A 72,089-nucleotide genomic window follows, 5' to 3' on the forward strand; every position below is an offset into this window, starting at 1 on the left:
GAGGATAGGATAGGCGATTGGATAGGGTAGAGGATAGGATAGGATAGAAGATATTACAGGATAGAGGATTGGATAGGATAGAGGATAGGATAGGATAGAGGATCGGATAGGATAGAGGATAGGATAGGATAGAGGATAGGATAGGGGATTGGATAGGATAGAGGATATGATAGGTTAGATGATAGTATAGGATAGAGGATAGGATAGAGAATACGATATTATAGAGGATAGGATAGGATAGAGGATAGGATTGGACAGAGTACAGGATAGGGGATTGGATAGGATAGAGGATAGGATAGGATAGGGGATAGGATAGGATAGAGGAGTCGATAGAGTATAGGATAGGATAGAGGATAGGATAGGATACAGGATAGGATAGGATAGAGGAGACGATAGAGGATAGGATAGGATAGAGGATAGGATAGGATGGAGGATAGGATAGGATAGAGGATAGGATAGGATAGGATAGAGGATAGAATAGGATAGGATAGAGGATAGGATAGGCTTGAGGATAGGATAGGATAGAGGATAGGATTGGATAGAGGATAGGATAGGCGATTGGATAGGGTAGAGGATAGGATAGGATAGAAGATATTACAGGATAGAGGATTGGATAGGATAGAGGATAGGATAGGATAGAGGATTGGATAGGATAGAGGATAGGATAGGATAGAGGATAGGATAGAGGATAGGATAGAGGATAGGATAGAAGATTGGATAGGATAGAGAATAGTATGTGATAGATGATACTATAGGATAGAGGATAGGATAGGATAAAGGATAGGATCGGATAGAGGATAGGATAGGGGATTGGATAGGATAGAGAATAGGATAGGCTAGATGATAGGATAGAGAATAGGATAGGAAAGAGGAGAGGATAGGATAGAGGATAGGATAGGGTAGAGGATAGGATCGTATAGAGGATAGGATAGGTGGTTGGATAGGATAGAGGATAGGATAGGGTAGATGATAGGATAGAGAATAGGACAGGATAGAGGATAGGATAGGATAGAGGATAGGATTGGACAGAGTACAGGATAGGGGATTGGATAGGATAGAGGATAGGATAGGATACAGGATAGGATAGGATAGAGGAGACGATAGAGGATAGGATAGGATAGAGGATAGGATAGGATAGAGGATATTATAGGATAGAGGATAGGATAGGATAGAGGATAGAATAGGATAGGATCGAGGATAAGATAGGGTTGAGGATAGGATATGATTGAGGATAGGATAGGATAGTGGATAGGATAGGGGATTGGATAGGATAGAGGATAGGATAGGTTAGGATAGAGAATAGTATAGCATAGATGATATTATAGGATAGGGGATAGGATAGGATAGAGGATAGGATCGTATAGAGGATGGGATAGGTGATTGGATAGGATAGAGGATAGGATAGGGTAGATGATAGGTTAGAGAATAGGATAGGATAGAGGATAGGATAGGATAGAGGATAGGATAGGATGGAGGATAGGATATAATAGAGGATAGGATAGGATAGAGGATAGGATTGGATAGAGGATAGGATAGGCGATTGGATAGGGTAGAGGATAGGATAGGATAGAAGATATTACAGGATAGAGGATTGGATAGGATAGAGGATAGGATAGGATAGAGGATCGGATAGGATAGAGGATAGGATAGGATAGAGGATAGGATAGGGGATTGGATAGGATAGAGGATATGATAGGTTAGATGATAGTATAGGATAGAGGATAGGATAGAGAATACGATATTATAGAGGATAGGATAGGATAGAGGATAGGATCGGATAGAGGATAGGATAGGGAATTGGATAGCATAGAGGATAGGATAGGATAGAGGATAGGATAGGGTAGAGGGTAGGATAGGATAGGATAGAGGATAGGATAGGGTAGAGGACAGGATAGGATTGAGGATAGGATAGGATAGAGGATACGATATTATAGAGGATAGGATAGGATAGAGGATAGGATAGGATAAAGGATAGGATCGGATAGAGGATAGGATAGGATAGAGGATAGAATAGGATAGGATAGAGGATAGGATAGGGTTGAGGATAGGATAGGATTGAGGATAGGATAGGATAGTGGACAGGATAGGGGATTGGATAGGATAGAGGATAGGATAGGATAGGATAGAGAATAGTATAGCATAGATGATATTATAGGACAGAGGATAGGATAGGATAGAGGATAGGATCGTATAGAGGATGGGATAGGTGATTGGATAGGATAGAGGATAGGATAGGGTAGATGATAGGATAGAGAATAGGACAGGATAGAGGATAGGATGGGATAGAGGATAGGATCGGATGGAGGATAGGATAGGGGATTGGATAGTATAGAGGATAGGATAGGATGGAGGATACGATAGGATAGAGGATAGGATAGGATAGAGGATAGGATTGGATAGAGGATAGGATAGGCGATTGGATAGGGTAGAGGATAGGATAGGATAGAAGATATTACAGGATAGAGGATTGGATAGGATAGAGGATAGGATAGGATAGAGGATCGGATAGGATAGAGGATAGGATAGGATAGAGGATAGGATAGGGGATTGGATAGGATAGAGGATATGATAGGTTAGATGATAGTATAGGATAGAGGATAGGATAGAGAATACGATATTATAGAGGATAGGATAGGATAGAGGATAGGATTGGACAGAGTACAGGATAGGGGATTGGATAGGATAGAGGATAGGATAGGATAGGGGATAGGATAGGATAGAGGAGTCGATAGAGTATAGGATAGGATAGAGGATAGGATAGGATACAGGATAGGATAGGATAGAGGAGACGATAGAGGATAGGATAGGATAGAGGATAGGATAGGATGGAGGATAGGATAGGATAGAGGATAGGATAGGATAGGATAGAGGATAGAATAGGATAGGATAGAGGATAGGATAGGCTTGAGGATAGGATAGGATAGAGGATAGGATTGGATAGAGGATAGGATAGGCGATTGGATAGGGTAGAGGATAGGATAGGATAGAAGATATTACAGGATAGAGGATTGGATAGGATAGAGGATAGGATAGGATAGAGGATTGGATAGGATAGAGGATAGGATAGGATAGAGGATAGGATAGAGGATAGGATAGAGGATAGGATAGAAGATAGGATAGAAGATTGGATAGGATAGAGAATAGTATGTGATAGATGATACTATAGGATAGAGGAGAGGATAGGATAAAGGATAGGATCGGATAGAGGATAGGATAGGGGATTGGATAGGATAGAGAATAGGATAGGCTAGATGATAGGATAGAGAATAGGATAGGAAAGAGGAGAGGATAGGATAGAGGATAGGATAGGGTAGAGGATAGGATCGTATAGAGGATAGGATAGGTGGTTGGATAGGATAGAGGATAGGATAGGGTAGATGATAGGATAGAGAATAGGACAGGATAGAGGATAGGATAGGATAGAGGATAGGATTGGACAGAGTACAGGATAGGGGATTGGATAGGATAGAGGATAGGATAGGATACAGGATAGGATAGGATAGAGGAGACGATAGAGGATAGGATAGGATAGAGGATAGGATAGGATAGAGGATATTATAGGATAGAGGATAGGATAGGATAGAGGATAGAATAGGATAGGATCGAGGATAGGATAGGGTTGAGGATAGGATATGATTGAGGATAGGATAGGATAGTGGATAGGATAGGGGATTGGATAGGATAGAGGATAGGATAGGTTAGGATAGAGAATAGTATAGCATAGATGATATTATAGGATAGGGGATAGGATAGGATAGAGGATAGGATCGTATAGAGGATGGGATAGGTGATTGGATAGGATAGAGGATAGGATAGGGTAGATGATAGGATAGAGAATAGGATAGGATAGAGGATAGGATAGGATAGAGGATAGGATAGGATGGAGGATAGGATATAATAGAGGATAGGATAGGATAGAGGATAGGATTGGATAGAGGATAGGATAGGCGATTGGATAGGGTAGAGGATAGGATAGGATAGAAGATATTACAGGATAGAGGATTGGATAGGATAGAGGATAGGATAGGATAGAGGATCGGATAGGATAGAGGATAGGATAGGATAGAGGATAGGATAGAGGATAGGATAGAGGATAGGATAGAGGATAGGATAGAGGATAGGATAGAGGATAGGATAGAAGATTGGATAGGATAGAGAATAGTATATGATAGATGATACTATAGGATAGAGGATAGGATAGGATAAAGGATAGGATCGGATAGAGGATAGGATAGGGGATTGGATAGGATAGAGAATAGGATAGGCTAGATGATAGGATAGAGAATAGGATAGGAAAGAGGAGAGGATAGGATAGAGGATAGGATAGGGTAGAGGATAGGATCGTATAGAGGATAGGATAGGTGGTTGGATAGGATAGAGGATAGGATAGGGTAGATGATAGGATAGAGAATAAGACAGGATAGAGGATAGGATAGGATAGAGGATAGGATTGGACAGAGTACAGGATAGGGGATTGGATAGGATAGAGGATAGGTTAGGATACAGGATAGGATAGGATGGAGGATAGGATAGGATAGAGGATAGGATCGGATAGAGGATAGGATAGGGAATTGGATAGCATAGAGGATAGGATAGGATAGAGGATAGGATCGGATAGAGGATAGGATAGGACATTGGATAGCATAGAGGATAGGATAGGATAGAGGATAGGATAGGTTAGAGGGTAGGATAGGATAGGATAGAGGATAGGATAGGGTAGAGGGTAGGATAGGATAGGATAGAGGATAGGATAGGGTAGAGGATAGGATAGAGTAGAGTATAGGATACCGAATAGGATAGGATAGAGGATAAGATGGGATAGAGGATAGGATCGGATAGAGGATTGGGTAGGATAGAGGATAGGATCGTATAGAGGATAGGATAGGTGATTGGATAGGATAGAGGATAGGATAGGATTGAGGATAGGATCGTATAGCGGATAGGATAGGATAGAGCAGACGATAGAGGATAAGATAGAGAATAGGATAGGATAGATGATAGTATAGGGTAGAGGATAGGATAGAGAATAGGATAGGATAGAGGACAGAATAGGGTAGATGATATTATAGGATAGAGGATAGGATAGGATAGAGGATAGGTTCGGATAGAGGATAGGATAGGGGATTGGATAGAATAGAGGATCGGATAGGATAGAGGATAGGATAGGGTAGAGGATAGGATAGGATAGAGGATAGGATAGGGTAGAGTATAGGATACAGAATAGGATGGGATAGAGGATAGGATGGGATAGAGGATAGGATCGGATAGAGGATTGGGTAGGATAGAGGATAGGATCGTATAGAGGATAGGATAGGTGATTGGATAGGATAGATGATAGGATAGGATTGAGGATAGGATGGGATAGTGGATAGGATAGGATAGAGAATAGGATAGGATATTGTAGAGGATAGGATAGAGAATAGGATAGGATAGAGAATAGGATAGGATAGAGGATAAGATAAGATAGAGGATAGGATAGGATAGAGAATAGTATAGGATAAATGATATTATAGGATAGAGGATAGGATAGGGTAGAGGATAGGATAGAGAATAGGATAGGATAGAGGATAAGATATAATAGAGGATAGGATAGGATAGAGAATAGTATAGGATGAATGATATTATAGGATAGAGGATAGGATAGGGTAGAATATAGGATAGAGAATAGGATAGGATAGAGAAAAGTATAGGATAGATGATATCATAGGATAGAGGATAGGATAGGATAGAGGATAGGATAGGGTAGAGGATAGGATAGGATAGAGGATAGGATAGGATAGAGTATAGGATACAGAATAGGATAGGATATAGGATAGGATAGGATAGAGGATAGGAACGGATAGAGGATAGGATAAGGAATTGGATAGGATAGAAGATAGGATAGGATAGAGGATAGGATAGGGTAGAGGATAGGATAGGATAGAGGATAGGATAGGATAGAGTATAGGATACAGAATAGGATAGGATATAGGATAGGATAGGATAGAGGATAGGATCGGATAGAGGATAGGGTACGATAGAGGATAGGATCGGATACAGGATAGGATACGATAGAGGATAGTATAGGATAGAGGATAGGATAGGATAGAGAATAGTATAGGATAGAGGATAGGATAGGATAGAGGATACGATATTATAGAGGATAGGATAGGATAGAGGATAGGATCGGATAGTGGATAGGATAGGGGATTGGATATAATAGAGGATAGGGTAGAGGATAGGATAGTATAGTGGATAGGATAGGATAGAGCAGACGATAGAGGATAGGATAGAGAATAGGATATGATAGATGATAGTATAGGGTAGAGGATAGGATAGAGAATAGGATTGGATAGAGGATAGGATAGGATAGAGGATTGGATCGGATAGAGGATACGATAGAGGATATTACAGGATAGAGGATAGGATAGTATACAGGATAGGATAGAATAGAGGATAGGAGAGGATTGAGGATAGGATAGGATAGTGGATAGGATAGGATAGAACAGACAATAGAGGATAGGATAGAGAATAGGATAGGTTAGATGATAGTGTAGGATAGAGGATAGGATAGAGGACACGATATTATAGAGGATAGGATAGGGTAGAGGATAGGATAGAGGATTGGATAGGATAGAGGATATTATAGGATAGAGGATAGGATAGGGTAGAGGATAGGATACGATAGAGGATAGGATAGGATAGAGGATAGGATAGGGTATAGTATAGGATACAGAATTGGATAGGATAGAGGATAGGATAGGATAGAGGATAGGATCGGAAAGAGGATAGGTTAGGATAGAGGATAGGATCGTATAGAGGATAGGATAGGTGATTGGATAGGATAGATGATAGGATAGGATTGAGGATAGGATGGGATAGTGGATAGGATAGGATAGAGCAGACGATAGGGGATAGGATAGAGAATAGGATAGGATAGGGTAGAGGATAGGATAGAGAATAGGATAGGATAGAGGATAAGATAGGATAGAGGATAGGATAGGATAGAGAATAGTATAGGATGAATGATATTATAGGATAGAGGATAGGATAGGGTAGAGGATAGGATAGAGAATAGGATAGGATAGAGAATAGTATGGGATAGATGATATTATAGGATGGAGGATAGGATAGGATAGAGCATAGGATAGAGGATAGGATAGGGTAGATGATAGGATACAGAATAGGATAGGATAGAGGATAGGATAGTATAGAGGATAGGATCGGATAGAGGATAGGATACGATAGAGGATAGGGTAGAGAATAGGATAGGTTAGATGATAGTGTAGGATAGATGATAGGATAGAGGACATCATATTATAGAAGATAGGATAGGATAGAGGATTGGATAGGGGATTGGATAGGATAGAGGATAGGATAGGATAGGATAGATGATAATATAGGATAGAGGATAGGATAGGATTGAGGATAGGATAGGATAGTGGATAGGATAGGACAGAGCAGACGATAGAGGAGAGGATAGAGAATAGGATACGATAGATGATAGTATAGGATGGAGGATAGGATAGGATAGAGGATAGGATAGAGAATAGGATAGGATAGAGGATAGGATAGGATAGGGAATAGGCTCGGATAGAGGATAGGATAGGGGATTGAATAGGATAGAGGATACGATAGGATAGAGGATAGGATAGGGTAGAGGATAGGATAGAGAATAGGATAGGATAGAGGATAGGATAGGATAGAGGATAGGATCGGATAGAGGATAGGATACGATAGAGGATCGTATAGGATAGAGGATAGGATAGGATAGAGAATAGTATAGGATAGATGATATTATAGGATAGAACAGACGATAGAGGATAGGATAGAGAATAGGATAGGTTAGATGATAGTATAGGATAGAGGATAAGATAGAGAATAGGATAGGTTAGATGATAGTATAGGATAGAGGATAGGATAGAGAATACGATATTATAGAGGATAGGATAGCATAGAGGATTATATAGGGGATTGGATAGGAGAGACGATAGGAGACGATAGAGGATAGTATAGGATAGAGGATATCATAGGGTAGAGAATAGTATAGGATAGATGATATTATAGGATAGAGGATAGGATGGGATAGAGGATAGGATGTGGGATTGGATATTATAGAGCATAGGAGAGGATAGAGGATAGGATAGGGAAGTGGATAGGATAGAGAATAGGATAGGATAGAGGATAGGAGAGGATAGAGGATAGGATCGGATAGAGGATTGGATAGAGAATACGATAGGTTCGATGATAGTATAGGATAGAGGATAGGATAGAGGATACGATATTATAGAGGATAGGATAGGGCAGAGGATAGGATAGAGGATTGGATAGGATAAAGGATATTATAGGATAGAGGATAGGATAGGATAGATGATAGGATAGGGGATAGGATAGGGGATTGGATAGGATAGAGGATATGATAGGATAGAAGATAGGATAGGATAGAGGATAGGAGAGGATTCAGGATAGGATAGGATAGTGGATAGGATAGGATAGAACAGACGATAGAGGATAGGATAGAGAATAGGATAGGATAGAGGATAGGATAGTATAGAGGATAGGATCGGATAGAGGATAGGATACGATAGAGGATAGGATAGAGAATAGGATAGGTTAGATGATAGTGTAGGATAGAGGATAGGATAGAGGACATGATATTATAGAGGATAGGATAGGATAGAGGATTGGATAGGGGATTGGATAGGATAGAGGATAGGATAGGATAGGATAGATGATAATATAGGATAGAGGATAGGATAGGAGTGAGGATAGGATAGGATTCAGGATAGGAGAGGATAGTGGATAGGATAGGATAGAACAGACGATAGAGGATAGGATAGAAAATAGGATAGGTTAGATGATAGTATAGGATAGAGGATAGGATAGAGAATACGATATTATAGAGGTTAGGATAGGATAGAGGATAGGATTGGACAGAGTACAGGATAGGGGATTGGATAGGATAGAGGATAGGATAGGATACAGGATAGGATAGGATAGAGGAGACGATAGAGGATAGGATAGGATAGAGGGTAGGATAGGATAGGATAGAGGATATTATAGGATAGAGGATAGGATAGGATAGAGGATAGAATAGGATAGGATAGAGGATAGGATAGGGTTGAAGAAAGGATAGGATTGAGGATAGGATAGGATAGTGGATAGGATAGGGGATTGGATAGGATAGAGGATAGGATAGGATAGCGGATAGGATAGGATAGAGGATAGGATAGGATAGAGGACGGGATCGGATAGTTGATAGGATAGTGGATTGGATAGGATAGAGGATAGGATAGGATAGAGGATAGGATAGGATAGAGGATAGCATAGGGTAGAGGGTAGGATAGGATAGGATAGAGGATAGGATAGGGTAGAGGATAGGATAGGATTGAGGATAGGATAGGATAGAGGATACGATATTATAGAGGATAGGATAGGATAGAGGATAGGATCGGATAGAGGATAGGATAGGGAATTGGATAGGATAGAGGATAGGATAGGATAGAGGATAGGATAGGATAGAGGATAGGATAGGATAGAGGATAGGATAGGGTAGAGGGTAGGATAGGATAGGATAGAGGATAGGATAGGGTAGAGGATAGGATAGGATTGAGGATAGGATAGGATAGAGGATAGGGTACAGGATTGGATAGGATAGAGGATAGTATAGGATACAGGATAAGATAGGGTAGAGAATAGTATAGGATGGATGATATTATAGGATAGAGGATAGGATAGGATAAAGGATAGGATCGGATAGAGGATAGGATACGGGATTGGATAGGATAGAGGATAGCATAGGGTAGATGTTAGGATAGAGAATAGGATAGGAAAGAGGATAGGATAGGATAGATGATAGGATAGGGTAGAGGATAGAGGATAGGATAGCATAGAGGATAGGATCGGATAGAGGATAGGATACGATAGAGGATAGTATAGGATAGAGAATAGTATAGGATAGATGATACTATAGGATAGAGGATAGGATAGGATAAAGGATAGGATAGGATAGAGGATACGATATTATAGAGGATAGGATAGGATAGAGGATAGGATCGGATAGAGGATAGGATAGGGGATTGGATAGGATAGAGGATAGGATAGGATAGAGGGTAGGATAGGATAGAGGATAGGATTGGATAGGATAGAGGATAGGATAGGGTAGGGGATAGGATAGGATTGAGGATAGGGTAGGATAGATTATACGATATTATAGAGGACAGGATAGGATAGAGGATAGGATCGGATAGAGGATAGGATCGGATAGAGGATAGGATAGGCGATTGGATAGGGTAGAGGATAGGATAGGATAGAGGATATTATAGGATAGAGGATAGGATAGGCGATTGGATAGGGTAGAGGATAGGATAGGATAGAGGATAGGATCGGATAGAGGATATAATAGGGGATTGGATAGGATAGAGGATAGGATAGGACACAGGAGAGGATAGGATAGAGGATAGGATAGAGGATAGGATAGAGGATAGGATAGAGGATAGGATAGAGGACAGGATAGAAGATTGGATAGGATAGAGAATAGTATAGGATAGATGATACTATAGGATAGAGGATAGGATAGGATAAAGGATAGGATCGGATAGAGGATAGGATAGGGGATTGGATAGGATAGAGGATAGGATAGGGGATTGGATAGGATAGAGGATAGGATAGGATAGAGGATAGGATAGGATAGAAGATAGGATAGGGTAGAGGATAGGATAGGATAGAGGATAGGATCGGACAGAGGATAGGATAGAGGATAGGATAGGATAGAGGATAGGATAGGATAGAGGATCGGATACGATAGAGGATAGGATAGGGGATTGGATAGGATAGAGGATAGGATAGGATACAGGATAGGATAGGATAGAGCAGACGATAGAGGATATGATAGGATAGAGGATAGGATAGGATAGCGGATAGGATAGGATAGAGAATAGGCTCGGATAGAGGATATGATAGGGGATTGAATAGGATAGAGGATACGATAGGATAGAGGATAGGATAGGGTAGAGGATAGGATAGAGAATTGGATAGGATAGAGGATAGGATAGGATACAGGATAGGATCGGATAGAGGATAGGATACGATAGAGGATCGTATAGGATAGAGGATAGGATAGGATAGAGAATAGTATAGGATAGATGATATTATAGGATAGAACAGACGATAGAGGATAGGATAGAGAATAGGATAGGTTAGATGATAGTATAGGATAGAGGATAGGATAGAAAATAGGATACGTTAGATGATAGTATACGATAGAGGATAGGATAGAGAATACGATATTATAGAGGATAGGATAGCATAGAGGATTATATAGGGGATTGGATAGGAGAGACGATAGGAGACGATAGAGGATAGTATAGGATAGAGGATATCATAGGGTAGAGAATAGTATAGGATAGATGATATTATAGGATAGAGGATAGGATAGGATAAAGGATAGGATCGGATAGAGGATAGGATAGGTGATTGGATAGGATAGAGGATAGGATAGGGTAGATGATAGGATAGAGAATAGGATAGGATAGAGGATAGGATAGGATAGAGGATAGGATCGGATAGAGGATAGGATAGGCGATTGGATAGGGTAGAGGATAGGATAGGATAGAGAATAGTATAGGATAGAGGATAGGATAGGATAGAGGATACGATATTATAGAGGATAGGATAGGATAGAGGATAGGATCGGATAGAGGATAGGATAGGGGATTGGATAGGATAGAGGATAGGATAGGATAGAGGGTAGGATAGGATAGAGGATAGGATAGGATAGGATAGAGGATAGGATAGGGTAGGGGATAGGATAGGATTGAGGATAGGGTAGGATAGATTATACGATATTATAGAGGACAGGATAGGATAGAGGATAGGATCGGATAGAGGATAGGATAGGGAATTGGATAGGATAAAGGATAGGATAGGATAGAGGATAGGATAGGGTAGAGGGTAGGATAGGATAGGATAGAGGATAGGATACGATTGAGGATAGGATAGGATAGAGGATAGGGTACAGGATTGGATAGGATAGAGGATAGTATAGGATACAGGATAAGATAGGATAGAGAATAGTATAGGATAGATGATATTATAGGATAGAGGATAGGATAGGATAAAGGATAGGATCGGATAGAGGATAGGATAGGTGATTGGATAGGATAGAGGATAGGATAGGGTAGATGATAGGATAGAGAATAGGATAGGATAGAGGATAGGATAGGGGATTGGATAGGATAGAGGATAGGATAGGATAGAGGATAGGATAGGATAGAAGATAGGATAGGGTAGAGGATAGGATAGGGGATTGGATAGGATAGAGGATAGGATAGGGGATTGGATAGGATAGAGGATAGGATAGGATAGAGGATAGGATAGGATAGAAGATAGGATAGGGTAGAGGATAGGATAGGATAGAGGATAGGATCGGACAGAGGATAGGATAGGATAGAGGATAGGATCGGACAGAGGATAGGATAGGATACAGGATAGGATAGGATAGAGCAGACGATAGAGGATATGATAGGATAGAGGATAGGATAGGATAGCGGATAGGATAGGATGGAGTATAGGATAGGGGATTCGATAGGATAGAGGATAGGATCGGATAGAGGGTAGGATACGATAGAGGATAGTATAGGATAGAGGACAGGATATGATAGAGAATAGTATAGGATAGAGGATAGGATAGGATAGAGGATACGATATTATAGAGGACAGGATAGGATAGAGGATAGGATCGGATAGAGGATAGGATAGGGAATTGGATAGGATAAAGGATAGGATAGGATAGAGGATAGGATAGGGTAGAGGGTAGGATAGGATAGGATAGAGGATAGGATACGATTGAGGATAGGATAGGATAGAGGATAGGGTACAGGATTGGATAGGATAGAGGATAGTATAGGATACAGGATAAGATAGGATAGAGAATAGTATAGGATAGATGATATTATAGGATAGAGGATAGGATAGGATAAAGGATAGGATCGGATAGAGGATAGGATAGGTGATTGGATAGGATAGAGGATTGGATAGGGTAGATGATAGGATAGAGAATAGGATAGGATAGAGGATAGGATAGGATAGAGGATAGGATCGGATAGAGGATAGGATAGGCGAATGGATAGGGTAGAGGATAGGATAGGATAGAGGATATTATAGGATAGAGGATTGGATCGGATAGAGGATACGATATTATAGAGGATAGGATAGGATAGAGGATAGGATCGGATAGAGGATATAATAGGGGATTGGATAGGACACAGGAGAGGATAGGATAGAGGATAGGATAGAGGATAGGATAGAGGATAGGATAGAGGATAGGATAGAGGATAGGATACAGGATAGGATAGAGGACAGGATAGAAGATTGGATAGGATAGAGAATAGTATAGGATAGATGATACTATAGGATAGAGGATAGGATAGGATAAAGGATAGGATCGGATAGAGGATAGGATAGAGGATTGGATAGGATACAGGATAGGATAGGATAGAGCAGACGATAGAGGATATGATAGGATAGAGGATAGGATAGGATAGCGGATAGGATAGGATGGAGTATAGGATAGGGGATTCGATAGGATAGAGGATAGGATAGGATACAGGATAGGATAGGATAGAAGATAGGATAGGGTAGAGGATAGGATAGGATAGAGGATAGGATCGGACAGAGGATAGGATAGAGGATAGGATAGGATAGAGAATAGGATAGGATAGAGGATCGGATACGATAGAGGATAGGATAGGGGATTGGATAGGATAGAGGATAGGATAGGATACAGGATAGGATAGGATAGAGCAGACGATAGAGGATATGATAGGATAGAGGATAGGATAGGATAGCGGATAGGATAGGATGGAGTATAGGATAGGGGATTCGATAGGATAGAGGATAGGATAGGATACAGGATAGGATAGGATAGAGCAGACGATAGAGGATATGATAGGATAGAGGATAGGATAGGATAGCGGGTAGGATAGGATGGAGTATAGGATAGGGGATTCGATAAGATAGAGGATAGGATAGGATAGAGGATAGGATAGGATACAGAATAGGATGGGATAGAGGATAGGATAGGAGAGAGGATAGGATCGGATAGAGGGTAGGATACGATAGAGGATAGTATAGGATAGAGGACAGGATATGATAGAGAATAGTATAGGATAGAGGATAGGATAGGATAGAGGATACGATATTATAGAGGATAGGATAGGATAGAGGATAGGATCGGATAGAGGATAGGATCGGATACAGGATAGGATAGGGGATTGGATAGGATAGAGGATAGGATAGGATAGAGGATAGGATAGAGGACAGGATAGAAGATTGGATAGGATAGAGAATAGTATAGGATAGATGATATTATAGGATAGAGGATAGGATATGATAGAGGATAGGATAGGGTAGAGGATAGGATAGAGAATAGGATAGGATAGAGGATAGGATAGTATAGAGGATAGGATCGGATAGAGTATAGGATACGATAGAGGATAGGATAGAGTATAGGATAGGTTAGATGATAGTGTAGGATAGAGGATAGGATAGAGGATACGATATTATAGAGGATAGGATAGGGTAGAGGATAGGATATGATAGAGAATAGTATAGGATAGAGGATAGGATAGGATAGAGGATACGATATTATAGAGGATAGGATAGGATAGAGGATAGGATCGGATAGAGGATAGGATAGGGGATTGGATAGGATAGAGGATAGGATAGGATAGAGGGTAGGATAGGATAGAGGATAGGATAGGATAGGATAGAGGATAGGATAGGGTAGGGGATAGGATAGGATTGAGGATAGGGTAGGATAGATTATACGATATTATAGAGGACAGGATAGGATAGAGGATAGGATCGGATAGAGGATAGGATAGGGAATTGGATAGGATAAAGGATAGGATAGGATAGAGGATAGGATAGGGTAGAGGGTAGGATAGGATAGGATAGAGGATAGGATACGATTGAGGATAGGATAGGATAGAGGATAGGGTACAGGATTGGATAGGATAGAGGATAGTATAGGATACAGGATAAGATAGGATAGAGAATAGTATAGGATAGATGATATTATAGGATAGAGGATAGGATAGGATAAAGGATAGGATCGGATAGAGGATAGGATAGGTGATTGGATAGGATAGAGGATAGGATAGGGTAGATGATAGGATAGAGAATAGGATAGGATAGAGGATAGGATAGGATAGAGGATAGGATCGGATAGAGGATAGGATAGGCGATTGGATAGGGTAGAGGATAGGATAGGATAGTGGATATTATAGGATAGAGGATTGGATAGGATAGAGGATACGATATTATAGAGGATAGGATAGGATAGAGGATAGGATCGGATAGAGGATATAATAGGGGATTGGATAGGATAGAGGATAGGATAGGACACAGGAGAGGATAGGATAGAGGATAGGATAGAGGATAGGATAGAGGATAGGATAGAGGATAGGATAGAGGACAGGATAGAAGATTGGATAGGATAGAGAATAGTATAGGATAGATGATACTATAGGATAGAGGATAGGATAGGATAAAGGATAGGATCGGATAGAGGATAGGATAGGGGATTGGATAGGATAGAGGATAGGATAGGATACAGGATAGGATAGGATAGAGCAGACGATAGAGGATATGATAGGATAGAGGATAGGATAGGATAGCGGATAGGATAGGATGGAGTATAGGATAGGGGATTCGATAGGATAGAGGATAGGATAGGATAGAGGATAGGATAGGATACAGAATAGGATGGGATAGAGGATAGGATAGGAGAGAGGATAGGATCGGATAGAGGGTAGGATACGATAGAGGATAGTATAGGATAGAGGACAGGATATGATAGAGAATAGTATAGGATAGAGGATAGGATAGGATAGAGGATACGATATTATAGAGGATAGGATAGGATAGAGGATAGGATCGGATAGAGGATAGGATCGGATACAGGATAGGATAGGGGATTGGATAGGATAGAGGATACGATAGGATAGAGGATAGGATAGGATAGAGGATAGGATCGGATAGAGGATACGATATTATAGAGGACAGGATAGGATAGAGGATAGGATCGGATAGAGGATAGGATAGGGAATTGGATAGGATAAAGGATAGGATAGGATAGAGGATAGGATCGGATAGAGGATAGGATAGGGAATTGGATAGCATAGAGGATAGGATAGGATAGAGGATAGGATAGGGTAGAGGGTAGGATAGGATAGGATAGAGGATAGGATAGGGTAGAGGATAGGATAGGATTGAGGATAGGATCGTATAGAGGATAGGATAGATGATTGGATAGGATAGATGATAGGATAGGATTGAGGATAGGATGGGATAGTGGATAGGATAGGATAGAGCAGACGATAGGGGATAGGATAGAGAATAGGATAGGATAGGGTAGAGGATAGGATAGAGAATAGGATAGGATAGAGGATAAGATAGGATAGAGGATAGGATAAGATAGAGAATAGTATAGGATAAATGATATTATAGGATAGAGGATAGGATAGGGTAGAGGATAGGATAGAGAATAGGATAAGATAGAGAATAGTATAGGATAGATGATATTATAGGATAGAGGATAGGATATGATAGAGGATAGGATAGGGTAGAGGATAGGATAGAGAATAGGATAGGATAGAGGATAGGATAGTATAGAGGATAGGATCGGATAGAGTATAGGATACGATAGAGGATAGGATAGAGTATAGGATAGGTTAGATGATAGTGTAGGATAGAGGATAGGATAGAGGACATGATATTATAGAGTATAGGATAGGATAGAGGATTGGATAAGGGATTGGATAGGATAGAGGATAGGATAGGATAGGATAGATGATAATATAGGATAGAGGATAGGATAGGATACAGGATAGGATAGGATAGAGGATAGGAGAGGATTGAGGATAGGATAGGATAGAGAATAGTATAGGATAGATGTTATTATAGGATAGAGGATAGGATGGGGTAGAGGATAGGATTGAGAATAGGATACGATAAAGGATTGGATAGGATAGAGAATATTATAGGATAGAGGATAGGATAGGATACAGGATAGGATAGGATAGAGGATAGGAGAGGATTGAGGATAGGATAGGATAGAGGATGGAATAGGATAGAACTGACGATAGAGGATTGGATAGAGAATAGGAGAGGTTTGATGATAATGTAGGATAGAGGATAGGATAGAGGATACGATATTATAGAGGATAGGATAGGGTAGAGGATAGGATATGATAGAGAATAGTATAGGATAGAGGATAGGATAGGATAGAGGATACGATATTATAGAGGATAGGATAGGATAGAGGATAGGATCGGATAGAGGATAGGATAGGGGATTGGATAGGATAGAGGATAGGATAGGATAGAGGGTAGGATAGGATAGAGGATAGGATAGGATAGGATAGAGGATAGGATAGGGTAGGGGATAGGATAGGATTGAGGATAGGGTAGGATAGATTATACGATATTATAGAGGACAGGATAGGATAGAGGATAGGATCGGATAGAGGATAGGATAGGGAATTGGATAGGATAAAGGATAGGATAGGATAGAGGATAGGATAGGGTAGAGGGTAGGATAGGATAGGATAGAGGATAGGATACGATTGAGGATAGGATAGGATAGAGGATAGGATCGGACAGAGGATAGGATAGAGGAGAGGATAGGATAGAGGATAGGATAGGATAGAGGATCGGATACGATAGAGGATAGGATAGGGGATTGGATAGGATAGAGGATAGGATAGGATAGAGGATAGGATAGGATACAGAATAGGATGGGATAGAGGATAGGATAGGAGAGAGGATAGGATCGGATAGAGGGTAGGATACGATAGAGGATAGTATAGGATCGAGGACAGGATATGATAGAGAATAGTATAGGATAGAGGATAGGATAGGATAGAGGATACGATATTATAGAGGACAGGATAGGATAGAGGATAGGATAGGGAATTGGATAGGATAAAGGATAGGATAGGATAGAGGATAGGATAGGGTAGAGGGTAGGATAGGATAGGATAGAGGATAGGATACGATTGAGGATAGGATAGGATAGAGGATAGGGTACAGGATTGGATAGGATAGAGGATAGTATAGGATACAGGATAAGATAGGATAGAGAATAGTATAGGATAGATGATATTATAGGATAGAGGATAGGATAGGATAAAGGATAGGATCGGATAGAGGATAGGATAGGTGATTGGATAGGATAGAGGATAGGATAGGGTAGATGATAGGATAGAGAATAGGATAGGATAGAGGATAGGATAGGATAGAGGATAGGATCGGATAGAGGATAGGATAGGCGAATGGATAGGGTAGAGGATAGGATAGGATAGAGGATATTATAGGATAGAGGATTGGATAGGATAGAGGATACGATATTATAGAGGATAGGATAGGATAGAGGATAGGATCGGATAGAGGATATAATAGGGGATTGGATAGGATAGAGGATAGGATAGGACACAGGAGAGGATAGGATAGAGGATAGGATAGAGGATAGGATAGAGGATAGGATAGAGGATAGGATAGAGGATAGGATAGAGGATAGGATAGAGGATAGGATAGAGGACAGGATAGAAGATTGGATAGGATAGAGAATAGTATAGGATAGATGATACTATAGGATAGAGGATAGGATATAATAAAGGATAGGATCGGATAGAGGATATGATAGAGGATTGGATAGGATAGAGGATAGGATAGGGGATTGGATAGGATAGAGGATAGGATAGGATAGAGGATAGGATAGGATAGAAGATAGGATAGGGTAGAGGATAGGATAGGATTGAGGATAGGATCGGACAGAGGATAGGATAGAGGATAGGATAGGATAGAGGATAGGATAGGATAGAGGACCGGATACGATAGAGGATAGGATAGGGGATTGGATAGGATAGAGGATAGGATAGGATACAGGATAGGATAGGATAGAGCAGACGATAGAGGATATGATAGGATAGAGGATAGGATAGGATAGCGGATAGGATAGGATGGAGTATAGGATAGGGGATTCGATAGGATAGAGGATAGGATAGGATACAGGATAGGATAGGATAGAGCAGACGATAGAGGATATGATAGGATAGAGGATAGGATAGGATAGCGGATAGGATAGGATGGAGTATAGGATAGGGGATTCGATAAGATAGAGGATAGGATAGGATAGAGGATAGGATAGGATACAGAATAGGATGGGATAGAGGATAGGATAGGAGAGAGGATAGGATCGGATAGAGGATAGGATAGGATAGAGGAAAGGATAGGATAGAGGATAGGGTAGGGTTGAGGATAGGATAGTATTGAGGATAGGATAGGATAGTGGATAGGATAGGGGATTGGATAGGATAGAGGATAGGATAGGATAGGATAGAGAATAGTATAGGATCGATGATATTATAGGATAGAGGATAGGATAGGATAGAGGATAGGATCGTATAGAGGATGGTATAGGTGATTGGATAGGATAGAGGATAGGATAGGGTAGATGATAGGATAGAGAATAGGACAGGATAGAGGATAGGATAGGATAGAGGATAGGATCGGATAGAGGATAGGATAGGGGATTGGATAGTATAGAGGATAGGATAGGATAGAGAATAGTATAGGATAGATGATATTATAGGATAGAAGATAGGATAGGATAGAGCATAGGATCGTATAGAGGATGGTATAGGTGATTGGATAGGATAGAGGATAGGATAGGGGCTTGGATAGGATAGAGGATAGGATAGGTTAGGGGATAGGATAGGGTAGAGGATAGTATAGAGAATAGTATAGGATAGTGGTTAGGATAGGATAGAGGGTAGGATAGGGTAGAGGATTGGATAGGGGATTGCATAGGATAGACGATAGGAGACAATAGAGGATAGTATAGGAAAGAGGATAGGATAGGATAGAGGATAGGAACAGATAGAGGATAGGATAAGGGATTGGATATGATAGAGGATAGGATAGGATAGAGGATAGGATAGGATAGAGGATAGTATAGGATAGAGGATAAGATAGGATAGAAAATAGTATAGGATAGATGATATTATAGGATAGAGGATAGGATAGGATAGAGGATAGGAACGGATAGAGGATAGGATAGGGGATTGGATAGGATACAGGATAGGATAGGATAGGGTATAGGATAGTGTAGAGGATAGGATAGAGAATAGTATAGGATAGTGGATAGGATAGGATAGAGGATAGGATAGGGTAGATGATAGGATAGAGAATAGGACAGGATATAGGATAGGATATAGGGGATTGGATAGGATAGAGGATATGCTAGGATAGAAGATAAGATAGGATAGAGGATAGGAGAGGATTGAGGATAGGATAGGATAGTGGATAGGATAGGATAGTGGATAGGATAGGATAGTGGATAGGATAGGAAAGAACAGACGATAGAGGATAGGATAGAGAACAGAATACGTTAGATGATAGTATAGGATAGAGGATAGGATAGAGGATACGATATTATAGAGGATAGTATAGGATAGAGGATTGGATTGGGGATTGGATAGGATAGAAGATAGGAGACGATAGAGGATAGTATAGGATAGAGGATTAGATAGGATAGAGAATAGTATAGGATAGAGGATAGGATAGGATAGAGGATAGGATCGGATAGAGGATAGGATAGGGGATTGGATAGGATAGAGGATAGGATAGGATAGAGGATATGATAGGGTAGAGGATAGGATAGAGAATAGGATAGGATAGAGGATAGGATAGGATAGAAGATTGGATATTATAGAGGATAATATAGGATGGAGATAGGATAGGATAGAGGATAAGATAGGGGATTGGATAGGGTAGAGGATAGGATAGGATAGAGGATAGGATAGAATAGATAATAGGATAGGGTAGATGATATTATAGGATAAAGGATACGATATTATAGAGGATAGGGTAGGATAGAGGATAGGTTCGGATAGAGGATAGGATAGGTCATTGGATAGGATAGAGGATAGGATAGGATAGAGGATATTATAGGATAGAGGATAGGATAGGATAGAGGATAGGATAGGATAGGGGATAGGATAGGATTGAGGATAGGATAGGATAGAGGATAGGATAGAGGATAGGATAGGATAGAGGATTGGATAGGTTAGAGGATCGGATAGGGGATTGGATATGATAGAGGATAGGATAGGATAGAGGATAGGATAGGGCAGAGGATAGGATAAGATAGAGGATAGGATAGAATAGAGGACACGATAGGATAGAGGATAGAATAGGATAGAAAATTAGATAGGATTGAGAATAGGATAGGATAAAGGATAGTATAGGATAGAGGATAGGATAGGATAATGGATATTATAGGATAGAGGATAGGATAGGATAGAGGATAGGATAGTACTGAAAATACGATAGAATAGAGGATAGGATAGGATTGGGGATAGGATAGGATTGAGGATAGGATAGGATAGAGGATAGGATAGAGGATAGGATAGGGTAGAGGATAGGATAGGATAGAGGATAGGATAGGGTAGCGGATAGGATAGAGAATAGGATAGGATAGAGAATAGGATAGGATAGAGAATAGGATAGGATAGAGAATAGGATAGATGATAGTATAGGATAGTGGATTGGATAGGATAGAGGATAGGATAGGATAGAACAGACGATAGAGGATAGGATAGAGAATAGGATAGGTTAGATGAAAGTATAGGATAGAGGATAGGATAGAGGATAAGATATTATAAAGGATAGGATAGGATAGAGGATAGGATAGGATAGAGGATAGGATAGGATAGAGGATAGGATAGAGAATAGGATAGGATAGAGGATAAGATAGGATAGAGGATAGGATAGGGTAGAGGATGGTATAGGTGATTGGATAGGATAGAGGATAGGATAGGATAGAGGATAGGATAGGGTAGAGGATAGGATAGAGAATAGGATAGGATAGAGGATAGGATAGGATAGAGGATAGGATCGGATAGAGAATAGTATAGGATAGATGATATTATAGGATAGAGGATAGGATACGATAGAGGATATGATAGGGTTGAGGATAGGATAGAGAATAAGATAGGATAGAGGATAGGATAGGATAGAGGATAGGATACGATAGAGGATAGGATAGAGGATAGGATAGAGGATTGGATAGGATAGAGGATTGGATAGGATAGAGGATATTACAGGATAGAGGATAGGATAGGATACAGGATAGGATACGATAGAGGATAGGAGAGGACTAAGGATAGGATAGGATAGTGGATAGGATAGGATAGAACAGACGATAGAGGATAGGATAGAGAATAGAATAGGTTAGATGAAAGTATAGGATAGAGGATAGGATAGAGGATAAGATATTATAAAGGATAGGATAGGATAGAGGATAGGATAGGATAGAGGATAGGATAGGATAGAGGATAGGATAGAGAATAGGATAGGATAGAGGATAAGATAGGATAGAGGATAGGATAGGGTAGAGGATAGGATCGGATAGAGAATAGTATAGGATAGATGATATTATAGGATAGAGGATAGGATACGATAGAGGATATGATAGGGGATTGGATAGGATAGAGTATAGGATAGGATATAGGATAGGATACGATAGAGGATAGGATAGAGGATAGGATATAGGATTGGATAGGATAGAGGATATTATAGGATAGAGGATAGGATAGGGTTGGGAATAGGACAGGATTGAGGATAGGATAGGATAGTGGATAGGATAGGGGATTGGATAAGATAGAGGATAGGATAGCATAGGATAGATGATAGTATAGGATAGAGGATAGGATAGGATTGAGGATAGGATAGGATAGTGGAAATGATAGGATAGAACAGACGATAGAGGATAGGATAGAGAATAGGATAGATGATAGTATAGGATAGAGGATTGGATAGGATAGAGGATAGGATTGGATAGAGGATAGGATAGGGGATTGGGTAGTATAGAGGATAGGATAGGATAAAGGATAGGATACGATAGAGGATAGTATAGGATAGAGGATAGGATAGGATAGAGAATAGTATAGGATAGATGATATTATAGGATAGAGGATATTATAGGATAGAGGATAGGATAGGATAGAGGATAGGATCGGATAGAGGATAGGATAGGGGATTGGATAGGATAGAGGATAGGATAGGATAGAGGACAGGATAGGGTAGAGGATAGGATAGAGAATAGGATAGGATAGAGGATAGGATAGGATAGATAATAGGATCGGATAGAGGATAGGATACGATAGAGGAAAGTATAGGGTAGAGGATAGGATAGGATAGAGAATAATATAGGATAGAGGATAGGATAGGATAGAGGATAAGATATTATAGAGGATAGGATAGGATAGAGGATAGGATCGGATAGAGGATAGGATAGGGGATTGAATAGGATAGAGGATAGTATAGGATAGAGGATATGATAGGATAGAAGATAGGATAGGATAGAGGATAGGAGAGGATTGAGGATAGGAGAGGATATTGGATAGGATCTGATAGAGGATAGGATACGATAGAGGATAGTATAGGATAGAGGATAGGATAGGATAGAGTATAGGATAGGGTAGAGGATAGGATAGGATAGAGGATATAATAGGACAGAGGATAGGGTAGGATAGAGAATAGTATAGGATAGATGATATTGTAGGATAGAGGATATTATAAGATAGAGGATAGGATAGGATAGAGGATAGGATAGGATAGAGGATAGGATAGGGTTGAGGATAGGACAGGATTGAAGATAGGATAGGATAGTGGATAGGATAGAGGATTGGATAAGATAGAGGATAGGATCGGATAGAATATAGGATAGGGGATTGGATAGGATAGAGGATAGGAGAAGATAGAGGACAGGATAGGGTAGAGGATAGGATAGAGAAGAGGATATTATAGAGGATAGGATAGGATAGAGGATAGGATCGGGTAGAGGATAGGATAGGGGATTGGATAGGATAGAGGATAGTATAGGATAGAGGATAGGATAGGATAGAGGATAGGATAGGGTAGAAGATAGGATAGGATAGGATAGAGGATAGGATAGGTTAGAGGTTAGGATCGGATAGAGGATAGGTTGGGGATTGGATAGGATAGAGGATAGGATAGGGTAGAGGATAGGATAGGGTAGAGGATAGGATAGGATAGAGGATAGGATAGGATAGAGGTTAGGATAGGTTAGAGTATAGGATACAGAATAGGATAGGATAGAGGATAGGATAGGATAGAGGATAGGATCGGATAGGGGATAGGATAGGGGATTGGATAGGATAGAGGATAGGATAGGATAGCGGACAGGATAGGGTAGAGGATAGGATAGAGAATAGGATAGGATAGAGGATAGGATTGGATAGAGGATAGGATCGGATAGAGGATAGGATACGTTAGAGGAAAGTATAGGATAGAGGATAGGATAGGATAGAGAATAGTATAGGATAGAGGACAGGATAGGATAGAGGATACGATATTATAGAGGATAGGATAGGATAGAGGATAGGATCGGATAGAGGATAGGATAGGGGATTGGATAGGATAGAGGATAGTATAGGATAGAGGATAGGATAGGATAGAGGATAGGATAGGGTAGAAGATAGGATAGGATAGGATAGAGGATAGGATAGGTTAGAGGTTAGGATCGGATAGAGGATAGGTTGGGGTTTGGATAGGATAGAGGATAGGATAGGGTAGAGGATAGGATAGGATAGAGGATAGGATAGGATAGAGGTTACGATAGGGTAGAGTATAGGATACAGAATAGGATAGGATAGAGGATAGGATAGGATAGAGGATAGGATCGGATAGAGGATAGGATAGGATAGAGGATAGGATCGGATAGAGGATAGGATACGATAGAGGATAGGATAGAGGATAGGATAGAGGATTGGATAGGATAGAGGATATGATAGGATAGAAGATAGGATAGGATAGAGGATAGGAGAGGATTGAGGATAGGAGAGGATATTGGATAGGATCGGATAGAGGATAGGATACGATAGAGGATAGTATAGGATAGAGGATAGGATAGGATAGAGAATAGTATAGGATAGATGATATTATAGGATAGAGGATAGGATAGGGAAGAGTATAGGATACAGAATAGGATAGGATAGAGGATAGGGGATAGGGGATAGGGGATTGGATAGGATAGAGGATAGGATAGGATAGAGGATAGGATAGGGTAGAGGATAGGATAGAGAATAGGATAGGATAGGATAGAGGATAGGATCGGATAGAGGATAGGATAGGATAGAGGATAGTATAGGATAGAGGGTAGGATAGGATAGAGAATAGTATAGGATAGAGGATAGGATAGGATAGAGGATAGGATAGGGTTGAGGATAGGACAGGATTGAGGATAGGATAGGATAGTGGATAGGATAGGTGATTGGATAAGATAGAGGATAGGATAGGATAGGATAGATGATAGTATAGGATAGAGGATAGGATAGGATAGGATAGATGATAGTATAGGATAGAGGATAGGATAGGATTGAGGATAAGATAGGATAGTGGATAGGATAGGATAGAACAGACGATAGAGGATAGGATAGAGAATAGGATAGATGATAGTATAGGATAGAGGATTGGATAGGATAGAGGATAGGATTGGATAGAGGATACGATTGTGGATTGGGTAGTATAGAGGATAGGATAGGATACGATAGCGGATAGTATAGGATAGAGGATAGGATAGGATAGAGAATAGTATAGGATATTGGATAGGATCTGATAGAGGATAGGATACGATAGATGATAGTATAGGATAGAGGATAGGATAGGATAGAGAATAGTATAGGATAGATGATATTATGGGATAGAGGATAGGATAGGGTAGAGTATAGGATACAGAATAGGATAGGATAGAGGATAGGATAGGATAGAGGATAGGATCGGATAGAGGATAGGATAGGGTAGAGGATAGGATAGGATAGAGGATATAATAGGGGATTGGATAGGATAGAGGATAGTATAGGATAGAGGATAGGATAGGATAGAGGATAGGATAGGGTAGAAGATAGGATAGGATAGGATAGAGGATAGGATAGGTTAGAGGTTAGGATCGGATAGAGGATAGGTTGGAGATTGGATAGGATAGAGGATAGGATAGGGTAGAGGATAGGATAGGGTAGAGGATAGGATAGGATAGAGGATAGGATAGGATAGAGGTTAGGATAGGGTAGAGTATAGGATACAGAATAGGATAGGATAGAGGATAGGATAGGATAGAGGATAGGATCGGATAGAGGATAGGATAGGATAGAGGATAGTATAGGATAGAGGGTAGGATAGGATAGAGAATAGTATAGGATAGAGGATAGGATAGGATAGAGGATAGGATAGGGTTGAGGATAGCACATGATTGAGGATAGGATTGGATAGAGGATACGATAGGGGATTGGGTAGTATAGAGGATAGGATAGGATACGATAGCGGATAGTATAGGATAGAGGATAGGATAGGATAGAGAATATTATAGGATAGAGGGTAGGATCGGTTAGATGATAGGATAGGATAGAGGATAGGATCATATAGGGGATAGGATAGGTGATTGGATAGGATAGAGGATAGGATAGGGTTGAGGATAGGACAGGATTGAGGATAGGATAGGATAGTGGATAGGATAGAGGATTGGATAAGATAGAGGATAGGATAGGATAGGATAGAGGAAAGTATAGGATAGAGGATAGGATAGGGTAGAGGATAGGATCGGATAGAGGATAGGATAGGGGATTGGGTAGGATAGAGAATAGAATAGGATAGAGGATAGAACAGGATAGAGGATAGGATAGGGGATTGGATACGATAGAGGACATGATACGATAAAAGATAGGATTGGATAGAGGATAGGAGAGGATTGAGGATAGGATAGGATAGTGGATAGGGTAGGATAGAACAGACGACAGAGGATAGGATAGAGAATAGGATAGATGATAGTATAGGATAGAGGACTGGATAGGATAGAGGATAGGATCGGATAGAGGATAGGATAGGATAGAGAATAGGATAGGATAGAGGATAGGATAGGGTTGAGGATAGGACAGGATTGAGGATAGGATAGGATAGTGGATAGGGTAGGGGATTGGATAAGTTAGAGGATAGGATAGGATAGGATAGATGATAGTATAGGATAGAGGATAGGATAGGATAGATGATATTATAGGATAGAGGATAAGATATAATAGAGGATAGGTTCGGATAGAGGATAGGATAGGGGATTGGATAGAATAGAGGATAGGATAGGAAATTGGATAGGATAGAGGATAGGATAGGATTGAGGATAGGATAGGATAGTGGATAGGATAGGATAGAGCAGACGATAGAGGATAGGATAGGGGATTGGATAGGATAGAGGATATGATAGGATAGAAGATAAGATAGGATAGAGGATAGGGGAGGATTGAGGATAGGATAGGATAGTGGTTAGGATAGGATAGTGGATAGGATAGGATAGAACAGACGATAGAGGATAGGATAGAGAATAGGATAGGTTAGATGATAGTATAGGATAGAGGATAGGATAGGATAGAGGATATGATAGGGTAGAGGTTAGGATAGAGAATAGGATAGGATAGAGGATGGGATAGGATAGATAATAGTATAGGATAGATGATATTACAGGATAGAGGACAGGATAGGATAGAGGATAGGATCGGATAGAGGATAGGATAGGTGATTGGATAGGATAGTGGATAGGAGACGATAGAGGATGGTATAGGATTGAGGATAAGATAGCATAGAGAATAGTATAGGATAGATGATATAATAGGATAGAGGATAGGATAGGATAGAGGATAGGAACGGATAGAGGATAGGATAGGGGATTGGATAGGATAGAGGATAGGATAGGATAGGGGATAGGATAGGGTAGAGGATAGGATAGAGAATAGTATAGGATAGTGGATAGGATAGGATAGAGGATAGGATAGGGGATTGGATAGGATAGAGGATAGGATTGGGGATCGGATAGGATAGAGGATAGGATACGATAGAGGATAGGATAGGATTGAGGATAGGATAGGATAGAGGATAGGATAGGATAGAGGATAGGATAGGATAGAGGATAGAATCGGATAGAGGATAGGATAGGGGATTGGATAGGATAGAGAATAGGATAGGATAGAACAGACGATAGAGAATAGGATAGACCAGACGATAGAGGATAGTATATGATAGAGCAGACGATAGAGGATATGATATGATAGAGGATATAAAAGGATAGCGGGTAGGATAGGATGGAGTATAAGATAGGGGATTGGATAGGATAGAGTATAGGATAGGATCCAGGATAGGATAGGATAGAGGATAGGATAGGATAGAGGATAGGATAGGATTGAGGATAGGATAGGATAGAGGATAGGACAGGATAGAGGATAGGATAGTATAGAGGATACGATAGGATAGAGGATAGGATAGGATAGAGGATAGGATAGGATAGAGGATAGGATAGGATAAAGTATAGGATGGGGGATTGGATAGGGTACAGGATAGGATACGATAGAGGATAGGGTAGGATTGAGGAGAGGATAGGATAGAGGTTAGGATAGGGGATTGGATAGGATAGAGGATAAGATAGGATAGAGGATAAGGTAGGGGATCCGATAAGATAGAGAATAGGATAGGACAGATGATAGGATAGGGGATTGGATAGGGTAGGGGATAGGATAGGATTGAGTATATGATAGGAAAGAGGATAGGATAGGGTAGGATAAGGATTAGGATAGGATAGATGATATCATAGGATATAGGATAGGATAGGATAGAGGACACGATGATATAGAGGATAGGATAGGATAAAGTATAGGATAGGATAGAGGATAGGATAGGGGACTGGATAGGATAGAGGATAGGATAGGATGGAGGATAGGATAGGATAGAGGATAGTATAGGATAGATGATATTATAGGATAGAGGATAGGATAGGATAGAAGATAGGATCGGATAAAGGGTAGGATAGGGGATTAGATGGGATAGAGGATAGGATAGGATAGAGGATAGAATAGGGGATTGGATAGGATAGAGGATAGGATAGGGGATTGGATAGGATACAGGATAGGATAAGTTAGAGGATAGGATAGGATAGACGATAGGATAGAGGATTGGATAGGATAGAGGATTGGATAGGATAGAGGATTGGATAGGTTAGACTATAACGGATATTGTAGGATAGAGGATAGGATAGGATAAATGATAGTATAGGATAGGGAATATAATAGGATAGAGGATAGGGTAGGATAGAGTATAGTTTAGGATAGAGGATATTATAGGATAGAGGATAGGATAGGATACAGGATATTATAGGATAGAAGATAGGATAGGATAGAGGATAAGATAGGATTGAGGATGGGATAGGATTGAGGATAGGATAGGATAGAGGATAGGATAGGATAGTGGATTGGATAGGGGATTGGATAGGATACAGGATAGGATAGGATAGAGGATAGGATAGGATTGAGGAAAGGATAGGATACTGTATAGGATAGGATAGAGGATAGGATAGTATAGAGAATGGGATATGAAAGAGGATAGGATAGGATAGAGAATAGGATAGGATATATGATATTATCGGATAGAGGATAGGATAGGATAGAGGAAATGATAGGATTGAGGATAGGATATGGGATTGGATAGGATAGAGCATAGGATAGGCTACAGGATAGGATAGGATAGAGGATAGGATAGCATAGGATAGAGGATAGGATAGGATAGAGGATAGGATAGGATAGAGGATAGGATAGGATAGAGGATAGGATACGATAGAGGATAGTATAGGTTAGAGTATAGGGTAGGATAGAGAATAGTATAGGATAGATGATATTATAGGATAGAGGATAGGATAGGGTAGAGGATAGGATAGGATAGCGGATAGGATAGGATAGAGGATAGGATAGAGAATAGGATAGGATAGAGGATAGGATCGGATAGGAGAATAGTATAGGGTAGATGATATTATAGGCTAGAGGATAGGATGGGATAGAGGATAGGATAGGGTAGAATATAGGATACAGAATAGGTTAGGACAGGATAGAGAATAGTATACGATAGATGATATTATAGGATAGAGGATAGGATAGGGTAGAGGATAGGATAGAGAATAGGATAGGATAGAGGATAGGATAGGATAGAGGATAGGATAGGATAGAGGATAGGATAGAGGATTGGATAGGATAGAGGATATTATAGGATAGAGGATATGATAGGATAGCGGATAGGATATAATGGAGTATAGGCTAGAAATGAGGATAGGATAGCGTTGAGGATAGGATAGGATAGAGGATAGGATAGGATAGAGGGTAGGTTAGGATAGAGGATAGGATAGGATAGAATATAGGATAGGAAAGAGGATAGGATAGGATAGAGGATAGGTTAGGATAGAGGATTGGATAGTATAAAGGATAGGTGAGGATAGAGAATAGGATTGCATTGAGGATAGGATAGGATAGTGGATAGGATAGGATAGAGCAGACGATAGAGGATAGGATAGAGGATAGGGTAGGAGATTGGATAGGATAGAGGATACGATAGGGTAGATGATATCATAGGCAAGAGGATAGGATAGGATAGAGGATAGGATAGGATAGGATAGAGGATAGGATAGGATAGGATAGAGGATAGGATAGGATAGAGGATAGGATAGGATAGAGGATAGGATAGGATAGAGGATAGGATAGGATAGAGGATAGGATGGGATAGAATAGAGGATAGGATAGGATAGAGGATAGGATAGGATAGAGGCTGGGTAGGATAGAGGATAGGATACGATAGAGGATAGGGTAGGAGATTGGGTAGGATAGAGGATACGATAGGGTAGATGATATCATAGGCAAGAGGATAGGATATGATAGAGGATACGATATTATAGAGGATAGGATAGGGTAGAGAATAGGATAGGATAGAGGATAGGTTAGGATCGAGTATAGGATAGGATAGAGGATAGGATAGCATAGAGGATAGGATAGGATAGAGGATAGGATAGGATAGAGGATAGGATAGGATAGAGGATAGGTTAGGATAGGATAGAGGATAGGATAGGATAGAGGATAGGATAGGATAGAGGATAGGATAGGATAGAGGATAGGATAGGATAGAGGATAGGATAGGATAGAGGATAGGATAGGATAGAGGATAGGATAGGATAGAGGATAGGATAGGATAGAGGATAGGATAGGATAGAGGATAGGATAGGATAGAGGATAGGATAGGATAGAGGATAGGATAGGATAGAGGATAGGATAGGATAGAGGATAGGATAGGATAGAGGATAGGATAGGATAGGATAGAGGATAGGATAGGATAGAGGATAGGATAGGATAGAGGATAGGATAGGATAGAGGATAGGATAGGATAGAGGATAGGATAGGATAGAGGATAGGATAGGATAGAGGATAATATAGGATAGAGGATAAGATGGGATAGGATAGAGGATAGGATAGGATAGAGGATAGGATAGGATAGAGGATAGGATAGGATAGAGGATAGGATAGGATAGAGGATAGGAGAGAGGATTGGTTAGTATAAAGGATAGAGGATAGGATAGAGGATAGGATAGAATAGAGGATATGATAAAGGGATAGGATAGAGGATTGGATAGGATAGAGCATATTATAGGATAGAGGATATGATACGATAGCGGATAGGATATAATGGAGTATAGGATAGTAATGAGGATAGGATAGCGTTGAGGATAGGATAGGATAGAGGATAGGATAGGATAGAGGATAGGTTAGGATAGAGGATAGGATAGGATAGAGGATAGGATGGGATAGGATAGAGGATAGGATAGGATAGAGGATAGGATAGGATAGAGGATAGGATAGGATAGAGGATAGGATAGGATAGAGGATAGGATAGGATAGAGGATAGGATAGAGGATTGGTTACTATAAAGGATAGGAGAGGATAGAGGATAGGATAGGATTGAGGATAGGATAGGATAGAGCATAGGATAGGATAGGATTGAGGGTAGGATAGAGGATAGGATAGGATAGAGGATAGGATAGGGGATTGGATAGGATAGATGACAGGAGACGATAGAAGATAGGATAGGGGATTGGATAGGATAGAGGAAAGGAGACGATAGAGATTGGATAGGATAGATGATATTATAGGAAAGAGGATAGGATATGATAGAGTATACGATATTATAGAGGATAGGACAGGATAGAGGATAGGATAGGATAGAGGATAGGATAGGATACAGGATAGGATTGGATAGAGGATAGGATATGATAGAGGATAGGATAGGATAGAGGATAGGATAGGATAGAGGATAGGATAGAGGATTGGATAGGATAGAGGATATTATAGGATAGAGGATATGATAGGATAGCGGATAGGATATAATGGAGTATAGGATAGAAATGAGGATAGGATAGCGGTGAGGATAGGATAGGATAGAGGATAGGATAGGATAGAGGGTAGGTTAGGATAGAGGATAGGATAGGATAGAGGATAGGATAGGAAAGGGGATAGGATAGGATAGAGGATAGGTTAGGATAGAGGATTGGATAGTATAAAGGATAGGTGAGGATAGAGAATAGGATAGCATTGAGGATAGGATAGGATAGTGGATAGGATAGGATAGAGCAGACGATAGAGGATAGGATAGAGGATAGGGTAGGAGATTGGATAGGATAGAGGATACGATAGGGTAGATGATATCATAGGCAAGAGGATAGGATATGATAGAGGATACGATATTATAGAGGATAGGATAGGGTAGAGAATAGGATAGGATAGAGGATAGGTTAGGATAGAGTATAGGATAGGATAGAGGATAGGATAGCATAGAGGATAGGATAGGATAGAGGATAGGATAGGATACAGGATAGGATAGGATAGAGGATAGGATAGGATAGGATAGAGGATAGGATAGGATAGAGGATAGGATAGGATAGAGGATAGGATAGGATAGAGGATAGGATAGGATAGAGGATAGGATAGGATAGAGGATAGGATAGGATAGAGGATAGGATAGGATAGAGGATAGGATAGGATAGAGGATAGGATAGGATAGAGGATAGGATAGGATAGAGGATAGGATAGGATAGAGGATAGGATAGGATAGAGGATAGGATAGGATAGAGGATAGGATAGGATAGAGGATAGGATAGGATAGAGGATAGGATAGGATAGAGGATAGGATAGGATAGAGGATAGGATAGGATAGGATAGAGGATAGGATAGGATAGAGGATAGGATAGGATAGAGGATAGGATAGGATAGAGGATAGGATAGGATAGAGGATAGGATAGGATAGAGGATAGGATAGAGGATTGGTTAGTATAAAGGATAGGAGAGGATAGAGGATAGGATAGGATTGAGGATAGGATAGGATAGAGCATAGGATAGGATAGGATTGAGGGTAGGATAGAGGATAGGATAGGATAGAGGATAGGATAGGGGATTGGATAGGATAGGGGATTGGATAGGATAGATGACAGGAGACGATAGAAGATAGGATAGGGGATTGGATAGGATAGAGGAAAGGAGACGATAGAGATTGGATAGGATAGATGATATTATAGGAAAGAGGATAGGATATGATAGAGTATACGATATTATAGAGGATAGGACAGGATAGAGGATAGGATAGGATAGAGGATAGGATAGGATACAGGATAGGAATGGATAGAGGATAGGATATGATAGAGGATAGGATAGGATAGTGGATAGGATAGGATAGAGCAGACGATAGAGGATAGGATAGAGGATAGGGTAGGAGATTGGATAGGATAGAGGATACGATAGGGTAGATGATATCATAGGCAAGAGGATAGGATATGATAGAGGATACGATATTATAGAGGATAGGATAGGGTAGAGAATAGGATAGGATAGAGGATAGGTTAGGATAGAGTATAGGATAGGATAGAGGATAGGATAGCATAGAGGATAGGATAGGATAGAGGATAGGATAGGATAGAGGATAGGATAGGATAGAGGATAGGATAGGATAGGATAGAGGATAGGATACGATAGAGGATAGGATAGGATAGAGGATAGGATAGGATAGAGGATAGGATAGGATAGAGGATAGGATAGGATAGAGGATAGGATAGGATAGAGGATAGGATAGGATAGAGGATAGGATAGGATAGAGGATAGGATAGGATAGAGGATAGGATAGGATAGAGGATAGGATAGGATAGGATAGAGGATAGGATAGGATAGAGGATAGGATAGGATAGACGATAGGATAGGATAGAGGATAGGATAGGATAGAGGATAGGATAGGATAGAGGATAGGATAGGATAGAGGATAGGATGGGATAGGATAGAGGATAGGATAGGATAGAGGATAGGATAGGATAGAGGATAGGATAGGATAGAGGATAGGATAGGATAGAGGATAGGATAGGATAGAGGATAGGATAGGATAGAGGATAGGATAGGATAGAGGATAGGATAGGATAGAGGATAGGATAGGATAGAGGATAGGATAGGATAGAGGATAGGATAGGATAGAGGATAGGATAGGATAGAGGATAGGATAGGATAGAGGATAGGATAGGATAGAGGATAGGATAGGATAGAGGATAGGATAGGATAGAGGATAGGATAGGATAGAGGATAGGATAGGATAGAGGATAGGATAGAGGATTGGTTAGTATAAAGGATAGGAGAGGATAGAGGATAGGATAGGATTGAGGATAGGATAGGATAGAGCATAGGATAGGATAGGATTGAGGGTAGGATAGAGGATAGGATAGGATAGAGGATAGGATAGGGGATTGGATAGGATAGATGACAGGAGACGATAGAAGATAGGATAGGGGATTGGATAGGATAGAGGAAAGGAGACGATAGAGATTGGATAGGATAGATGATATTATAGGAAAGAGGATAGGATATGATAGAGTATACGATATTATAGAGGATAGGACAGGATAGAGGATAGGATAGGATAGAGGATAGGATAGGATACAGGATAGGATAGGATAGAGGATAGGATAGGATAGAGGATAGGTTACGATAGAGGATAGGATAGGATAGAGGATAGGATAGGATAGAGGATAGGATAGGATAGAGGATGGGATAGGATAGAGTATAGAATAGGATAGAGCATAGGATAGGATAGGATTGAGGGTAGGATAGGATAGAGGATATTATAGGATAGAGGATATGATACGATAGCGGATAGGATATAATGGAGTATAGGATAGTAATGAGGATAGGATAGCGTTGAGGATAGGATAGGATAGAGGATAGGATAGAGGATTGGTTAGTATAAAGGATAGGAGAGGATAGAGGATAGGATAGGATTGAGGATAAGATAGGATAGAGGATAGGATAGGATAGAGGATAGGATAGGATAGAGGATAGGATAGGATAGAGGATACGATATTATAGAGGATAGGATAGGATAGAGGATAGGATAGGATACAGGATAGGATAGGATAGAGGATAGGATAGGATAGAGGATAGGATAGGATAGAGGATAGGATAGGATAGAGGATAGGATAGGATAGAGGATAGGATAGGATAGAGGATAGGATAGGATAGAGGATAGGAGAGAGGATTGGTTAGTATAAAGGATAGAGGATAGGATAGAGGATAGGATAGAATAGAGGATATGATAAAGGGATAGAATAGAGGATTGGATAGGATAGAGCATATTATAGGATAGAGGATATGATACGATAGCGGATAGGATATAATGGAGTATAGGATAGTAATGAGGATAGGATAGCGTTGAGGATAGGATAGGATAGAGGATAGGATAGGATAGAGGATAGGTTAGGATAGAGGATAGGATAGGATAGAGGATAGGATGGGATAGGATAGAGGATAGGATAGGATAGAGGATAGGATAGGATAGAGGATAGGATAGGATAGAGGATAGGATAGGATAGAGGATAGGATAGGATAGAGGATAGGATAGGATAGAGGATAGGATAGAGGATTGGTTACTATAAAGGATAGGAGAGGATAGAGGATAGGATAGGATTGAGGATAGGATAGGATAGAGCATAGGATAGGATAGGATTGAGGGTAGGATAGAGGATAGGATAGGATAGAGGATAGGATAGGGGATTGGATAGGATAGATGACAGGAGACGATAGAAGATAGGATAGGGGATTGGATAGGATAGAGGAAAGGAGACGATAGAGATTGGATAGGATAGATGATATTATAGGAAAGAGGATAGGATATGATAGAGTATACGATATTATAGAGGATAGGACAGGATAGAGGATAGGATAGGATAGAGGATAGGATAGGATACAGGATAGGATTGGATAGAGGATAGGATATGATAGAGGATAGGATAGGATAGAGGATAGGATAGGATAGAGGATAGGATAGAGGATTGGATAGGATAGAGGATATTATAGGATAGAGGATATGATAGGATAGCGGATAGGATATAATGGAGTATAGGATAGAAATGAGGATAGGATAGCGGTGAGGATAGGATAGGATAGAGGATAGGATAGGATAGAGGGTAGGTTAGGATAGAGGATAGGATAGGATAGAGGATAGGATAGGAAAGAGGATAGGATAGGATAGAGGATAGGTTAGGATAGAGGATTGGATAGTATAAAGGATAGGTGAGGATAGAGAATAGGATAGCATTGAGGATAGGATAGGATAGTGGATAGGATAGGATAGAGCAGACGATAGAGGATAGGATAGAGGATAGGGTAGGAGATTGGATAGGATAGAGGATACGATAGGGTAGATGATATCATAGGCAAGAGGATAGGATATGATAGAGGATACGATATTATAGAGGATAGGATAGGGTAGAGAATAGGATAGGATAGAGGATAGGTTAGGATAGAGTATAGGATAGGATAGAGGATAGGATAGCATAGAGGATAGGATAGGATAGAGGATAGGATAGGATACAGGATAGGATAGGATAGAGGATAGGATAGGATAGGATAGAGGATAGGATAGGATAGAGGATAGGATAGGATAGAGGATAGGATAGGATAGAGGATAGGATAGGATAGAGGATAGGATAGGATAGAGGATAGGATAGGATAGAGGATAGGATAGGATAGAGGATAGGATAGGATAGAGGATAGGATAGGATAGAGGATAGGATAGGATAGAGGATAGGATAGGATAGAGGATAGGATAGGATAGAGGATAGGATAGGATAGAGGATAGGATAGGATAGGATAGAGGATAGGATAGGATAGAGGATAGGATAGGATAGAGGATAGGATAGGATAGAGGATAGGATAGGATAGAGGATAGGATAGGATAGAGGATAGGATAGGATAGAGGATAGGATAGAGGATTGGTTAGTATAAAGGATAGGAGAGGATAGAGGATAGGATAGGATTGAGGATAGGATAGGATAGAGCATAGGATAGGATAGGATTGAGGGTAGGATAGAGGATAGGATAGGATAGAGGATAGGATAGGGGATTGGATAGGATAGGGGATTGGATAGGATAGATGACAGGAGACGATAGAAGATAGGATAGGGGATTGGATAGGATAGAGGAAAGGAGACGATAGAGATTGGATAGGATAGATGATATTATAGGAAAGAGGATAGGATATGATAGAGTATACGATATTATAGAGGATAGGACAGGATAGAGGATAGGATAGGATAGAGGATAGGATAGGATACAGGATAGGAATGGATAGAGGATAGGATATGATAGAGGATAGGATAGGATAGAGGATAGGATAGGATAGAGGATAGGATAGAGGATTGGATAGGATAGAGGATATTATAGGATAGAGGATATGATAGGATAGCGGATAGGATATAATGGAGTATAGGATAGAAATGAGGATAGGATAGCGTTGAGGATAGGATAGGATAGAGGATAGGATAGGATAGAGGGTAGGTTAGGATAGAGGATAGGATAGGATAGAGGATAGGATAGGAAAGAGGATAGGATAGGATAGAGGATAGGTTAGGATAGAGGATTGGATAGTATAAAGGATAGGTGAGGATAGAGAATAGGATAGCATTGAGGATAGGATAGGATAGTGGATAGGATAGGATAGAGCAGACGATAGAGGATAGGATAGAGGATAGGGTAGGAGATTGGATAGGATAGAGGATACGATAGGGTAGATGATATCATAGGCAAGAGGATAGGATATGATAGAGGATACGATATTATAGAGGATAGGATAGGGTAGAGAATAGGATAGGATAGAGGATAGGTTAGGATAGAGTATAGGATAGGATAGAGGATAGGATAGCATAGAGGATAGGATAGGATAGAGGATAGGATAGGATAGAGGATAGGATAGGATAGAGGATAGGATAGGATAGGATAGAGGATAGGATACGATAGAGGATAGGATAGGATAGAGGATAGGATAGGATAGAGAATAGTATACGATAGATGATATTATAGGATAGAGGATAGGATAGGGTAGAGGATAGGATAGAGAATAGGATAGGATAGAGGATAGGATAGGATAGAGGATAGGATCGGATAGAGGATAGGATAGGGGATTGGATAGTATAGAGGATACGATGGGATAGAGGATAGGATAGGATAGATGATCGGATAGGATAGAGGATAGGATAGAGGACTGGATAGGATAGAGGATATTATAGGATAGAGGATAGGATAGGATAGAGAATAGTATAGGATAGATGATATTATAGGATAGAGGATAGGATAGGGTAGAGGATAGGATAGTATAGAGGATAGGATAGGATAGAGGATAGGATAGAGGATAGGATAGGATAGGATAGGATAGAGGAAAGGATAGGATTGAGGATAGGATATGGGATTGGATAGGATAGAGCATAGGATAGGCTACAGGATAGGATAGGATATAGGATAGGATAGCATAGGATAGAGGATAGGATAGGATAGAGGATAGGATAGGATAGAGGACAGGATAGGATAGAGGATAGGATAGGATAGAGGATATTATCGGATAGAGGATAGGATAGGATAGAGGACACGATTTTATAGAGGATAGGATAGGATGGAGGATAGGATAGGGGATGGGATAGAATAGAGGCTAGTATAGGATTGCGGATAGGATAGGATAGAGAATAGTATAGGATAGAGGATAGGATAGGATGGAGGATACGATATTATAGAGGATAGAATAGGATTGAGGATAGGATAGGATAGTGGATAGGATAGGATAGAACAGACGATAGAGGATAGGATAGAGAATAGGATAGGTTAGATGATAGTATAGGATAGAGGATAGGATAGAGGATACGATATTATAGAGGATAGGATAGCATAGAGGATAGGATAGGATAGAGGATAGGATAGGATAGGATAGAGGATAGGATAGGATAGAGGATAGGATAGGATAGAGGATAGGATAGGATAGAGGATAGGATAGGATAGAGGATAGGATAGGATAGAGGATAGGATAGGATAGAGGATAGGATAGGATAGAGGATAGGATAGGATAGAGGATAGGATGGGATAGGATAGAGGATTGGATAGGATAGAGCATATTATAGGATAGAGGATATGATACGATAGCGGATAGGATATAATGGAGTATAGGATTGTAATGAGGATAGGATAGCGTTGAGGATAGGATAGGATAGAGGATAGGATAGGATAGAGGATAGGTTAGGATAGAGGATAGGATAGGATAGAGGATAGGATGGGATAGGATAGAGGATAGGATAGGATAGAGGATAGGATAGGATAGAGGATAGGATAGGATAGAGGATAGGATAGAGGATTGGTTAGTATAAAGGATAGGAGAGGATAGAGGATAGGATAGGATTGAGGATAGGATAGGATAGAGCATAGGATAGGATAGGATTGAGGGTAGGATAGAGGATAGGATAGGATAGAGGATAGGATAGGGGATTGGATAGGATAGATGACAGGAGACGATAGAAGATAGGATAGGGGATTGGATAGGATAGAGGAAAGGAGACGATAGAGATTGGATAGGATAGATGATATTATAGGAAAGAGGATAGGATATGATAGAGTATACGATATTATAGAGGATAGGACAGGATAGAGGATAGGATAGGATAGAGGATAGGATAGGATACAGGATAGGATTGGATAGAGGATAGGATAGGATAGAGGATAGGATAGGATAGAGGATAGGATAGGATAGAGGATAGGATAGAGGATTGGATAGGATAGAGGATATTATAGGATAGAGGATATGATAGGATAGCGGATAGGATATAATGGAGTATAGGCTAGAAATGAGGATAGGATAGCGTTGAGGATAGGATAGGATAGAGGATAGGATAGGATAGAGGGTAGGTTAGGATAGAGGATAGGATAGGATAGAATATAGGATAGGAAAGAGGATAGGATAGGATAGAGGATAGGTTAGGATAGAGGATTGGATAGTATAAAGGATAGGTGAGGATAGAGAATAGGATTGCATTGAGGATAGGATAGGATAGTGGATAGGATAGGATAGAGCAGACGATAGAGGATAGGATAGAGGATAGGGTAGGAGATTGGATAGGATAGAGGATACGATAGGGTAGATGATATCATAGGCAAGAGGATAGGATAGGATAGAGGATAGGATAGGATAGGATAGAGGATAGGATAGGATAGGATAGAGGATAGGATAGGATAGAGGATAGGATAGGATAGAGGATAGGATAGGATAGAGGATAGGATAGGATAGAGGATAGGATGGGATAGAATAGAGGATAGGATAGGATAGAGGATAGGATAGGATAGAGGATAGGATAGGATAGAGGATAGGATAGGATAGAGGATAGGATAGGATAGAGGATAGGATAGGATAGAGGATAGGATAGGATAGAGGATAGGGTAGGAGATTGGGTAGGATAGAGGATACGATAGGGTAGATGATATCATAGGCAAGAGGATAGGATATGATAGAGGATACGATATTATAGAGGATAGGATAGGGTAGAGAATAGGATAGGATAGAGGATAGGTTAGGATAGAGTATAGGATAGGATAGAGGATAGGATAGCATAGAGGATAGGATAGGATAGAGGATAGGATAGGATAGAGGATAGGATAGGATAGAGGATAGGTTAGGATAGGATAGAGGATAGGATAGGATAGAGGATAGGATAGGATAGAGGATAGGATAGGATAGAGGATAGGATAGGATAGAGGATAGGATAGGATAGAGGATAGGATAGGATAGAGGATAGGATAGGATAGAGGATAGGATAGGATAGAGGATAGGATAGGATAGAGGATAGGATAGGATAGAGGATAGGATAGGATAGAGGATAGGATAGGATAGAGGATAGGATAGGATAGAGGATAGGATAGGATAGAGGATAGGATAGGATAGGATAGAGGATAGGATAGGATAGAGGATAGGATAGGATAGAGGATAGGATAGGATAGAGGATAGGATAGGATAGAGGATAGGATAGGATAGAGGATAGGATAGGATAGAGGATAATATAGGATAGAGGATAAGATGGGATAGGATAGAGGATAGGATAGGATAGAGGATAGGAGAGGATTGAGGATAGGATAGGATAGTGGATAGGATAGGATAGAACAGACAATAGAGGATAGGATAGAGAATAGGATAGGTTAGATGATAGTGTAGGATAGAGGATAGGATAGAGGACACGATATTATAGAGGATAGGATAGGGTAGAGGATAGGATAGAGGATTGGATAGGATAGAGGATATTATAGGATAGAGGATAGGATAGGGTAGAGGATAGGATACGATAGAGGATAGGATAGGATAGAGGATAGGATAGGGTATAGTATAGGATACAGAATTGGATAGGATAGAGGATAGGATAGGATAGAGGATAGGATCGGAAAGAGGATAGGTTAGGATAGAGGATAGGATCGTATAGAGGATAGGATAGGTGATTGGATAGGATAGATGATAGGATAGGATTGAGGATAGGATGGGATAGTGGATAGGATAGGATAGAGCAGACGATAGGGGATAGGATAGAGAATAGGATAGGATAGGGTAGAGGATAGGATAGAGAATAGGATAGGATAGAGGATAAGATAGGATAGAGGATAGGATAGGATAGAGAATAGTATAGGATGAATGATATTATAGGATAGAGGATAGGATAGGGTAGAGGATAGGATAGAGAATAGGATAGGATAGAGAATAGTATGGGATAGATGATATTATAGGATGGAGGATAGGATAGGATAGAGCATAGGATAGAGGATAGGATAGGGTAGATGATAGGATACAGAATAGGATAGGATAGAGGATAGGATAGTATAGAGGATAGGATCGGATAGAGGATAGGATACGATAGAGGATAGGGTAGAGAATAGGATAGGTTAGATGATAGTGTAGGATAGATGATAGGATAGAGGACATCATATTATAGAAGATAGGATAGGATAGAGGATTGGATAGGGGATTGGATAGGATAGAGGATAGGATAGGATAGGATAGATGATAATATAGGATAGAGGATAGGATAGGATTGAGGATAGGATAGGATAGTGGATAGGATAGGACAGAGCAGACGATAGAGGAGAGGATAGAGAATAGGATACGATAGATGATAGTATAGGATGGAGGATAGGATAGGATAGAGGATAGGATAGAGAATAGGATAGGATAGAGGATAGGATAGGATAGAGAATAGGCTCGGATAGAGGATAGGATAGGGGATTGAATAGGATAGAGGATACGATAGGATAGAGGATAGGATAGGGTAGAGGATAGGATAGAGAATAGGATAGGATAGAGGATAGGATAGGATAGAGGATAGGATCGGATAGAGGATAGGATACGATAGAGGATCGTATAGGATAGAGGATAGGATAGGATAGAGAATAGTATAGGATAGATGATATTATAGGATAGAACAGACGATAGAGGATAGGATAGAGAATAGGATAGGTTAGATGATAGTATAGGATAGAGGATAGGATAGAGAATAGGATAGGTTAGATGATAGTATAGGATAGAGGATAGGATAGAGAATACGATATTATAGAGGATAGGATAGCATAGAGGATTATATAGGGGATTGGATAGGAGAGACGATAGGAGACGATAGAGGATAGTATAGGATAGAGGATATCATAGGGTAGAGAATAGTATAGGATAGATGATATTATAGGATAGAGGATAGGATGGGATAGAGGATAGGATGTGGGATTGGATATTATAGAGCATAGGAGAGGATAGAGGATAGGATAGGGAAGTGGATAGGATAGAGAATAGGATAGGATAGAGGATAGGAGAGGATAGAGGATAGGATCGGATAGAGGATTGGATAGAGAATACGATAGGTTCGATGATAGTATAGGATAGAGGATAGGATAGAGGATACGATATTATAGAGGATAGGATAGGGCAGAGGATAGGATAGAGGATTGGATAGGATAAAGGATATTATAGGATAGAGGATAGGATAGGATAGATGATAGGATAGGGGATAGGATAGGGGATTGGATAGGATAGAGGATATGATAGGATAGAAGATAGGATAGGATAGAGGATAGGAGAGGATTCAGGATAGGATAGGATAGTGGATAGGATAGGATAGAACAGACGATAGAGGATAGGATAGAGAATAGGATAGGATAGAGGATAGGATAGTATAGAGGATAGGATCGGATAGAGGATAGGATACGATAGAGGATAGGATAGAGAATAGGATAGGTTAGATGATAGTGTAGGATAGAGGATAGGATAGAGGACATGATATTATAGAGGATAGGATAGGATAGAGGATTGGATAGGGGATTGGATAGGATAGAGGATAGGATAGGATAGGATAGATGATAATATAGGATAGAGGATAGGATAGGAGTGAGGATAGGATAGGATTCAGGATAGGAGAGGATAGTGGATAGGATAGGATAGAACAGACGATAGAGGATAGGATAGAAAATAGGATAGGTTAGATGATAGTATAGGATAGAGGATAGGATAGAGAATACGATATTATAGAGGTTAGGATAGGATAGAGGATAGGATTGGACAGAGTACAGGATAGGGGATTGGATAGGATAGAGGATAGGATAGGATACAGGATAGGATAGGATAGAGGAGACGATAGAGGATAGGATAGGATAGAGGGTAGGATAGGATAGGATAGAGGATATTATAGGATAGAGGATAGGATAGGATAGAGGATAGAATAGGATAGGATAGAGGATAGGATAGGGTTGAAGAAAGGATAGGATTGAGGATAGGATAGGATAGTGGATAGGATAGGGGATTGGATAGGATAGAGGATAGGATAGGATAGCGGATAGGATAGGATAGAGGATAGGATAGGATAGAGGACGGGATCGGATAGTTGATAGGATAGTGGATTGGATAGGATAGAGGATAGGATAGGATAGAGGATAGGATAGGATAGAGGATAGCATAGGGTAGAGGGTAGGATAGGATAGGATAGAGGATAGGATAGGGTAGAGGATAGGATAGGATTGAGGATAGGATAGGATAGAGGATACGATATTATAGAGGATAGGATAGGATAGAGGATAGGATCGGATAGAGGATAGGATAGGGAATTGGATAGGATAGAGGATAGGATAGGATAGAGGATAGGATAGGATAGAGGATAGGATAGGATAGAGGATAGGATAGGGTAGAGGGTAGGATAGGATAGGATAGAGGATAGGATAGGGTAGAGGATAGGATAGGATTGAGGATAGGATAGGATAGAGGATAGGGTACAGGATTGGATAGGATAGAGGATAGTATAGGATACAGGATAAGATAGGGTAGAGAATAGTATAGGATGGATGATATTATAGGATAGAGGATAGGATAGGATAAAGGATAGGATCGGATAGAGGATAGGATACGGGATTGGATAGGATAGAGGATAGCATAGGGTAGATGTTAGGATAGAGAATAGGATAGGAAAGAGGATAGGATAGGATAGATGATAGGATAGGGTAGAGGATAGAGGATAGGATAGCATAGAGGATAGGATCGGATAGAGGATAGGATACGATAGAGGATAGTATAGGATAGAGAATAGTATAGGATAGATGATACTATAGGATAGAGGATAGGATAGGATAAAGGATAGGATAGGATAGAGGATACGATATTATAGAGGATAGGATAGGATAGAGGATAGGATCGGATAGAGGATAGGATAGGGGATTGGATAGGATAGAGGATAGGATAGGATAGAGGGTAGGATAGGATAGAGGATAGGATTGGATAGGATAGAGGATAGGATAGGGTAGGGGATAGGATAGGATTGAGGATAGGGTAGGATAGATTATACGATATTATAGAGGACAGGATAGGATAGAGGATAGGATCGGATAGAGGATAGGATCGGATAGAGGATAGGATAGGCGATTGGATAGGGTAGAGGATAGGATAGGATAGAGGATATTATAGGATAGAGGATAGGATAGGCGATTGGATAGGGTAGAGGATAGGATAGGATAGAGGATAGGATCGGATAGAGGATATAATAGGGGATTGGATAGGATAGAGGATAGGATAGGACACAGGAGAGGATAGGATAGAGGATAGGATAGAGGATAGGATAGAGGATAGGATAGAGGATAGGATAGAGGACAGGATAGAAGATTGGATAGGATAGAGAATAGTATAGGATAGATGATACTATAGGATAGAGGATAGGATAGGATAAAGGATAGGATCGGATAGAGGATAGGATAGGGGATTGGATAGGATAGAGGATAGGATAGGGGATTGGATAGGATAGAGGATAGGATAGGATAGAGGATAGGATAGGATAGAAGATAGGATAGGGTAGAGGATAGGATAGGATAGAGGATAGGATCGGACAGAGGATAGGATAGAGGATAGGATAGGATAGAGGATAGGATAGGATAGAGGATCGGATACGATAGAGGATAGGATAGGGGATTGGATAGGATAGAGGATAGGATAGGATACAGGATAGGATAGGATAGAGCAGACGATAGAGGATATGATAGGATAGAGGATAGGATAGGATAGCGGATAGGATAGGATAGAGAATAGGCTCGGATAGAGGATATGATAGGGGATTGAATAGGATAGAGGATACGATAGGATAGAGGATAGGATAGGGTAGAGGATAGGATAGAGAATTGGATAGGATAGAGGATAGGATAGGATACAGGATAGGATCGGATAGAGGATAGGATACGATAGAGGATCGTATAGGATAGAGGATAGGATAGGATAGAGAATAGTATAGGATAGATGATATTATAGGATAGAACAGACGATAGAGGATAGGATAGAGAATAGGATAGGTTAGATGATAGTATAGGATAGAGGATAGGATAGAAAATAGGATACGTTAGATGATAGTATACGATAGAGGATAGGATAGAGAATACGATATTATAGAGGATAGGATAGCATAGAGGATTATATAGGGGATTGGATAGGAGAGACGATAGGAGACGATAGAGGATAGTATAGGATAGAGGATATCATAGGGTAGAGAATAGTATAGGATAGATGATATTATAGGATAGAGGATAGGATAGGATAAAGGATAGGATCGGATAGAGGATAGGATAGGTGATTGGATAGGATAGAGGATAGGATAGGGTAGATGATAGGATAGAGAATAGGATAGGATAGAGGATAGGATAGGATAGAGGATAGGATCGGATAGAGGATAGGATAGGCGATTGGATAGGGTAGAGGATAGGATAGGATAGAGAATAGTATAGGATAGAGGATAGGATAGGATAGAGGATACGATATTATAGAGGATAGGATAGGATAGAGGATAGGATCGGATAGAGGATAGGATAGGGGATTGGATAGGATAGAGGATAGGATAGGATAGAGGGTAGGATAGGATAGAGGATAGGATAGGATAGGATAGAGGATAGGATAGGGTAGGGGATAGGATAGGATTGAGGATAGGGTAGGATAGATTATACGATATTATAGAGGACAGGATAGGATAGAGGATAGGATCGGATAGAGGATAGGATAGGGAATTGGATAGGATAAAGGATAGGATAGGATAGAGGATAGGATAGGGTAGAGGGTAGGATAGGATAGGATAGAGGATAGGATACGATTGAGGATAGGATAGGATAGAGGATAGGGTACAGGATTGGATAGGATAGAGGATAGTATAGGATACAGGATAAGATAGGATAGAGAATAGTATAGGATAGATGATATTATAGGATAGAGGATAGGATAGGATAAAGGATAGGATCGGATAGAGGATAGGATAGGTGATTGGATAGGATAGAGGATAGGATAGGGTAGATGATAGGATAGAGAATAGGATAGGATAGAGGATAGGATAGGATAGAGGATAGGATAGGGTAGAGGGTAGGATAGGATAGGATAGAGGATAGGATACGATTGAGGATAGGATAGGATAGAGGATAGGGTACAGGATTGGATAGGATAGAGGATAGTATAGGATAGATGATACTATAGGATAGAGGATAGGATAGGATAAAGGATAGGATCGGATAGAGGATAGGATATGGGATTGGATAGGATAGAGGATAGGATAGGGGATTGGATAGGATAGAGGATAGGATAGGATAGAGGATAGGATAGGATAGAAGATAGGATAGGGTAGAGGATAGGATAGGGGATTGGATAGGATAGAGGATAGGATAGGGGATTGGATAGGATAGAGGATAGGATAGGATAGAGGATAGGATAGGATAGAAGATAGGATAGGGTAGAGGATAGGATAGGATAGAGGATAGGATCGGACAGAGGATAGGATAGGATAGAGGATAGGATCGGACAGAGGATAGGATAGGATACAGGATAGGATAGGATAGAGCAGACGATAGAGGATATGATAGGATAGAGGATAGGATAGGATAGCGGATAGGATAGGATGGAGTATAGGATAGGGGATTCGATAGGATAGAGGATAGGATCGGATAGAGGGTAGGATACGATAGAGGATAGTATAGGATAGAGGACAGGATATGATAGAGAATAGTATAGGATAGAGGATAGGATAGGATAGAGGATACGATATTATAGAGGACAGGATAGGATAGAGGATAGGATCGGATAGAGGATAGGATCGGATAGAGGATAGGATAGGCGAATGGATAGGGTAGAGGATAGGATAGGATAGAGGATATTATAGGATAGAGGATTGGATCGGATAGAGGATACGATATTATAGAGGATAGGATAGGATAGAGGATAGGATCGGATAGAGGATATAATAGGGGATTGGATAGGACACAGGAGAGGATAGGATAGAGGATAGGATAGAGGATAGGATAGAGGATAGGATAGAGGATAGGATAGAGGATAGGATAGAGGATAGGATAGAGGACAGGATAGAAGATTGGATAGGATAGAGAATAGTATAGGATAGATGATACTATAGGATAGAGGATAGGATAGGATAAAGGATAGGATCGGATAGAGGATAGGATAGAGGATTGGATAGGATACAGGATAGGATAGGATAGAGCAGACGATAGAGGATATGATAGGATAGAGGATAGGATAGGATAGCGGATAGGATAGGATGGAGTATAGGATAGGGGATTCGATAGGATAGAGGATAGGATAGGATACAGGATAGGATAGGATAGAAGATAGGATAGGGTAGAGGATAGGATAGGATAGAGGATAGGATCGGACAGAGGATAGGATAGAGGATAGGATAGGATAGAGAATAGGATAGGATAGAGGATCGGATACGATAGAGGATAGGATAGGGGATTGGATAGGATAGAGGATAGGATAGGATACAGGATAGGATAGGATAGAGCAGACGATAGAGGATATGATAGGATAGAGGATAGGATAGGATAGCGGATAGGATAGGATGGAGTATAGGATAGGGGATTCGATAGGATAGAGGATAGGATAGGATACAGGATAGGATAGGATAGAGCAGACGATAGAGGATATGATAGGATAGAGGATAGGATAGGATAGCGGGTAGGATAGGATGGAGTATAGGATAGGGGATTCGATAAGATAGAGGATAGGATAGGATAGAGGATAGGATAGGATACAGAATAGGATGGGATAGAGGATAGGATAGGAGAGAGGATAGGATCGGATAGAGGGTAGGATACGATAGAGGATAGTATAGGATAGAGGACAGGATATGATAGAGAATAGTATAGGATAGAGGATAGGATAGGATAGAGGATACGATATTATAGAGGATAGGATAGGATAGAGGATAGGATCGGATAGAGGATAGGATCGGATACAGGATAGGATAGGGGATTGGATAGGATAGAGGATAGGATAGGATAGAGGATAGGATAGAGGACAGGATAGAAGATTGGATAGGATAGAGAATAGTATAGGATAGATGATATTATAGGATAGAGGATAGGATATGATAGAGGATAGGATAGGGTAGAGGATAGGATAGAGAATAGGATAGGATAGAGGATAGGATAGTATAGAGGATAGGATCGGATAGAGTATAGGATACGATAGAGGATAGGATAGAGTATAGGATAGGTTAGATGATAGTGTAGGATAGAGGATAGGATAGAGGATACGATATTATAGAGGATAGGATAGGGTAGAGGATAGGATATGATAGAGAATAGTATAGGATAGAGGATAGGATAGGATAGAGGATACGATATTATAGAGGATAGGATAGGATAGAGGATAGGATCGGATAGAGGATAGGATAGGGGATTGGATAGGATAGAGGATAGGATAGGATAGAGGGTAGGATAGGATAGAGGATAGGATAGGATAGGATAGAGGATAGGATAGGGTAGGGGATAGGATAGGATTGAGGATAGGGTAGGATAGATTATACGATATTATAGAGGACAGGATAGGATAGAGGATAGGATCGGATAGAGGATAGGATAGGGAATTGGATAGGATAAAGGATAGGATAGGATAGAGGATAGGATAGGGTAGAGGGTAGGATAGGATAGGATAGAGGATAGGATACGATTGAGGATAGGATAGGATAGAGGATAGGGTACAGGATTGGATAGGATAGAGGATAGTATAGGATACAGGATAAGATAGGATAGAGAATAGTATAGGATAGATGATATTATAGGATAGAGGATAGGATAGGATAAAGGATAGGATCGGATAGAGGATAGGATAGGTGATTGGATAGGATAGAGGATAGGATAGGGTAGATGATAGGATAGAGAATAGGATAGGATAGAGGATAGGATAGGATAGAGGATAGGATCGGATAGAGGATAGGATAGGCGATTGGATAGGGTAGAGGATAGGATAGGATAGTGGATATTATAGGATAGAGGATTGGATAGGATAGAGGATACGATATTATAGAGGATAGGATAGGATAGAGGATAGGATCGGATAGAGGATATAATAGGGGATTGGATAGGATAGAGGATAGGATAGGACACAGGAGAGGATAGGATAGAGGATAGGATAGAGGATAGGATAGAGGATAGGATAGAGGATAGGATAGAGGACAGGATAGAAGATTGGATAGGATAGAGAATAGTATAGGATAGATGATACTATAGGATAGAGGATAGGATAGGATAAAGGATAGGATCGGATAGAGGATAGGATAGGGGATTGGATAGGATAGAGGATAGGATAGGATACAGGATAGGATAGGATAGAGCAGACGATAGAGGATATGATAGGATAGAGGATAGGATAGGATAGCGGATAGGATAGGATGGAGTATAGGATAGGGGATTCGATAGGATAGAGGATAGGATAGGATAGAGGATAGGATAGGATACAGAATAGGATGGGATAGAGGATAGGATAGGAGAGAGGATAGGATCGGATAGAGGGTAGGATACGATAGAGGATAGTATAGGATAGAGGACAGGATATGATAGAGAATAGTATAGGATAGAGGATAGGATAGGATAGAGGATACGATATTATAGAGGATAGGATAGGATAGAGGATAGGATCGGATAGAGGATAGGATCGGATACAGGATAGGATAGGGGATTGGATAGGATAGAGGATACGATAGGATAGAGGATAGGATAGGATAGAGGATAGGATCGGATAGAGGATACGATATTATAGAGGACAGGATAGGATAGAGGATAGGATCGGATAGAGGATAGGATAGGGAATTGGATAGGATAAAGGATAGGATAGGATAGAGGATAGGATCGGATAGAGGATAGGATAGGGAATTGGATAGCATAGAGGATAGGATAGGATAGAGGATAGGATAGGGTAGAGGGTAGGATAGGATAGGATAGAGGATAGGATAGGGTAGAGGATAGGATAGGATTGAGGATAGGATCGTATAGAGGATAGGATAGATGATTGGATAGGATAGATGATAGGATAGGATTGAGGATAGGATGGGATAGTGGATAGGATAGGATAGAGCAGACGATAGGGGATAGGATAGAGAATAGGATAGGATAGGGTAGAGGATAGGATAGAGAATAGGATAGGATAGAGGATAAGATAGGATAGAGGATAGGATAAGATAGAGAATAGTATAGGATAAATGATATTATAGGATAGAGGATAGGATAGGGTAGAGGATAGGATAGAGAATAGGATAAGATAGAGAATAGTATAGGATAGATGATATTATAGGATAGAGGATAGGATATGATAGAGGATAGGATAGGGTAGAGGATAGGATAGAGAATAGGATAGGATAGAGGATAGGATAGTATAGAGGATAGGATCGGATAGAGTATAGGATACGATAGAGGATAGGATAGAGTATAGGATAGGTTAGATGATAGTGTAGGATAGAGGATAGGATAGAGGACATGATATTATAGAGTATAGGATAGGATAGAGGATTGGATAAGGGATTGGATAGGATAGAGGATAGGATAGGATAGGATAGATGATAATATAGGATAGAGGATAGGATAGGATACAGGATAGGATAGGATAGAGGATAGGAGAGGATTGAGGATAGGATAGGATAGAGAATAGTATAGGATAGATGTTATTATAGAATAGAGGATAGGATGGGGTAGAGGATAGGATTGAGAATAGGATACGATAAAGGATTGGATAGGATAGAGAATATTATAGGATAGAGGATAGGATAGGATACAGGATAGGATAGGATAGAGGATAGGAGAGGATTGAGGATAGGATAGGATAGAGGATGGAATAGGATAGAACTGACGATAGAGGATTGGATAGAGAATAGGAGAGGTTTGATGATAATGTAGGATAGAGGATAGGATAGAGGATACGATATTATAGAGGATAGGATAGGGTAGAGGATAGGATATGATAGAGAATAGTATAGGATAGAGGATAGGATAGGATAGAGGATACGATATTATAGAGGATAGGATAGGATAGAGGATAGGATCGGATAGAGGATAGGATAGGGGATTGGATAGGATAGAGGATAGGATAGGATAGAGGGTAGGATAGGATAGAGGATAGGATAGGATAGGATAGAGGATAGGATAGGGTAGGGGATAGGATAGGATTGAGGATAGGGTAGGATAGATTATACGATATTATAGAGGACAGGATAGGATAGAGGATAGGATCGGATAGAGGATAGGATAGGGAATTGGATAGGATAAAGGATAGGATAGGATAGAGGATAGGATAGGGTAGAGGGTAGGATAGGATAGGATAGAGGATAGGATACGATTGAGGATAGGATAGGATAGAGGATAGGATCGGACAGAGGATAGGATAGAGGAGAGGATAGGATAGAGGATAGGATAGGATAGAGGATCGGATACGATAGAGGATAGGATAGGGGATTGGATAGGATAGAGGATAGGATAGGATAGAGGATAGGATAGGATACAGAATAGGATGGGATAGAGGATAGGATAGGAGAGAGGATAGGATCGGATAGAGGGTAGGATACGATAGAGGATAGTATAGGATCGAGGACAGGATATGATAGAGAATAGTATAGGATAGAGGATAGGATAGGATAGAGGATACGATATTATAGAGGACAGGATAGGATAGAGGATAGGATAGGGAATTGGATAGGATAAAGGATAGGATAGGATAGAGGATAGGATAGGGTAGAGGGTAGGATAGGATAGGATAGAGGATAGGATACGATTGAGGATAGGATAGGATAGAGGATAGGGTACAGGATTGGATAGGATAGAGGATAGTATAGGATACAGGATAAGATAGGATAGAGAATAGTATAGGATAGATGATATTATAGGATAGAGGATAGGATAGGATAAAGGATAGGATCGGATAGAGGATAGGATAGGTGATTGGATAGGATAGAGGATAGGATAGGGTAGATGATAGGATAGAGAATAGGATAGGATAGAGGATAGGATAGGATAGAGGATAGGATCGGATAGAGGATAGGATAGGCGAATGGATAGGGTAGAGGATAGGATAGGATAGAGGATATTATAGGATAGAGGATTGGATAGGATAGAGGATACGATATTATAGAGGATAGGATAGGATAGAGGATAGGATCGGATAGAGGATATAATAGGGGATTGGATAGGATAGAGGATAGGATAGGACACAGGAGAGGATAGGATAGAGGATAGGATAGAGGATAGGATAGAGGATAGGATAGAGGATAGGATAGAGGATAGGATAGAGGATAGGATAGAGGATAGGATAGAGGACAGGATAGAAGATTGGATAGGATAGAGAATAGTATAGGATAGATGATACTATAGGATAGAGGATAGGATAGGATAAAGGATAGGATCGGATAGAGGATATGATAGAGGATTGGATAGGATAGAGGATAGGATAGGGGATTGGATAGGATAGAGGATAGGATAGGATAGAGGATAGGATAGGATAGAAGATAGGATAGGGTAGAGGATAGGATAGGATTGAGGATAGGATCGGACAGAGGATAGGATAGAGGATAGGATAGGATAGAGGATAGGATAGGATAGAGGACCGGATACGATAGAGGATAGGATAGGGGATTGGATAGGATAGAGGATAGGATAGGATACAGGATAGGATAGGATAGAGCAGACGATAGAGGATATGATAGGATAGAGGATAGGATAGGATAGCGGATAGGATAGGATGGAGTATAGGATAGGGGATTCGATAGGATAGAGGATAGGATAGGATACAGGATAGGATAGGATAGAGCAGACGATAGAGGATATGATAGGATAGAGGATAGGATAGGATAGCGGATAGGATAGGATGGAGTATAGGATAGGGGATTCGATAAGATAGAGGATAGGATAGGATAGAGGATAGGATAGGATACAGAATAGGATGGGATAGAGGATAGGATAGGAGAGAGGATAGGATCGGATAGAGGATAGGATAGGATAGAGGAAAGGATAGGATAGAGGATAGGGTAGGGTTGAGGATAGGATAGTATTGAGGATAGGATAGGATAGTGGATAGGATAGGGGATTGGATAGGATAGAGGATAGGATAGGATAGGATAGAGAATAGTATAGGATCGATGATATTATAGGATAGAGGATAGGATAGGATAGAGGATAGGATCGTATAGAGGATGGTATAGGTGATTGGATAGGATAGAGGATAGGATAGGGTAGATGATAGGATAGAGAATAGGACAGGATAGAGGATAGGATAGGATAGAGGATAGGATCGGATAGAGGATAGGATAGGGGATTGGATAGTATAGAGGATAGGATAGGATAGAGAATAGTATAGGATAGATGATATTATAGGATAGAAGATAGGATAGGATAGAGCATAGGATCGTATAGAGGATGGTATAGGTGATTGGATAGGATAGAGGATAGGATAGGGGCTTGGATAGGATAGAGGATAGGATAGGTTAGGGGATAGGATAGGGTAGAGGATAGTATAGAGAATAGTATAGGATAGTGGTTAGGATAGGATAGAGGGTAGGATAGGGTAGAGGATTGGATAGGGGATTGCATAGGATAGACGATAGGAGACAATAGAGGATAGTATAGGAAAGAGGATAGGATAGGATAGAGGATAGGAACAGATAGAGGATAGGATAAGGGATTGGATATGATAGAGGATAGGATAGGATAGAGGATAGGATAGGATAGAGGATAGTATAGGATAGAGGATAAGATAGGATAGAAAATAGTATAGGATAGATGATATTATAGGATAGAGGATAGGATAGGATAGAGGATAGGAACGGATAGAGGATAGGATAGGGGATTGGATAGGATACAGGATAGGATAGGATAGGGTATAGGATAGTGTAGAGGATAGGATAGAGAATAGTATAGGATAGTGGATAGGATAGGATAGAGGATAGGATAGGGTAGATGATAGGATAGAGAATAGGACAGGATATAGGATAGGATATAGGGGATTGGATAGGATAGAGGATATGCTAGGATAGAAGATAAGATAGGATAGAGGATAGGAGAGGATTGAGGATAGGATAGGATAGTGGATAGGATAGGATAGTGGATAGGATAGGATAGTGGATAGGATAGGAAAGAACAGACGATAGAGGATAGGATAGAGAACAGAATACGTTAGATGATAGTATAGGATAGAGGATAGGATAGAGGATACGATATTATAGAGGATAGTATAGGATAGAGGATTGGATTGGGGATTGGATAGGATAGAAGATAGGAGACGATAGAGGATAGTATAGGATAGAGGATTAGATAGGATAGAGAATAGTATAGGATAGATGATATTATAGGATAGAGGATAGGATAGGATAGAGGATAGGATCGGATAGAGGATAGGATAGGGGATTGGATAGGATAGAGGATAGGATAGGATAGAGGATATGATAGGGTAGAGGATAGGACAGAGAATAGGATAGGATAGAGGATAGGATAGGATAGAAGATTGGATATTATAGAGGATAATATAGGATGGAGATAGGATAGGATAGAGGATAAGATAGGGGATTGGATAGGGTAGAGGATAGGATAGGATAGAGGATAGGATAGAATAGATAATAGGATAGGGTAGATGATATTATAGGATAAAGGATACGATATTATAGAGGATAGGGTAGGATAGAGGATAGGTTCGGATAGAGGATAGGATAGGTCATTGGATAGGATAGAGGATAGGATAGGATAGAGGATATTATAGGATAGAGGATAGGATAGGATAGAGGATAGGATAGGATAGGGGATAGGATAGGATTGAGGATAGGATAGGATAGAGGATAGGATAGAGGATAGGATAGGATAGAGGATTGGATAGGTTAGAGGATCGGATAGGGGATTGGATATGATAGAGGATAGGATAGGATTGAGAATAGGATAGGATAAAGGATAGTATAGGATAGAGGATAGGATAGGATAATGGATATTATAGGATAGAGGATAGGATAGGATAGAGGATAGGATAGTACTGAAAATACGATAGAATAGAGGATAGGATAGGATTGGGGATAGGATAGGATTGAGGATAGGATAGGATAGAGGATAGGATAGAGGATAGGATAGGGTAGAGGATAGGATAGGATAGAGGATAGGATAGGGTAGCGGATAGGATAGAGAATAGGATAGGATAGAGAATAGGATAGGATAGAGAATAGGATAGGATAGAGAATAGGATAGATGATAGTATAGGATAGTGGATTGGATAGGATAGAGGATAGGATAGGATAGAACAGACGATAGAGGATAGGATAGAGAATAGGATAGGTTAGATGAAAGTATAGGATAGAGGATAGGATAGAGGATAAGATATTATAAAGGATAGGATAGGATAGAGGATAGGATAGGATAGAGGATAGGATAGGATAGAGGATAGGATAGAGAATAGGATAGGATAGAGGATAAGATAGGATAGAGGATAGGATAGGGTAGAGGATGGTATAGGTGATTGGATAGGATAGAGGATAGGATAGGATAGAGGATAGGATAGGGTAGAGGATAGGATAGAGAATAGGATAGGATAGAGGATAGGATAGGATAGAGGATAGGATCGGATAGAGAATAGTATAGGATAGATGATATTATAGGATAGAGGATAGGATACGATAGAGGATATGATAGGGTTGAGGATAGGATAGAGAATAAGATAGGATAGAGGATAGGATAGGATAGAGGATAGGATACGATAGAGGATAGGATAGAGGATAGGATAGAGGATTGGATAGGATAGAGGATTGGATAGGATAGAGGATATTACAGGATAGAGGATAGGATAGGATACAGGATAGGATACGATAGAGGATAGGAGAGGACTAAGGATAGGATAGGATAGTGGATAGGATAGGATAGAACAGACGATAGAGGATAGGATAGAGAATAGAATAGGTTAGATGAAAGTATAGGATAGAGGATAGGATAGAGGATAAGATATTATAAAGGATAGGATAGGATAGAGGATAGGATAGGATAGAGGATAGGATAGGATAGAGGATAGGATAGGATAGAGGATAGGATAGAGAATAGGATAGGATAGAGGATAAGATAGGATAGAGGATAGGATAGGGTAGAGGATAGGATCGGATAGAGAATAGTATAGGATAGATGATATTATAGGATAGAGGATAGGATACGATAGAGGATATGATAGGGGATTGGATAGGATAGAGTATAGGATAGGATATAGGATAGGATACGATAGAGGATAGGATAGAGGATAGGATATAGGATTGGATAGGATAGAGGATATTATAGGATAGAGGATAGGATAGGGTTGGGAATAGGACAGGATTGAGGATAGGATAGGATAGTGGATAGGATAGGGGATTGGATAAGATAGAGGATAGGATAGCATAGGATAGATGATAGTATAGGATAGAGGATAGGATAGGATTGAGGATAGGATAGGATAGTGGAAATGATAGGATAGAACAGACGATAGAGGATAGGATAGAGAATAGGATAGATGATAGTATAGGATAGAGGATTGGATAGGATAGAGGATAGGATTGGATAGAGGATAGGATAGGGGATTGGGTAGTATAGAGGATAGGATAGGATAAAGGATAGGATACGATAGAGGATAGTATAGGATAGAGGATAGGATAGGATAGAGAATAGTATAGGATAGATGATATTATAGGATAGAGGATATTATAGGATAGAGGATAGGATAGGATAGAGGATAGGATCGGATAGAGGATAGGATAGGGGATTGGATAGGATAGAGGATAGGATAGGATAGAGGACAGGATAGGGTAGAGGATAGGATAGAGAATAGGATAGGATAGAGGATAGGATAGGATAGATAATAGGATCGGATAGAGGATAGGATACGATAGAGGAAAGTATAGGGTAGAGGATAGGATAGGATAGAGAATAATATAGGATAGAGGATAGGATAGGATAGAGGATAAGATATTATAGAGGATAGGATAGGATAGAGGATAGGATCGGATAGAGGATAGGATAGGGGATTGAATAGGATAGAGGATAGTATAGGATAGAGGATATGATAGGATAGAAGATAGGATAGGATAGAGGATAGGAGAGGATTGAGGATAGGAGAGGATATTGGATAGGATCTGATAGAGGATAGGATACGATAGAGGATAGTATAGGATAGAGGATAGGATAGGATAGAGAATAGGATAGGGTAGAGGATAGGATAGGATAGAGGATATAATAGGACAGAGGATAGGGTAGGATAGAGAATAGTATAGGATAGATGATATTGTAGGATAGAGGATATTATAAGATAGAGGATAGGATAGGATAGAGGATAGGATAGGATAGAGGATAGGATAGGGTTGAGGATAGGACAGGATTGAAGATAGGATAGGATAGTGGATAGGATAGAGGATTGGATAAGATAGAGGATAGGATCGGATAGAATATAGGATAGGGGATTGGATAGGATAGAGGATAGGAGAAGATAGAGGACAGGATAGGGTAGAGGATAGGATAGAGAAGAGGATATTATAGAGGATAGGATAGGATAGAGGATAGGATCGGGTAGAGGATAGGATAGGGGATTGGATAGGATAGAGGATAGTATAGGATAGAGGATAGGATAGGATAGAGGATAGGATAGGGTAGAAGATAGGATAGGATAGGATAGAGGATAGGATAGGTTAGAGGTTAGGATCGGATAGAGGATAGGTTGGGGATTGGATAGGATAGAGGATAGGATAGGGTAGAGGATAGGATAGGGTAGAGGATAGGATAGGATAGAGGATAGGATAGGATAGAGGTTAGGATAGGTTAGAGTATAGGATACAGAATAGGATAGGATAGAGGATAGGATAGGATAGAGGATAGGATCGGATAGGGGATAGGATAGGGGATTGGATAGGATAGAGGATAGGATAGGATAGCGGACAGGATAGGGTAGAGGATAGGATAGAGAATAGGATAGGATAGAGGATAGGATTGGATAGAGGATAGGATCGGATAGAGGATAGGATACGTTAGAGGAAAGTATAGGATAGAGGATAGGATAGGATAGAGAATAGTATAGGATAGAGGACAGGATAGGATAGAGGATACGATATTATAGAGGATAGGATAGGATAGAGGATAGGATCGGATAGAGGATAGGATAGGGGATTGGATAGGATAGAGGATAGTATAGGATAGAGGATAGGATAGGATAGAGGATAGGATAGGGTAGAAGATAGGATAGGATAGGATAGAGGATAGGATAGGTTAGAGGTTAGGATCGGATAGAGGATAGGTTGGGGTTTGGATAGGATAGAGGATAGGATAGGGTAGAGGATAGGATAGGATAGAGGATAGGATAGGATAGAGGTTACGATAGGGTAGAGTATAGGATACAGAATAGGATAGGATAGAGGATAGGATAGGATAGAGGATAGGATCGGATAGAGGATAGGATAGGATAGAGGATAGGATCGGATAGAGGATAGGATACGATAGAGGATAGGATAGAGGATAGGATAGAGGATTGGATAGGATAGAGGATATGATAGGATAGAAGATAGGATAGGATAGAGGATAGGAGAGGATTGAGGATAGGAGAGGATATTGGATAGGATCGGATAGAGGATAGGATACGATAGAGGATAGTATAGGATAGAGGATAGGATAGGATAGAGAATAGTATAGGATAGATGATATTATAGGATAGAGGATAGGATAGGGAAGAGTATAGGATACAGAATAGGATAGGATAGAGGATAGGGGATAGGGGATAGGGGATTGGATAGGATAGAGGATAGGATAGGATAGAGGATAGGATAGGGTAGAGGATAGGATAGAGAATAGGATAGGATAGGATAGAGGATAGGATCGGATAGAGGATAGGATAGGATAGAGGATAGTATAGGATAGAGGGTAGGATAGGATAGAGAATAGTATAGGATAGAGGATAGGATAGGATAGAGGATAGGATAGGGTTGAGGATAGGACAGGATTGAGGATAGGATAGGATAGTGGATAGGATAGGTGATTGGATAAGATAGAGGATAGGATAGGATAGGATAGATGATAGTATAGGATAGAGGATAGGATAGGATAGGATAGATGATAGTATAGGATAGAGGATAGGATAGGATTGAGGATAAGATAGGATAGTGGATAGGATAGGATAGAACAGACGATAGAGGATAGGATAGAGAATAGGATAGATGATAGTATAGGATAGAGGATTGGATAGGATAGAGGATAGGATTGGATAGAGGATACGATTGTGGATTGGGTAGTATAGAGGATAGGATAGGATACGATAGCGGATAGTATAGGATAGAGGATAGGATAGGATAGAGAATAGTATAGGATATTGGATAGGATCTGATAGAGGATAGGATACGATAGATGATAGTATAGGATAGAGGATAGGATAGGATAGAGAATAGTATAGGATAGATGATATTATGGGATAGAGGATAGGATAGGGTAGAGTATAGGATACAGAATAGGATAGGATAGAGGATAGGATAGGATAGAGGATAGGATCGGATAGAGGATAGGATAGGGTAGAGGATAGGATAGGATAGAGGATATAATAGGGGATTGGATAGGATAGAGGATAGTATAGGATAGAGGATAGGATAGGATAGAGGATAGGATAGGGTAGAAGATAGGATAGGATAGGATAGAGGATAGGATAGGTTAGAGGTTAGGATCGGATAGAGGATAGGTTGGAGATTGGATAGGATAGAGGATAGGATAGGGTAGAGGATAGGATAGGGTAGAGGATAGGATAGGATAGAGGATAGGATAGGATAGAGGTTAGGATAGGGTAGAGTATAGGATACAGAATAGGATAGGATAGAGGATAGGATAGGATAGAGGATAGGATCGGATAGAGGATAGGATAGGATAGAGGATAGTATAGGATAGAGGGTAGGATAGGATAGAGAATAGTATAGGATAGAGGATAGGATAGGATAGAGGATAGGATAGGGTTGAGGATAGCACATGATTGAGGATAGGATTGGATAGAGGATACGATAGGGGATTGGGTAGTATAGAGGATAGGATAGGATACGATAGCGGATAGTATAGGATAGAGGATAGGATAGGATAGAGAATATTATAGGATAGAGGGTAGGATCGGTTAGATGATAGGATAGGATAGAGGATAGGATCATATAGGGGATAGGATAGGTGATTGGATAGGATAGAGGATAGGATAGGGTTGAGGATAGGACAGGATTGAGGATAGGATAGGATAGTGGATAGGATAGAGGATTGGATAAGATAGAGGATAGGATAGGATAGGATAGAGGAAAGTATAGGATAGAGGATAGGATAGGGTAGAGGATAGGATCGGATAGAGGATAGGATAGGGGATTGGGTAGGATAGAGAATAGAATAGGATAGAGGATAGAACAGGATAGAGGATAGGATAGGGGATTGGATACGATAGAGGACATGATACGATAAAAGATAGGATTGGATAGAGGATAGGAGAGGATTGAGGATAGGATAGGATAGTGGATAGGGTAGGATAGAACAGACGACAGAGGATAGGATAGAGAATAGGATAGATGATAGTATAGGATAGAGGACTGGATAGGATAGAGGATAGGATCGGATAGAGGATAGGATAGGATAGAGAATAGGATAGGATAGAGGATAGGATAGGGTTGAGGATAGGACAGGATTGAGGATAGGATAGGATAGTGGATAGGGTAGGGGATTGGATAAGTTAGAGGATAGGATAGGATAGGATAGATGATAGTATAGGATAGAGGATAGGATAGGATAGATGATATTATAGGATAGAGGATAAGATATAATAGAGGATAGGTTCGGATAGAGGATAGGATAGGGGATTGGATAGAATAGAGGATAGGATAGGAAATTGGATAGGATAGAGGATAGGATAGGATTGAGGATAGGATAGGATAGTGGATAGGATAGGATAGAGCAGACGATAGAGGATAGGATAGGGGATTGGATAGGATAGAGGATATGATAGGATAGAAGATAAGATAGGATAGAGGATAGGGGAGGATTGAGGATAGGATAGGATAGTGGTTAGGATAGGATAGTGGATAGGATAGGATAGAACAGACGATAGAGGATAGGATAGAGAATAGGATAGGTTAGATGATAGTATAGGATAGAGGATAGGATAGGATAGAGGATATGATAGGGTAGAGGTTAGGATAGAGAATAGGATAGGATAGAGGATGGGATAGGATAGATAATAGTATAGGATAGATGATATTACAGGATAGAGGACAGGATAGGATAGAGGATAGGATCGGATAGAGGATAGGATAGGTGATTGGATAGGATAGTGGATAGGAGACGATAGAGGATGGTATAGGATTGAGGATAAGATAGCATAGAGAATAGTATAGGATAGATGATATAATAGGATAGAGGATAGGATAGGATAGAGGATAGGAACGGATAGAGGATAGGATAGGGGATTGGATAGGATAGAGGATAGGATAGGATAGGGGATAGGATAGGGTAGAGGATAGGATAGAGAATAGTATAGGATAGTGGATAGGATAGGATAGAGGATAGGATAGGGGATTGGATAGGATAGAGGATAGGATTGGGGATCGGATAGGATAGAGGATAGGATACGATAGAGGATAGGATAGGATTGAGGATAGGATAGGATAGAGGATAGGATAGGATAGAGGATAGGATAGGATAGAGGATAGAATCGGATAGAGGATAGGATAGGGGATTGGATAGGATAGAGAATAGGATAGGATAGAACAGACGATAGAGAATAGGATAGACCAGACGATAGAGGATAGTATATGATAGAGCAGACGATAGAGGATATGATATGATAGAGGATATAAAAGGATAGCGGGTAGGATAGGTTGGAGTATAAGATAGGGGATTGGATAGGATAGAGTATAGGATAGGATCCAGGATAGGATAGGATAGAGGATAGGATAGGATAGAGGATAGGATAGGATTGAGGATAGGATAGGATAGAGGATAGGACAGGATAGAGGATAGGATAGTATAGAGGATACGATAGGATAGAGGATAGGATAGGATAGAGGATAGGATAGGATAGAGGATAGGATAGGATAAAGTATAGGATGGGGGATTGGATAGGGTACAGGATAGGATACGATAGAGGATAGGGTAGGATTGAGGAGAGGATAGGATAGAGGTTAGGATAGGGGATTGGATAGGATAGAGGATAAGATAGGATAGAGGATAAGGTAGGGGATCCGATAAGATAGAGAATAGGATAGGACAGATGATAGGATAGGGGATTGGATAGGGTAGGGGATAGGATAGGATTGAGTATATGATAGGAAAGAGGATAGGATAGGGTAGGATAAGGATTAGGATAGGATAGATGATATCATAGGATATAGGATAGGATAGGATAGAGGACACGATGATATAGAGGATAGGATAGGATAAAGTATAGGATAGGATAGAGGATAGGATAGGGGACTGGATAGGATAGAGGATAGGATAGGATGGAGGATAGGATAGGATAGAGGATAGTATAGGATAGATGATATTATAGGATAGAGGATAGGATAGGATAGAAGATAGGATCGGATAAAGGGTAGGATAGGGGATTAGATGGGATAGAGGATAGGATAGGATAGAGGATAGAATAGGGGATTGGATAGGATAGAGGATAGGATAGGGGATTGGATAGGATACAGGATAGGATAAGTTAGAGGATAGGATAGGATAGACGATAGGATAGAGGATTGGATAGGATAGAGGATTGGATAGGATAGAGGATTGGATAGGTTAGACTATAACGGATATTGTAGGATAGAGGATAGGATAGGATTGATGATAGGATTGGATAGATGATAGGATAGGATAGAGGATAGGATACGATGGATGATAGGATATGATAGAGGATAGGATAGGATAAAAGATAGGATAGGATAGTGGATAGGATAGGATAGAGGATAGGATAGAGGATAGGATACTATAGAGGATAGGATAGGATAGAGGATAGGATAGGGTAGAGGATACCATAGGACAGAGGATAGGATAGGATAAATGATAGTATAGGATAGGGAATATAATAGGATAGAGGATAGGGTAGGATAGAGTATAGTTTAGGATAGAGGATATTATAGGATAGAGGATAGGATAGGATACAGGATATTATAGGATAGAAGATAGGATAGGATAGAGGATAAGATAGGATTGAGGATGGGATAGGATTGAGGATAGGATAGGATAGAGGATAGGATAGGATAGTGGATTGGATAGGGGATTGGATAGGATACAGGATAGGATAGGATAGAGGATAGGATAGGATTGAGGAAAGGATAGGATACTGTATAGGATAGGATAGAGGATAGGATAGTATAGAGAATGGGATATGAAAGAGGATAGGATAGGATAGAGAATAGGATAGGATATATGATATTATCGGATAGAGGATAGGATAGGATAGAGGAAATGATAGGATTGAGGATAGGATATGGGATTGGATAGGATAGAGCATAGGATAGGCTACAGGATAGGATAGGATAGAGGATAGGATAGCATAGGATAGAGGATAGGATAGGATAGAGGATAGGATAGGATAGAGGATAGGATAGGATAGAGGATAGGATACGATAGAGGATAGTATAGGTTAGAGTATAGGGTAGGATAGAGAATAGTATAGGATAGATGATATTATAGGATAGAGGATAGGATAGGGTAGAGGATAGGATAGGATAGCGGATAGGATAGGATAGAGGATAGGATAGAGAATAGGATAGGATAGAGGATAGGATCGGATAGGAGAATAGTATAGGGTAGATGATATTATAGGCTAGAGGATAGGATGGGATAGAGGATAGGATAGGGTAGAATATAGGATACAGAATAGGTTAGGACAGGATAGAGAATAGTATACGATAGATGATATTATAGGATAGAGGATAGGATAGGGTAGAGGATAGGATAGAGAATAGGATAGGATAGAGGATAGGATAGGATAGAGGATAGGATCGGATAGAGGATAGGATAGGGGATTGGATAGTATAGAGGATACGATGGGATAGAGGATAGGATAGGATAGATGATCGGATAGGATAGAGGATAGGATAGAGGACTGGATAGGATAGAGGATATTATAGGATAGAGGATAGGATAGGATAGAGAATAGTATAGGATAGATGATATTATAGGATAGAGGATAGGATAGGGTAGAGGATAGGATAGTATAGAGGATAGGATAGGATAGAGGATAGGATAGAGGATAGGATAGGATAGGATAGGATAGAGGAAAGGATAGGATTGAGGATAGGATATGGGATTGGATAGGATAGAGCATAGGATAGGCTACAGGATAGGATAGGATATAGGATAGGATAGCATAGGATAGAGGATAGGATAGGATAGAGGATAGGTGAGGATAGAGGACAGGATAGGATAGAGGATAGGATAGGATAGAGGATATTATCGGATAGAGGATAGGATAGGATAGAGGACACGATTTTATAGAGGATAGGATAGGATGGAGGATAGGATAGGGGATGGGATAGAATAGAGGCTAGTATAGGATTGAGGATAGGATAGGATAGAGAATAGTATAGGATAGAGGATAGGATAGGATGGAGGATACGATATTATAGAGGATAGAATAGGATTGAGGATAGGATAGGATAGTGGATAGGATAGGATAGAACAGACGATAGAGGATAGGATAGAGAATAGGATAGGTTAGATGATAGTATAGGATAGAGGATAGGATAGAGGATACGATATTATAGAGGATAGGATAGCATAGAGGATAGGATAGGATAGAGGATAGGATAGGATAGGATAGAGGATAGGATAGGATAGAGGATAGGATAGGATAGAGGATAGGATAGGATAGAGGATAGGATAGGATAGAGGATAGGATAGGATAGAGGATAGGATAGGATAGAGGATAGGATAGGATAGAGGATAGGATAGGATAGAGGATAGGATGGGATAGGATAGAGGATTGGATAGGATAGAGCATATTATAGGATAGAGGATATGATACGATAGCGGATAGGATATAATGGAGTATAGGATTGTAATGAGGATAGGATAGCGTTGAGGATAGGATAGGATAGAGGATAGGATAGGATAGAGGATAGGTTAGGATAGAGGATAGGATAGGATAGAGGATAGGATGGGATAGGATAGAGGATAGGATAGGATAGAGGATAGGATAGGATAGAGGATAGGATAGGATAGAGGATAGGATAGAGGATTGGTTAGTATAAAGGATAGGAGAGGATAGAGGATAGGATAGGATTGAGGATAGGATAGGATAGAGCATAGGATAGGATAGGATTGAGGGTAGGATAGAGGATAGGATAGGATAGAGGATAGGATAGGGGATTGGATAGGATAGATGACAGGAGACGATAGAAGATAGGATAGGGGATTGGATAGGATAGAGGAAAGGAGACGATAGAGATTGGATAGGATAGATGATATTATAGGAAAGAGGATAGGATATGATAGAGTATACGATATTATAGAGGATAGGACAGGATAGAGGATAGGATAGGATAGAGGATAGGATAGGATACAGGATAGGATTGGATAGAGGATAGGATAGGATAGAGGATAGGATAGGATAGAGGATAGGATAGGATAGAGGATAGGATAGAGGATTGGATAGGATAGAGGATATTATAGGATAGAGGATATGATAGGATAGCGGATAGGATATAATGGAGTATAGGCTAGAAATGAGGATAGGATAGCGTTGAGGATAGGATAGGATAGAGGATAGGATAGGATAGAGGGTAGGTTAGGATAGAGGATAGGATAGGATAGAATGTAGGATAGGAAAGAGGATAGGATAGGATAGAGGATAGGTTAGGATAGAGGATTGGATAGTATAAAGGATAGGTGAGGATAGAGAATAGGATTGCATTGAGGATAGGATAGGATAGTGGATAGGATAGGATAGAGCAGACGATAGAGGATAGGATAGAGGATAGGGTAGGAGATTGGATAGGATAGAGGATACGATAGGGTAGATGATATCATAGGCAAGAGGATAGGATAGGATAGAGGATAGGATAGGATAGGATAGAGGATAGGATAGGATAGGATAGAGGATAGGATAGGATAGAGGATAGGATAGGATAGAGGATAGGATAGGATAGAGGATAGGATAGGATAGAGGATAGGATGGGATAGAATAGAGGATAGGATAGGATAGAGGATAGGATAGGATAGAGGATAGGATAGGATAGAGGATAGGATAGGATAGAGGATAGGGTAGGAGATTGGGTAGGATAGAGGATACGATAGGGTAGATGATATCATAGGCAAGAGGATAGGATATGATAGAGGATACGATATTATAGAGGATAGGATAGGGTAGAGAATAGGATAGGATAGAGGATAGGTTAGGATAGAGTATAGGATAGGATAGAGGATAGGATAGCATAGAGGATAGGATAGGATAGAGGATAGGATAGGATAGAGGATAGGATAGGATAGAGGATAGGTTAGGATAGGATAGAGGATAGGATAGGATAGAGGATAGGATAGGATAGAGGATAGGATAGGATAGAGGATAGGATAGGATAGAGGATAGGATAGGATAGAGGATAGGATAGGATAGAGGATAGGATAGGATAGAGGATAGGATAGGATAGAGGATAGGATAGGATAGAGGATAGGATAGGATAGAGGATAGGATAGGATAGAGGATAGGATAGGATAGAGGATAGGATAGGATAGGATAGAGGATAGGATAGGATAGAGGATAGGATAGAGGATAGGATAGGATAGAGGATAGGATAGGATAGAGGATAGGATAGGATAGAGGATAGGATAGGATAGAGGATAATATAGGATAGAGGATAAGATGGGATAGGATAGAGGATAGGATAGGATAGAGGATAGGATAGGATAGAGGATAGGATAGGATAGAGGATAGGATAGGATAGAGGATAGGAGAGAGGATTGGTTAGTATAAAGGATAGAGGATAGGATAGAGGATAGGATAGAATAGAGGATATGATAAAGGGATAGGATAGAGGATTGGATAGGATAGATCATATTATAGGATAGAGGATATGATACGATAGCGGATAGGATATAATGGAGTATAGGATAGTAATGAGGATAGGATAGCGTTGAGGATAGGATAGGATAGAGGATAGGATAGGATAGAGGATAGGTTAGGATAGAGGATAGGATAGGATAGAGGATAGGATGGGATAGGATAGAGGATAGGATAGGATAGAGGATAGGATAGGATAGAGGATAGGATAGGATAGAGGATAGGATAGGATAGAGGATAGGATAGGATAGAGGATAGGATAGAGGATTGGTTACTATAAAGGATAGGAGAGGATAGAGGATAGGATAGGATTGAGGATAGGATAGGATAGAGCATAGGATAGGATAGGATTGAGGGTAGGATAGAGGATAGGATAGGATAGAGGATAGGATAGGGGATTGGATAGGATAGATGACAGGAGACGATAGAAGATAGGATAGGGGATTGGATAGGATAGAGGAAAGGAGACGATAGAGATTGGATAGGATAGATGATATTATAGGAAAGAGGATAGGATATGATAGAGTATACGATATTATAGAGGATAGGACAGGATAGAGGATAGGATAGGATAGAGGATAGGATAGGATACAGGATAGGATTGGATAGAGGATAGGATATGATAGAGGATAGGATAGGATAGAGGATAGGATAGGATAGAGGATAGGATAGGATAGAGGATAGGATAGGATAGAGGATAGGATAGGATAGAGGATAGGATAGGATAGAGGATAGGATAGGATAGGATAGAGGATAGGATAGGATAGAGGATAGGATAGGATAGAGGATAGGATAGGATAGAGGATAGGATAGGATAGAGGATAGGATAGGATAGAGGATAATATAGGATAGAGGATAAGATGGGATAGGATAGAGGATAGGATAGGATAGAGGATAGGATAGGATAGAGGATAGGATAGGATAGAGGATAGGATAGGATAGAGGATAGGAGAGAGGATTGGTTAGTATAAAGGATAGAGGATAGGATAGAGGATAGGATAGAATAGAGGATATGATAAAGGGATAGGATAGAGGATTGGATAGGATAGAGCATATTATAGGATAGAGGATATGATACGATAGCGGATAGGATATAATGGAGTATAGGATAGTAATGAGGATAGGATAGCGTTGAGGATAGGATAGGATAGAGGATAGGATAGGATAGAGGATAGGTTAGGATAGAGGATAGGATAGGATAGAGGATAGGATGGGATAGGATAGAGGATAGGATAGGATAGAGGATAGGATAGGATAGAGGATAGGATAGGATAGAGGATAGGATAGGATAGAGGATAGGATAGGATAGAGGATAGGATAGAGGATTGGTTACTATAAAGGATAGGAGAGGATAGAGGATAGGATAGGATTGAGGATAGGATAGGATAGAGCATAGGATAGGATAGGATTGAGGGTAGGATAGAGGATAGGATAGGATAGAGGATAGGATAGGGGATTGGATAGGATAGATGACAGGAGACGATAGAAGATAGGATAGGGGATTGGATAGGATAGAGGAAAGGAGACGATAGAGATTGGATAGGATAGATGATATTATAGGAAAGAGGATAGGATATGATAGAGTATACGATATTATAGAGGATAGGACAGGATAGAGGATAGGATAGGATAGAGGATAGGATAGGATACAGGATAGGATTGGATAGAGGATAGGATATGATAGAGGATAGGATAGGATAGAGGATAGGATAGGATAGAGGATAGGATAGAGGATTGGATAGGATAGAGGATATTATAGGATAGAGGATATGATAGGATAGCGGATAGGATATAATGGAGTATAGGATAGAAATGAGGATAGGATAGCGGTGAGGATAGGATAGGATAGAGGATAGGATAGGATAGAGGGTAGGTTAGGATAGAGGATAGGATAGGATAGAGGATAGGATAGGAAAGAGGATAGGATAGGACAGAGGATAGGTTAGGATAGAGGATTGGATAGTATAAAGGATAGGTGAGGATAGAGAATAGGATAGCATTGAGGATAGGATAGGATAGTGGATAGGATAGGATAGAGCAGACGATAGAGGATAGGATAGAGGATAGGGTAGGAGATTGGATAGGATAGAGGATACGATAGGGTAGATGATGTCATAGGCAAGAGGATAGGATATGATAGAGGATACGATATTATAGAGGATAGGATAGGGTAGAGAATAGGATAGGATAGAGGATAGGTTAGGATAGAGTATAGGATAGGATAGAGGATAGGATAGCATAGAGGATAGGATAGGATAGAGGATAGGATAGGATACAGGATAGGATAGGATAGAGGATAGGATAGGATAGGATAGAGGATAGGATAGGATAGAGGATAGGATAGGATAGAGGATAGGATAGGATAGAGGATAGGATAGGATAGAGGATAGGATAGGATAGAGGATAGGATAGGATAGAGGATAGGATAGGATAGAGGATAGGATAGGATAGAGGATAGGATAGGATAGAGGATAGGATAGGATAGAGGATAGGATAGGATAGAGGATAGGATAGGATAGAGGATAGGATAGGATAGAGGATAGGATAGGATAGAGGATAGGATAGGATAGGATAGAGGATAGGATAGGATAGAGGATAGGATAGGATAGAGGATAGGATAGGATAGAGGATAGGATAGGATAGAGGATAGGATAGGATAGAGGATAGGATAGGATAGAGGATAGGATAGGATAGAGGATAGGATAGGATAGAGGATAGGATAGGATAGAGGATAGGATAGGATAGAGGATAGGATAGGATAGAGGATAGGATAGGATAGAGGATAGGATAGGATAGAGGATAGGATAGGATAGAGGATAGGATAGGATAGAGGATAGGATAGGATAGGATAGAGGATAGGATAGGATAGAGGATAGGATAGGATAGAGGATAGGATAGGATAGAGGATAGGATAGGATAGAGGATAGGATAGGATAGAGGATAGGATAGGATAGAGGATAGGATAGAGGATTGGTTAGTATAAAGGATAGGAGAGGATAGAGGATAGGATAGGATTGAGGATAGGATAGGATAGAGCATAGGATAGGATAGGATTGAGGGTAGGATAGAGGATAGGATAGGATAGAGGATAGGATAGGGGATTGGATAGGATAGGGGATTGGATAGGATAGATGACAGGAGACGATAGAAGATAGGATAGGGGATTGGATAGGATAGAGGAAAGGAGACGATAGAGATTGGATAGGATAGATGATATTATAGGAAAGAGGATAGGATATGATAGAGTATACGATATTATAGAGGATAGGACAGGATAGAGGATAGGATAGGATAGAGGATAGGATAGGATACAGGATAGGAATGGATAGAGGATAGGATATGATAGAGGATAGGATAGGATAGTGGATAGGATAGGATAGAGCAGACGATAGAGGATAGGATAGAGGATAGGGTAGGAGATTGGATAGGATAGAGGATACGATAGGGTAGATGATATCATAGGCAAGAGGATAGGATATGATAGAGGATACGATATTATAGAGGATAGGATAGGGTAGAGAATAGGATAGGATAGAGGATAGGTTAGGATAGAGTATAGGATAGGATAGAGGATAGGATAGCATAGAGGATAGGATAGGATAGAGGATAGGATAGGATAGAGGATAGGATAGGATAGAGGATAGGATAGGATAGGATAGAGGATAGGATACGATAGAGGATAGGATAGGATAGAGGATAGGATAGGATAGAGGATAGGATAGGATAGAGGATAGGATAGGATAGAGGATAGGATAGGATAGAGGATAGGATAGGATAGAGGATAGGATAGGATAGAGGATAGGATAGGATAGAGGATAGGATAGGATAGAGGATAGGATAGGATAGGATAGAGGATAGGATAGGATAGAGGATAGGATAGGATAGAGGATAGGATAGGATAGAGGATAGGATAGGATAGAGGATAGGATAGGATAGAGGATAGGATGGGATAGGATAGAGGATAGGATAGGATAGAGGATAGGATAGGATAGAGGATAGGA

Source organism: Halictus rubicundus, unplaced genomic scaffold (assembly GCF_050948215.1).
Source record: "Halictus rubicundus isolate RS-2024b unplaced genomic scaffold, iyHalRubi1_principal scaffold0149, whole genome shotgun sequence".
NCBI lineage: Eukaryota > Metazoa > Arthropoda > Insecta > Hymenoptera > Halictidae > Halictus > Halictus rubicundus.